Source organism: Euphorbia lathyris, chromosome 5 (genome assembly GCF_963576675.1).
Source record: "Euphorbia lathyris chromosome 5, ddEupLath1.1, whole genome shotgun sequence".
Classification (NCBI taxonomy): Eukaryota; Viridiplantae; Streptophyta; class Magnoliopsida; order Malpighiales; family Euphorbiaceae; genus Euphorbia; species Euphorbia lathyris.
This window is the reverse complement of record NC_088914.1, coordinates 39,619,492-39,691,580: the sequence shown is the minus strand read 5'-3', so window position 1 is coordinate 39,691,580 and position 72,089 is coordinate 39,619,492.

Genomic DNA, 72,089 nt, shown 5'->3' with positions numbered 1-72,089 from the left:
CAATCCAGCACAACAGGATGAAGCACGTCAGCATAAGACATCACTTCATCAGAGATCATGTACTCAAGGGAGAAATCAAGCTGACCTATGTCCCAACAGATGAGCAGCTTGCTGATATCTTCACAAAGCCACTAGCTCGTGAGCAATTCAACATACTTAGAGAAGCCATTGGTATGTTTAATCCTCTTCAATAAATTCCAAGTATAATATGTGATATATGCATACTGAGTGAATTACCATGCTAAATGATTTGTGCTAAATCAATAACTATTACATGTTGAGTAGATATACACACTGAGTGGTTATCTTAAGCTGAGCTACTAAGCACACGAATAATTCCTTTGTGTAACACTGACTACTCAGAACTTTAAATGTTTGGAATCCTTAACACTGAGTAAAGATCCGTTGCAAAATTTAACACGAAACACGCGAATTAAATAGCCACCTAGGATGACGTAAGCGCAATAATTAGAAAATACATGCGCCGAATGTGTCATAAATGCCAGAATCTTTGTCGATTGAGTATCTCGAGGTCAAACGGCCACCTCAACGCTTCAGATCAACTCGACACCTCTATAAATAGTGGACGATTTCCCACTTTTACCTCTTTACGCTTAGAAATTTCTGGTATTCAAATACTCTCTTCCCTAAAAATTCCCAAACTTCTCAAACTTCTCTAAGAATCATGTCTAACAATTCTCAGAACATCTCTGGTGCCGGTTATGACGACAACCGCTCTGATGAAAACCCTCCATCTCCTGCTCAGTAGGAATATAGCGAGACTCCTACCAAGTCTCAAGAAACTAGTCAGCGTGACCAATCTAAGGTCACTACACCGAGCAAGAAAACCAAGGCTGACCAAGCTACCTCCTCGAAAGGGAAACAAAAGCAGGACAAGGTAAAGAAACTGGTGGAACGCACCTACTCCCCAGTCTACGAGAGCGTAAGGGGGTATAAGGTTGACCTCTCTCGCTGGTTTTCGAACGGATTTGTGGAAGCTGAGCAACCCTTCTGTGAGTGGATCTCAAAGAACGGTTGGACCGAGCTGTTCTCGACTCGAGAAGCCACCTATCCTTAGTTAGTGAAGGAGTTCTACACTAACCTCAGAGTCGCTGATGATGACCGGGACTACATGGTCACCAAGGTTAAAGGGAAAGATATCTTCATCAACCCTTCTTACCTTGCCTCACTGCTAAAACTGAAAAAAGAAGGAGCTAAACTTCGCAAATCAGGTGAACAAGATAAAATTGAGTATCCCGCTGAGTTTTGTAAACCTGAAGGTCATGTCGGGGAAATCTCGAGTACCTCAATGGGTCAACACCAAAAGATGGCCCACTACATACTGACCAATTTCCTCTTTCCAAAGGTCAACTCCACCAACTCAGCGTCGAATTTCGAGCAGTACTTCATCTGGCACATGATGACCTATAAACCGATCAACATGCCAGTCTTTATAATCGGTGGGTTTCAAAGAAGTACTAGAACCCTTAGGTTAGGCTCCATTATTACCAGAATCCTCAAAGATCACCGGGTAAGCTTGGTTGAGGAAATCCACACCTGGGGTACATAAATTACTGTAGCTGCATTGTTTGGCTTATTCTATGATCAACCAATTGTGCCCAAGAAAGGAAAAGGGGCCGCTGTTTAGGAAACTAAGGGGATGCAGACCAGAGAAGGAAAGAAAAAGAGGAAAGTTCAAGCTGACAAACAGGACAGAAAGAGAAAAGCTGTTCAGACCTCTTCAAAAGATGTTGTTTCTCCACCGAAGAAGGTTCGGTTTGTATCCAGAGGAACAAAGCCTCAAGTGGCACAAGGACAGGCTGAGCCTAAGTCAGCAGCAAACCTCAAAAGGCAAGCTGAGCCTGAGGAAGAAGAAGAAAAAGAGGACACTCCTGGTGAGCAACCACTTAGGAAGAAGAAGAAAATCTCTTCTGGGTTAAGTCCCATCGACGTACCCCCACTTGGAGTAGTTATTTCTGAAGACTCTCATTTTGTGAGAAGTCAGGGCACTGTTCTTGAGAAAAATCCCACTGACCAAGATCAAAAAGAATTGGGTGGTCAGTTTGATGCTGAGGAGACAGCAGATGTTGAACAACATGAAACAACCTACACTGAGCAGGTTGAAGAAGAAGCTGAGCCAACAACAAAGGATCACACTGATCAAGGGGCAACTTCACCTACTGACTCAATTGAGTCCATTCCTGCTGACCCCTCTCCTCAAAAGACTAAGAGATTAAGGAGACTTAAGAAGAAGGCACATAAATCCCCTGTTATTGATCTTATGCATGACTCACCACTGCGGGATCTAATCACTGACCTCTCAGATATGCAGTTCAAATTCTTCTCAAATCCCACTGAGTCTCCACCAGAGCAACAGAAAAAGCAAGCCTCTGTTTCTCAACCTAAGGAACATGCCGACTCAACTGCTCCTCTAAGCCAAGGTGATACCGAGCAAGTGCTCGAAGTTCCTGCTCCTCAACATGTTGAGCTAGCTAAGGAAATACCTGCTCAGGTCAGTGCTGAAACACCTCAACCTCCTCAAACCAGTCAGCTTCAGCCTGACTCTGAGCAAGAAGATAATTCTGCCGATCATCCTCTTCCACAACCTCAAGTGCAGAATATCAACCAGTCAGCTCCTGCTGGAAATCAAAACTCAAGTCCAGTCGCTGATCATGGTGGCACTTCAAATAATGAACTGAACCAAACACCTCCTCCATCCGGTTCCACTCATATTCCGGCATTTGGGCCAATCATTGATGGATCATACAACTACTTGCATGCCACTGAGTCTGGTCGAAGAATAATTGACTCAGCTCAAGCTTTGCTCCAGGACCTTCATCAAACCAATGCCGATGCCGCTGGGTCAGTTCCTATTGAGCCAACTCAACTTTCGTCTGTCACTCAGCTTCTCACAGAAATCAAAGGTCTTAAGGATCTTCTGAGTGTCATGACTTCACTTCAGTCTCAACAGCCCAGACAGGAATCAATAACAAAGCTGGCCAAACTCCAGCTGACAATGGTCAATCACATGAACTCTCTTCAGGGTCAATTTCATAACCTGTCAGCTGCGAACTCAACGTATGCAACTTCTGCTGAAGTTCATCAACTCTTCATCCAACTTCAATCTGAGCAAGCCAGAACCAACGAGCAACTATCTTCCTCCTCCCAATGCTTCATTGAGCAAATTAGTGAGGCTGTCCGACTACTCAACTTGAGTAAGGAAGAGATGGAAACTGACCAACTCAAGACGAATGAAATTCTGAGGTACTCTCAAGTCACTTTCAACCATGTGCGCCACTCAAATGTTCAACGTCAGTATTATGACTCGGCTCTGCTTAAGATGTTTCATCAAGCCTATGCCATGCTGACTGACAGTATAACCTGGGTTGGGAAGTCTCAAGAATACATCCTGAGTATGCTCAGTGCCTCGGCTATCAGGGTTCCACGTTCTGTCTTGGATGATGGTGTTCCTGTTTTTGATGGCATAAATGAAAGCACGCGCAGGCTTAAGGCATTCTCTGTCCGATTAACTCATGCTGCCCTCAACGACACCTTCACTCCTCCTCCTCCCGATGCTGACAAAACGGGGGAGAAAGAACAAGCTCAAAGAACTCAACAATCAGGAGAAGCATCTGGAAGTCAGCAGAAACAAAAGGGAAAAGCCAAAGAGCATCCTGTCCAGATCAACTACAAGAAAAAATAGCTTGACTAGGATTGCTAGATTTAAAACTTGTAGTCTTTTCCTTATGTATTTTGTTGTGCTGACCATTAATACAAAACTATGCATGCATCTACCTTTTTTAAAATTGACTAAACTTATGTGATGCTTACTTATGTTTTGTGCTAAACGGTAAACGTATCTCCATTGAATCAACTGTGTTATGTGCTTACATTGCTTCATGATTGTCTGCTGTGTTGATCTATAAGTTGACCTCTTTTATATGTCTTCTTAACTAAAACTCATTGAACAAAGATATACTCAGCATACTCTGTTATTTAAATCTTCCGCTTATCTTAACTGAGTTAAATAGAATATGTTCCATGAGCTGACCTATTTCTGAAAACTGACCTTAGACTTACTTGATTAAACCTTGAAATGTTTAAAGTAAAACTAAGTCAGTAGCTCAACCCTTACGGGGGAGTATCTTGAGAAAAACAAGGTCAACTATCATGGGGGAGGCTCAACACTGAGTTCCTTACTGAATATTTTTGCCAACATCAAAATGGGGGAGTTTGTTGAAACACCTTTCCACATGATTTTGATTTGATAAAATTACTTATGTGAATGATAAAAATATTCTAAACACATTAAATTTAAATGCTTTGATTTATTCATACTAATGTGTTTGTTCAATATTGAGTTAACTTGATTTATAAGACATTAAGACACTAAGCCTAAAGGCCCATAAGTGGAAGTCAAGCCCAAGTCAACAGATCAAGACCTCACAGCCTAGGAAGACAAAACACAGTCGTTCTAAACTAAGCACTAGCTCAGCGTGAAGAATGATCGACAAGCCTTCTATCAATTGCTTCAAGATGAAGCTGCTGTCAAGTCGAAACGCTGACCAAATTCATACTTGAAGTTCTATGAGAAAAGCAAAGCAAACCTTACGCTAATTCCAATCTTTGTGTAAAAGTCTAGAGTGATTTCATTCATCTAAAGTGTCTTAGCAATTGTTGTTTAGGACAAACACTTATCATTTCTAGAAGAATAGAAAGGAGAAGCTGAGTACTCGGTTATAGCACTCAGCGGTAGGTATAGGAGTGAGTAGAGGAATAAAGGAAGGTACTCTTGTATACTCAGCTTCTATTGTAAAGGGTTTCGTGCTCTACATTTAAAGAGCTCAGTAGAGGATTCAAAAAGCTCGGAACGAGTTCCGGGGACTGGACGTAGGCGGAGAGGCCGAACCAGGATATGTCTGCTGAGTAACATATTTCTAACCTTTAAACTCCTTTATATATATTGCTTGCTATAAAACTGACTAAGTAACGAACTCACGCTGAGTTGAGTGCACTAAGAAGCTGAGTTCAGGAATAGGCTTAAGTGCTATCTCCTGACTCAAGGAAAGAAACAAACTTAGTCACCAGTTGACTAAGCTTGTGTCTCAAAACTACTTAGCGCCGCTGTGTAAACCTTTTCTTAAAGAAAAGAAGTCAGCCTTAACGGATAAAATTTTAAATAGTTCCTATCCCCCCCCCTTGGAACTAACCTTGTCACGTTATACGGGACCAACACAAGCCTCCTCCAACTAAATCTCAATCTAATGAGGAAGTTATCATTGATCTGGCCAACGTTGCTTAGAAGATTAATGACCATGGCACAACCAAACTTTCCGAGGTTGAAGCCCAAACCACTCAAGCACTAAATACTCTGCTTTCTCTTGAAGAATATCTATCTTGCAAAATTCAAGAAGCTACTAATCACATGCTTGAGGTAGTAAAAATTCCTCCATTCCTCACATCTCTCAGCCTTCACTTGGTCTTAGAGCATATCTAAGAGACTCTTAGGTCTCGTTTGGTATGTTGTAATGCAATGTAATGTAATCAAAGTTGTAATGCAATGTAATGTAATAGTGATTCCATTACAATGTTTGGTTGGCGAATTTAAAAAAAAAATTGGTGAAATATAATTACTATTTCAATACTTATTTTGTTTCGTCAAATGTAGTTAGAAACTTAAATTAATCTCAAATTCTTATATGCATGGAAACATAATCGATGTATGATGGTTAAGACTTGTTAGTTTTTGTTCGTTTTCCCGTTTTTTTCGTTTTCACATTCTTTTTTCTATTTTTTTTTCATTTTTCATGTTTTTCACGTTTTTAGTTTTTCACATTTTTTTTCATTTCCACATTTTCACAATCTTTCGCGTTTTTTCTCATTTTTTCGTTTTTCATGTTTCATGTTTTTCTCGTTTTTCACATTTTTCCATTTTTTATGTTTTCGTGTTTTCCGTTTTCACATTTTCCCCATTCTTTGCATTTTTATGTTTTTCTCATTTTATGCTTTACCGCTTAATAAGAATGGTGGATAATACATAATTATAAATATATATTATGGCTAGTCGTAATGAGAATTCATGTCTAATTTGTATGTAATCCCCATTACATAAATTTGTAAAGAAAAATTGAGTGGTGTAATTGTGATTCCATTACGACAAAACAATATGACGAATCCAAACATGGTAATGATCAGCCATTGTAATGAGCATTCCATTACGAGTTCATTACAGCGTACCAAACGGGACCTTAGTACATTCTCTAAAAATAATATAAATAATTGACTAGTAGTGATTTAAGAGTGACTAAGATATATCATCTCCAACAATACTCCTTATATTCACTCCTTATTTATTATTTTATAATTAAAATTATTAGTGATTGTTATATTTACTGATATTAAAAGGAGAGAGACTCTTTAATAATAAATTATTAATAAAAAATGAAAGTAGGAGACACTAAGAGGTGGAAAGATGCTCTCTATTAATAGAGAGGATGAAGAGGCTCTTAGTGATTTGATGAGCTATTGAGGCTCATTTTTAATTCTCCCTCAAATTTTAACTTAAGAGCCAAATTAAGAAACTCTTGGAGATGCTTTTACACTTAAAAGACTCATGGGTTAGCTAGGTATATTAGCCCAAATAACTTACTATAAATTACTTATATTCATTAGATATTATTCCACTAAATAGAAATGAGTTTTAAATTAATTATACATATAAATATTATTTATTTATTACATCATCCGGTCTGACCAATCCGAGCCATCCAATCCAACTAAGTGACCCTGTGACCCAGTTATAAATTTGGTTTGATGTCCGGTCCGATTTTGATAACATTGATATAGACAACAACCTTAATTACATGTGACTTGCTTGACCCATTAATTACCTAGGCGAACAGATTAAGAAATATGTACTATGGAGAAAGTTTGAGCTTAACACACAAGAGCATAATCAATACTCTTGTGCCTATCTAAAATTATGGAAAAATTGTCTACATCCCCAATACATTATTTAAGCTTGGTTATAAACCAAACCCATGACTTATTGCTTTCGTTTGGCCCAATCCCAAAACTAAGAGGATAAATATAATTATTACCATCTTTGCCAACTGCAATGTATAATTGCCGGAATATTTACCTTTTAAAAACGCTCTATCAATACGAAGAATATATTATTTTTAATTGTTGTATCGATGATGAGTAAAATTGTCTTAGCAATTTATGATTTTGCTTAGGAGTGGAAGCAATTGCCTTAGAAGTTCATGCGATCCCTTCGCAGTGGAAGAAACTGTGAAGACAATTGTTTCAACTACGAACCCATCAGATTGGATAAAATCTCCAAATATCATTCGATAAATGTGCAGACTAACTTAAAATATCCAAAACTAATCTATAGAAAGAGAATTTATGGATTTTGGATTGATGTATGAAATTGAAGTTGAATTTCAAAGGATGGAAAGTAGAATGCAAGAATTGGTTAAGTCATAGTAGGATCGGCCCTGGGCATAGGCTTGTGGTGTGCCGGTCTAGAATCCATGATTGGAGGGAGCAAAAAAAAATTAGTGTTCTATGTATATAAAAAAAATTAATTTTTTTTAATATAAATAGTGATAAAATCATACATAGAGATCATTCTTTCTAAAAGCCAATTGATAAAATAAAAACTTATTCAATTTTTACATTTTAATTAATAAATTTTATATTAAAGGATTATAACTGATGCTTATTATTTATTTTATTTAGAGCATTTAAATTGTCAGGTCTGATTATGAGCTATAGTATATATATTAAATGTATTTTGAAAAAGTCTAATTTAAAAATGTATAATTTGGTAAAAAAAAATTAGTGTAAAACAACTAAATATAGAAAGGAGTCTATCAATTGGTAAGTTTTGTAATTTATCAAATAAATTATTAATTTATTTTAGGTTAGATATGCTAATTAAAGAAACCAGAATGGTGTTTCTATTGGTAGAGGGAAAATTATAATTCTGACATCTCAATTTAGTTCGACCGTCGGGGTCCAATAGACATAGGACACATGTACAATAATGATAATAATAGTTGCATTTTAGTGATGGAGAATCTTGAGATTAGATCCGATATTCCTTTTTTAATTGCTCCACCATTGTTAAAGAGAATAGCTAGGCAGCTTCCATTTTTGGCAGCTTCTTCATTCACTTTTTGTGTGGGTAACCTTTTGTTTTTTTATGTATTTCAAATATTAGTCTCTAGAAGTTCACATATGTGAAATTTACAGTTATTTTAAAATATTGATATACTTAAGAAACATCCAATTTATAACAATTTAACCAAATAACATAATTATTAAAAGTTTAACAAAATTATTAACTTTACCATTTTTAGGGATGTAGACAGGACATGACAGGACGGGAAACACATTTCTCATCCTTGTCCCCGACAAGTGGGGATTTTCCATCCCCATCCTCATCCATACGAGTTAGACGAGGATAAATTTGTCTCCTATTCCTATCCCCACGGGATCCCATCCTCATTTAGTGGACCGACTTAAACAAGACGAAAAGCTTTTAAGTTATTTAGTGAAATTAAAAAAATAAAATAAAAGAGAAATGATAATTATATAATCTATGGGAAGTATATATTAAATATAGGTGAAATTGAGAATGTGAGGCATAAATATGGGCAGTACGTAAGGAAATAGATGAATTATTGATTTTTGGTAAATATGGGAAATTGGATTCTAACATATAATGCAACTCAAAATTTTGAAATCATTTTCAAAATAGGAAATTGGTTTCTCCATAAATATCTTTATAGATATATAGCAGCAGACCACCACTAAAAAAACTCAAACTAATTTAATAAAGTGAGTCTGCAAGGGCTGAGTAACTATCAAGATAAAATAATATCATATTTACGGATTATATCTAAGAGATAAGATATCAAAATAGATCTATGGTTTTTTAGAATAGTATTATTTTGTATTTGAAACCTAAATTGATACTTTCCTAAAAGCTATATAACTATTTTAACACATCATCCCTCGTTTTAATGTATTTATACATGCGTGCATTAAAATAAGACGAAATTACAAAGGAAGCTGCTATGGTGGTGTCAGCAGCTCCACCGAAATGTATATAGGTGTATAATGTCTTTCTTCTTATTCTTATCATCTAAGTCTTCATTTGGTAATTAAATGGAACCAATGTCTTATTTAACAACTAAAATTATTTAATTTAATAGTTTAACTATTTATTTAATATAAATGTATTCGGTAATTTCAATTACTTAAAATTAAAAATCACTTATTTTAATAAGTCAAAATATTTAACTTAAATTTTTAAGTTGAATATTATCGGCTACTATTTTTATATTCAATACTTACTTTTAGTATTTATCAAACAATTTGTATCATTTTACACTTTTAGCACTTACCATATTCAACACTTAAAATTCAATACTGTTACTGTTGTATCTGGAGTTCTTATCGAACCCTCCAGTGAGATACATGTAAGACATAACGAAAAGTCAGAAAGGGGTCAGAGTCCGACGAACCCGCTCCGATACCTAAGTTTGTAGGTGGCGAGAGGGTTGAAGAATGTGAATTGCTTGTGATATAGTAATATTAACGTACCATCTAGTGTAGTTATATCTGTCTATTTATAATGTTTTTCTACTGAGCCCATTTTCTTCTAGGAATCCTTCACTACGTCAAAAAAACCGAACCGAAAAACCGAATTCAATCGGTTCGGTTCGGTATGCAGTTTAAATCACACCAATGCACACCCCTAGACAGATCTTGTCTTGCGGCAGGGCTTTATTACCAATTGATCCTTCTACTTATGGATTCTTATGGATTTGCCCCAAAGATAATATCTGGATGTTATCAAAGAGTATGTCTAGAACCGAAGCTATCTATCTCTCAGCTATTTGCCTATAACCGAAGGAAACAACAGAGCTTCTGAATATTATGAATAAAAAATGAGTTCTAATGTAAAGACAACACCGCCAAATGTTGCATTTAAGGCAGCAGAGTTGTTGCATTAAAGGCAACATCATTTAAAATTGAAATTATTCCAGTTTTATGTTTTTGTTAAATTAGTTTAACCGGGTTTTAAATTAAAATTTAAAATTAAAACCACTTGTTAATTAGATTAGAGGCTTTTTAGTTGAAGAATGGCGCACATATGGCGAATAAGATTTCTCCACTAGCAGCACGTCTGCCACACGCGTCGACGGTCCAAGTGGCACATGTTGGCGCGTGTGGAACATTTAAGGAGGTTTCCGACCTCATTTTTCGAGCGAATGTTTTTGGGATTTTTATCTTACATCTCCACCGAATGCCTCTTTCAGATCAGATGTACACGACATGTAAAACAGAGAGACGAGATCTCAATAGAGGACGCTAGATGTTCAAGTCGGTCGACGTTCTTAGAGAATTCTCTATAAGCAAGTAAGAGTAGCATAGTTTGTGTACTTTGGAAGTGCAAGAACCTGCATATAAGAGTATGAAGAATCCCTTTATAAATAGGGATCTGCATACATAGTTTCATATCCTAATTATTAGTTAGACGGACTCTTTTTAGCAAATTAAAAATACAAAAAAAAAAAAAAACATTTTTAAGACGTTTGTTAGTTATTATCAAACATATAAGATAATATTGTACAATATGATAAATAGTAATAAAAGTAGTAAACATTCCAATTACCCTAAATATAGTTTTAGGAATTCTAATATCCAACTAATCTATATATATAATATAATCTATATATAATATAAAACAGTAATAATAGAGATAAAGTGTCACATCCTCATTTTTTTACTGATAAAAAATATTAATATTAATTATATTATTATATTTATCTATAAAAATATTATTTTATTCGTATTATATCTAAAAGTTCTTTAGAATTTAGATTAATCTCTAAACTCTCTCCTAAAATCTTTTTTAATTCTCTGTATATCTATATATAATATAAAACAGTAACGATGAATCTGATGTATCACTTTCATATTTTTACTCATAAAAAATATAATATATTAATTTTAATTATATTATTATATTTATCTATGAAAATATTATTTTATTCGTATTATATTTAAGAGTTGTATGGAATTTAGATTAATCTCTAAATTCTCTATAATTCTCTGTATATCTATATATAATATAAAACAGTAATGATGAAGCTTATGTACCATTTTCTCCTCTTTTATTGATAAAAAATATAATATAATATATTAATTTTAATTATATTATATATTTATCTATAAAATGATTATTTAAAGTAAGTACAAAAATAAAATAATAAAATTTAATTTAGATAACACATTTATGTTATTAATTTTAATTATTAAAGTATAATTCTTTTTTAATATTTACATGCTAAGATAAATTCGTGTATTGCATGGGTCAAAAACTAGTTAGACTTGAAAGACTTGATGAAAATAAATTTGAAGGTATTTTAGTGGACCGACTTAAACAAGATGAAAAACTTTTCACTTATTTGGTGAAATTAAAAAAATAAAATAAAAGAGAAATGATAATTATATAATCCATGGCAAGTATATATTAAATATAGGTGGAATTGAGAATGTGAGGCATAAATATGGGCAGTACGTACGTAAGGAAGTAGATGAATTATTGATTTTTGGTAAATATAGGGAATTGGATTCTAACATATAATGCAACTGAAAATTTTGAAATTATTTTCAAAATAGGAAATTTGTTTCTCCTTAACTGAAATATCTTCATAGATATAGCGGCGGATCACTCAAACTAATTTAATAAAGTGAGTTCGTAAGGCTGAGCAACTAGGACGATAAAATAATATCATATTTACAGATTATATTTAAGGGATAAGATATCAAAATAGATCTATAGTTTTTTTAGGAAAATATTAATTTAGACTTTATGTATTAATATAAGTTTAATGTTTAAAAAAATGAATCAATTTAGGTTCCGATAACGGAACGTGTCACGTTATTCATATTATTCCGTTAAGTTACAACTTAACGAAATAATATGAATGACGTGACACGTTCCGTTATCAAGGCCTAAATTGGTATTTTTTTCAAACGTTAAACTTATATTAGTATTATTTTGTATTTGAAACCTAAATTGGTACTTTCCTAAAAGCTATATAACTATTTTAATACATCGTCAATGTATTTATACATGTATGCATTAAAATAAGATGAAATTACAAGAGAAGCTGTTATGGTGGTGTCAGCAGCTCCACCGCAATGTATGTAGGTGTATAATGTCTTTCTTCTTATTCTTATCATCTAAGTCTTTATTTGGTAATTAAATGGAACCAATGTCTTATTTAACAAATAAAATTATTTAATTTAATAGTTTAACTATTTATTTAATATAAATGTATTCGATAATTTCAATTACTTAAAATTAAAAATCACTTATTTTAATAAGTCAAAATATTTAACTTAAATTTTTAAATTCAATATTATCGACTAATATTTTTATATTCAATACTTATTTTTAGTATTTATCAAACAGTTTTTATCATTTTACACTTTCAGCACTTACCATATTTAACACCTTAAATTAAGTACTGTTACTGTTGTATCTGAAGTTCTTATCGAACCCTCCAGTGAGATACATGTAAGACAGAACGAAAGGCCAGAAAGGGGCCAGAGTCCGACAAACCCACTCTGATACCTAAGTTTGTAGGTGTCGATAGGGTTGAAGAATGTGAATTGCTTGTGATATAGTAATATTAACGTACCGTCTAGTGTAGTCATGCATGTCTATTTATAATGTTTTTCTACTGAGCCCATTTTCTTCTAGGAATCCTTCCTTTATTAGGAATCCTTCTTCTATTATAAGTGTTCTTTTAGAAGAAGTCTCTTACTGGAAGGAGTCTTTCACCGGACTCCTTCTTAGCCGCTTGATGATTTTCTTCAATGGAAAATGTTTCATGAAAATCTTGCTGGATCTGAAGGCTCACGATGTTCCATGTGGCGTTAGATCCGAAAGCACACAACGCACCACGTGTATCTTAATTTGTTTTATACGATATCATATGTCCCCATCCTCTTCTTTTCTGAACCCTTACAGGGTTTGGTAAAAAAGGAGAACATGGTGATGACGTGTTTTTTGGCTTCAGTAATTTCACCTCCGTCCTTTTAGCGTGTGTGTCCAACTTCCCATGTTTGTATGTGTCGTGAATGATTCCTTGGAACTTGTAGCGCCCTTTTGTCTTGCACATTTTGTCCAGGTGGTTTGCATTTATTGCTCTCTTTTTTGTGATTGGAAGGAAGTTTGGAATGACGGGCTATTTGATTATTATAGGAATTTATTGTGCCTATTTTTGCCATTTATTCTCCACCGTTTACTCTTCTCTCCTCCTATAAAGGTAGTATGAATTTGTTCAAATCTTTTTCTGCTTCTTTTGAATTCTTAGGACTCTCTAGTTTTTCTTCTATATTTCAAGCTTTTCTTCTCCGACGTGTTCATTTTCTTCAGTAAGTTCATTTTTCTTCTTTCTTTCTACTTATTCATTTATTTGCTTGTTATATGGGTTGTAAGAAGCTTCAGGTTGAGGAGGTTTTTGATTTTGATACTAAAAAAAAGTCATCGTTCATAAACCAAAAAACTTCGAGCAACCTTTAGTTTTGAACGATCTTTCCTTAATTGAGTTGGTTTCTTAGTAACCTAATTTTGAAATGGCCTTATATATCCCTTTCTTTTTTAAGCGCGCAAAACGAATATCACACTTTTTGCTCCCCCGTGAAACTAATATTCGGTTGCCACTTTTTTCATTTTTCGTTAACAATAATAGTCATTTATACGTAGAGTCATCTGATGGTTAAGTAACTTTTCAATCAAAATCACGTTTTGTTAAGATGACAGACGACTGTCATTGTAACGTCATATATGAATTGAGCTGGTTTTCAATTAAGCTTTTAGATGACAAAATTTTAATATAGTGTCACGAAAAACAATCAGACGATACAAAAACAAATGTATGTCATAGATCTTGTGTCATGTTAAAGGGAAAATGGCATAATGGTTTCTTAGTACCCTGATTTCGAACATGTGCATTTTGCTTTGCCCATCCCAAATCAAGTGATAACTAGAGCTCCGGAGGGACATCTAGGTTTTTGTTAGGCGAATTTCGCAAATACACGGTTTCTCTTGTAGTAATAAAAAGATATCGATCCCATAGAGAAAGTCTGATAATTTGATTAAAAATTACTGTTTTGATTAAATTCGTTTTCTCGAGGTTCATAGAAAATCATTAATGGTTTAAATGGTTTCTAATTCTAATTTTGGTTATAGTTAAGATTATAATTTATAGAAATTATGTTTAGATTAAAGTTCATTTCACTAAACAAAAACACAACTTATAACTTTGATTTGTTTAAAAAGATGTAACAAATTATCAATTAATTCAATTTAAAGGAATTGAACTGTAATCAATCTATACCATTCGGCCTAAGACTGAAAACCTTAATCAAATTCGGAATCTAAACCCGATTATTCGAATTACCGCAATGACCAAATGTAAATCCGAATTTGCTTAAATGTTCAACAAAGTTTGCATAGGAAAATACCAAATTTCTTTCTAAATGTTTTTGCATGAAAACACCAATTAGTTTCACTTAAAGAATTTCTTTAGATCAAACTTTAAATAAAACAACAGTAAAAATGGAATTGTATTAAAAAGATATTTATTACTTTGAATTGAAACGTCACAAGTTAACAGAGAAGAAGAAGTTTGAATGGCATTTTGACTACATTGAGTTCCGGGTTGTCAATCTTTTACTCAACTTCGTAGGTTTGTCAGACCGTGGGTCGCCTCCAATACTGGTTCCTCTCGTTGAATCCTCGAAATAGCACCCTTCGGTCACTACAGAGTATAAACTCGACTTGAGTAAACTCTAATGTAAATAATAAAATCTATACATTGTATTTATAACTATTTGTGTTTTAGTCACAATTGATCAATTTGTGTAACTAAAAACAGGTGCCTTCTATGGTTACTTTGTTTTTGACAAAGTACCATTACTTGGTGTGTTTTCACCATTGGATGATGGATTAGAAAATTAATCTAATGGAGAAAAGACACAAAGTAAGGCTTACTTTGTTAAAAACAAAGTAAGCATAGCCTTTACCACTAAAAACAACAACATGAATTCTGAATTTCTTCCTCTATTTATAATATTCCAAGAGGTGTGATAAAGAGACGTGTCCGTTGCTGAAGAGTCGCCTCAATCCGGATGAAGGGATGCGTCGCTTGGAGAGTAAAACATGTAAAATGTGCTGAAAATGCTTTCTGTCCCTATAGAGATTTCAAGAATCTCAACAGAGATTTAGGGAAGAGGAAGGAAGGAGGGAAGGAGTGGCGTGCATGGCTGCCCTTTAGCGTGTCGCGATCGAGATTTTGATAATCTCGGTCGCGACAACAACTTTTTCTTCACTTGCTTGTTTGTCTGTTGAATTCTCTGACGCGACTTTTGATTCTCGTACGCGGCTTTCACTAAAAACTTGATTTCTTACTCATTTCTACTCCATTTTTACTCCTATTTGAATTTTTCCAAATAATTAACACATTGCAGACAAATAACAAATACCAACGTAAAATCTTTCCAAAAGAATATAATTAACATATTTTTTACGTGAAATTGACATATTTATGCATGCTAATTTAGGTATATTTTGGGATTATTAAATCTCCTACACTTAAATTTTTGCTAGTCCCGAGCAAAATTATCATCAAATTTATCCTTCAAACGATCTCTTAAAAATACAATACATTTCCACATAACTTTTTTAAAGTAGTTAAACCAAAAGATAAATTTCATAAGGTAAATTTATACGCAAAACATCAAACTAGCTAGGATTAAAGTGATTATCATCCGACTTGTATTGCAATTTTTATAATGAAGCATTAGGGATGGGTGAAAGCACGCATGTTTTTGATTTTCGGTCTCAAGGCATTTCTAAGTACAAAATTTTCTTTTCCCAACTTGCACTATCTAATAAATATATAAATTTTTGTTTTTGTTGATTTATTTGTTAGTCACGTCCGTGATAAGGGTGGTCTCGACCGTGACTTTATGAATTTAATTATTTTGTGTCCGTTTAAGAGGTCCCGACCATGCCATGGGTGGACGCAACTGTGACTTTAAACTTAGACACGTTATTTTGCTTTTAATTTATATTTAACGTTCCTTTCATACCTCAAACGTGATAAGGGTGGTCGCAACCGTGGCCAAAAGTATCGTTTTATTTATTTGTCTTCCTTTTCATACCTCGACTATGACATGAGTGGTCGTAATCATGGCCAAAAGTTAACATAACGATTACTTAATCTAATTAATATGAGTTATAAATTAATAATATTTTAATATGGGAAAAAAATAGTACCTTCATCCTATATTGACTTAAATCAACATGTAGTATGGCTATAGTTTCTCTAAAAACTTCAATTGAATTTTAAAGCAAGATGGAATCAAACCAAGCAAAAGCTAAAAAATGTTAGTTTAATTAATGCCTATAAACCTAATTGAAAAATAGAAATAAGAATTATATTATCATGCATTAGCATAATACACTATGTCTTTTTCCCTTTCACATGACACAAGATACATGACAGACATTTATTTTTGTGTCGTCTGAATATTTTTCGTGACAGTATTTTAACTCTATGTCATCTGAAGGCGAAATAAAAAATGCGCTCGATTCTCAAATGACGTTATGATTACAGAATCCTGTGACCCAAAGAAAACGCGCGTTTTTGCTAAATTTCACTTACTCATCAGATGACACCTGCAATAAATGACTGTGATTGTATACGGAAAACAAAAAAAGCGGCAAACGAAATTTCACTTACGCGGCCATATACCAAATTTAGGCGCTGGATGGTTTGACTGAAATTTCAGCTCGTATATAAACCCTGTATCTCACCAAAAACCCCATTTTCTAGGTTACACAATCTTTATCCCCTCTCATCTCTCTCTATCTCCATGGTTGATTAATGCAATCATTGAGCTCGAAACACGGTACTGGTAAGTATCTATTGAGTTTCATTGTTCCTTACTCTATCTTTTCCTCATCCGATTTACTTTTGTGTATGTCGATTTCAGCAGCTGGAATAAGGATCTATTGATTTTCAGACCTATCGTTGAAAGGGTTAGATCTCTCGCTTAGATACACTGGTTTTATTGTATTCATTGTTAGATTCACCGCTCAAAAGCTTGGGTCTTTATCTTTTTTAACCTAGGGCAATACAGTGCCGATTGCTGAAGATGTTCTGATTTCTTTTTATTTGAACATAATATTTGCATGGATAGTAAGAATGCTACATGCGAAGGCTGGCTGAAGAGATTGTCAATCCGTTCTTGCGTTTAGCATATGGGAAGATTTCTTTAACTTATTGAGTATATATTGTTGTTATGTTGTATGATGTTGTTGTGGGTGGTGCTGCTGAGATAGGTTTGCAATATATCTTCCACTTGGCTTGTTATCTGAATGAGTATGTGTATGTATATGAAACATGTTGGCTTGTTTATGCTTGATGTTCTGCTTAGGAAGCTAGAAGTGGTTGAGTATGTTTGATGTACTGTTTAGGAACCTAGAACTCATTGATTTAGGAAACTAGCCTGATTTTGAGTATATATATATATATATATATATATATTATGTGGGTTTGAACTGAACGATTACATATATGTATGATGTTGTGGGTGATGATGAAATGATTGGTATGAACTGGTTGGTTAGATATAATTGTTTAGGAAGCTAGGACTCATAGAGTTTATGTATGAATGATCATTACACATGTGGCTGATTAGGCATACTCTAAAGCTTTGAATGTTCATTGTGATTGGCAATACTCTTACACCTATAAGTTATACTGCTAGAAGTGATTGATATGTGTATGTCTATGAAACATGTTTATGTTTGATGTTCTGTTTAGAAAGCTAGACTGATTGAGTATGTGTACGAATGTTCATTTGGGCATGTAGCTGATTAGTTACATGTATGATGTTGTTGTGATTGGCCATACTCTTATGCTATGAATGTTCATTGAGTGAAATAATGTTCATGCCTACAACATATGGTTTGTGAAGCATAGTCATATGGTCAACCTAAATCTCCATTACTATGTATCATGTCACTTGGCTTGTTATGCTTATGGAAAAGTATTTAACATGGTGATGAAGTTGTATGATTCTAACAACACAAGTTTATGACTAACTTTGTGGTGACAGTATCATACACTTCATCACCATGCTAACTTCATCATGAACTGTACAATCCAAGTGGCAGGTACATAGTGGTGGCTTTAGGCATGTACATAGTGATTCTAACAACACAAGTTTATGACTAAGCTTGTTATAGCATATTAGGCATACTCTTAAAGCTGAAAATGTTATGAATAAGTAAGGAATAGGCATGCACGAATAAGTTGTCTACTTGATATTTTGTTTAGGAAGGTAGCTGATTAGGCATACTCTTAAAGCTGAAAATGATGAACTTGCCTGATTCCTTTCTATTTTAACATGAGTTATGTTGATGAGATAGGTTTATAATATACCTCCCACTTCTATTGTTATCTGATTGAAACCATTCAGAAAGGTGATGGGTTTTCGATGCTATCAGCATAAGTTATGAACTTGTGGCTAGAGCATCGCAGACTTCATCACCATGCTCACTTTTCAGTGAGTACAATCCAAGTGACAAGTATATTGTAAAGGGTTATTTATGTGCATTTTTATTAATGTTCATTTTGGCATGTAGATATTAATGTGTATGTGTCTATGTATGAATCATGTTGGCTTGTTTTATGTTCTGTTTAGGAAGTAGAACTGATTCAATTTGTGTATGAATGTTCATTGGGCATGTAGCATATTATGTGTCACTTGAATATACATCTGTTTCATATCAATTTAGGAATAGACATAAACGAATAAGTTGACTACTTGTTATAGCATGTTATGTGTCACTTAAATATACATATATATGTCTACTTGAATAAGTTGTCTACTTTGTATTGCCTATCAAAAAAGGATAGCGTGCAAGGGGGCATTATGATGTGACGTGTGAATAGCGTACAAGGGGGCGTGATGCGAGAATAGCAACAAAATGAGATTTGGATACTAAAAAAACACTGGAGCTAGATGGATGGAGTGGAATACTGGAGGGGCATGGAGCCAACATTGAAGATGAGATTGATTACCAAGTAGATTTGTAATCAGTAATCATTCTGTTCTTCAAGAATGGCTCTATGCCCATCCAGTAGTCCACACCATCCAGCTCAGTGTTTCTTTGGCATCCAAATCTCCTTTCTATTCACATATCACGCCCCCCTTGTATGCTTATGATGTGCAGATGGTAACCAAGGATATATGGATGATGGAGAACCATTAGAGTTAAATGGCATCGAATACTAGAGGGGCATTGAGCCAACATTGAAGATCAGATTGATTACCAAGTAGATTTGTAATCAGTAATCATTCTGTTCTTCAAGATTGGCTCTATGCCCATCCAGTAGTCCACACCATCCAACTCAATAGTTGTCCATCATCCAAATCTCCTTGCTATTCGCACATCACGCCCCCCTTATACGCTATTCGCACGTCACATCATAATGCCCCCCTTGCTTGCTATTTGCATATCATATATCCCATGCATGCTCTTCAGTCCATCTCCTGGAAGTTGCTACATAACCTACTCTGTTGCTGATGTATCGTTCAATAATTCGCTCTCGGCCAGGAAATGGTCCCTCAATGAAGGGCTCTATCAGCAGTCCATAAATATTCCACAACAGCTATAAAATGCATAGATAAATTAAATTAGACCACAAACATGAGTCGATAAACTAGACCCCAAATATGAATAGATAAATTAGACCCCAAATGCATAGATTTATAGCATCATCTTACCATGACAATACTATGGGAAGGGCGATCAAGTAGCTGGGGCATAGATACATGCCCCAAGGGACCGATATTAGGATGATAAATTTTGGTCCTAAATATGACCTACAAACAATAGTAATGTCATGAGTGTATTTGCATATATATGAACTGATTTCTGTGTGTTAATAAGTTCATGCATGTTCTTACAATTGGAGGTGTGGAGGGGAAATCGACAGGGAAGTCCATGTGGACTATGAATACACCTCCTTCATAAAGGGTGTTTGGACGACCCTTCATCACGGCAGTCCATTGCCGACGGTCAGGACCTGCATATATATTGACAAGCCACCTGGGTGCCTCAGACCAGAGTAGGGAAATCTACGACTCAACACAATGATAGAGGTTCCTTATACGTCTATCCATGCTCGATATAACTAGAGTAAGTATAGTGTTGGGTTGTGGACTCTTGAGAATTGTTAAATGCTTCATATTTATAATGTGGATGGGTAAGTGAAGGGTCTCAGAATGGAGAAAGGGTAAAACGAGATTAATTAGGTCTATCTGTATACGGTACGTAATTAATGAGCATCAATTGGTTTTGCAGATATCAAGACTTTGGGGATTCTAGGCAATGATGACTTAGATATGCATGCAGATCAAGTTGGATTTGGCTTCCAATCAACACCACCACGCCTCTTGAAAGATTGACGTATTGATAGATTTGGAGATGTACATTGCTTATTGTTTTTACCTTATTACATTCAGAAATTTGTCTAGTTCAAATGTAAACAGATTATGAGCATTAGTCTCCAATAAATTTAAAATCATTGATATACAGAAATTCTTGTTCATTCGATTATTGTTCATTACCAGATTCATTCGAAGAAGAAGGCAAAGAGTGACATTTACGGTTAAAAAAATATCATCTAAACAACAATAAAAAGACATTAAAATAAAAGAATTTGTCATCTAAAATAAATCTATTGACATGATTGATTAAGACCTATGCCATCTGATACAAGTTACTACGATAGAAATTATTATAAAAACTATCACCGCGAATACCAATATGCCAATTTCCCATATAGCCACTTGACATTTATAATTATTAGTATGCCATGTGATGATATTAAAGGTGACATAATAAATAAAAAGATGCATCGTAACAATATTCATATGACAGTACGCAACTAGGCCGATGTCATGTATAGTATCTTCAAATGACAGAATCTAACCATCGTCTGAAGATGCAACAGACGACAGCGAGCCTTGTGACAGATTTATATCTCGCGGGACGACGGTTTTTAACCGTCGTCTGAAGGGGTTTTTGGCGTAGTGATATAAAAGAAAGATCGGATAAAGAATTTATTACTTATATACATTCACTCGAGACGTTTTCCTTATAAAATCGTTTCAGATATTTTTATAATATTCAATATTCTTTTCCCTTGTAGAAATATTTAACTATTTCTAGCATATTTATATAACCTTAAAAGCATATGTAATTATTACTACTATGATATAATTTTTATAGCATATGTAATATGTATTATTACACTATGCCATTTTCCCTTTCACATGATACAAGATATATGACAGACATTTGTTTTCGTGCCGTCTGAATATTTTTCGTGATAATATTTTAAATTTCTATCATCTGAAAGTGTAATTAAAAACGCGCTCAATTCACATGTGGCGTTCCGATGACAGAATCCTGGTATCCAAAGAAAACACACGTTTTTGTTAAATTTCACTTACTCATCAGATGACACCTGTAATAAATGACTGTCATTGTATGAGGAAAACAAAAAAAAACAGCAAATGAAATTTCACTTACGCGGCCATATACCAAATTTAGGTGCTGGATGGTTTGACTGAAATTTCAGCTCATATATAAACCCTGTATCTCACCCAAAACCCCATTTTAGGTTACGCAATCTTCATCCCTCTCATCTCTCCATATCTCCCTGGTTTATTCCTACATGCAATCAGTGAGCTCGAAACACGGTACTGGTAAGTATCTATTGATTTTCATTGTTCCTTACTCTATCTTTTCCTCATCTGTCGATTTCAGCAGCTGAAATAAGAATCTATTGATTTTCAGACCTATCGTTGAAAGGGTTAGATCTCTCGCTTAGATACACTGATTTTATTATATTCATTGTTAGATTCACTGCTGAAAATCTTGGGTCTTTATCTTTTTTAACCTAGAGCAATACAGTGCCTGATGCTGAAGATGTTCTGATTCCTTTTTATTTGAACATAATATTTGCAAGGATAGTAAGAATGCTACATGGGAAAGGCTGATTAAAGAGATTGTCAATCAGCTCTTGCGTTTAGCATATGTGAAGATTTCTTTAACTTATTGAGTATATATTATTGTTATGTTGGTTTGAACTGATTGGTTGCATGTATGATGTTGTTGTGGGTGGTGCTACTGAGATAGGTTTACAATATATCTTCCACTTGGCTTGTTATCTAAATGAGTATGTGTATGTGTATAAAGCATGTTGGCTTGTTTATGCTTGATGTTCTGTTCAGGAAGCTAGAACTGATTGAGTATGTGTATGAAGCATGTTTATGTTTGATGCTCTGTTTAGGAAACTAGAACTCAATGAGTATATGTATGATGTTGTGGGTGATGCTGCTGAGATAGGTTTACAATGTACCTTCCACTTGGCTTGTTATCTAAATGAGTATGTGTATGTGTATGAAGCATGTTGGCTTGTTTATGCTTGATGTTCTGTTTAGGAAGCTAGAACTGATTGAGCATGTGTATGAAGCATGTTTATGTTTGATGTTATGTTTAGGAAACTAGAACTCAATAAGTATATGTATGATGTTGTGGGTGATGCTGGTGAGATAGGTTTACAATGTACCTTCCACTTGGCTTCTTATCTGATTGAAACCATTCAGAATGGTGATGAGTTTTCGATGCTATCAGCATAAGTTATGAACTTGTGGTTAGAGCATCGCAAACTTCATCACCATGCTCACTTTTCAACGAGTACAATCCAAGTGGGAGGAACATTGTAAAGGGTTATGTATGTGCATTGCTATTAACTGCTTGCTTGAATACCTTAACCATACATGAAGTGATTGGTATGAATGTGATTTATATTTCTATGAAATGATTGGTATGTGCATTGCTATACAACTGTTTAGGAAGCTAGAACTTATGGGAATACTCATATACATACGAGCTATACTGCTAGAACTGATTGAGTATGTGTAAGTGTATGAAGCACATGTTGGCTTGTTTTATGTTCTGTTTAGGAAGCTAGACTGATTGAGTATGTGTATGAATGTTCATTGGGCATGTAGCTCATTAGGCATTATTTAACAATATGAATGTTCATTGTGATATGGGAATACTCTTACGAAGCATATTGGCTTGTTTTAAGTTCTGTTTAGGAATCTAGAACTGATTGAGCATGTGGCTGATTAGGCATACTCTTAAGCTTTGAATGTTCATTGTGATTGGCAATACTCCTATAGTTATACTGCTAGAACTGATTGTGTATGTGGATGAAGTATGTTGACTTTTTTTTATGTTCTGTTTAGGAAGCTAGAGCTGATTTGGCATAGTTTATAGTATACCTTCCAATTGGCTTATTATCTGATTGAAACCATTCAGGATGGTGATGAGTTTTCGATGCTATCAGTATAAGTTATGAACTTGTGGTTAGATCATCGCAAACTTCATCACCGTGCTCACTTTTCAATGAGTACAATCCAAGTGGGAGGAACATTGTAAAGGGTTATGTATGTGCATTGCTATTAACTGCTTGCTTGAATACCTTAACCATGCATGAAGTGATTGGTATGAATATGAGTTATATTGCTATGAAATGATTGGTATGTGCATTGCTATACAACTGTTTAGGAAGCTAGAACTCATGGCAATACTCATATACCTACGAGCTATATTGCTAGAACTGATTCAGTATGTGTATGTGTAAGTGTATGAAGCATATGTTGGCTTGTTTTATGTTCTGTTTAGGAAGCTAGACTGATTGAGTATGTGTATGAATGTTCATTGGGCATGTAGCTCATTAGGCATAGTCTAACAATATGAATGTTCATTGTGATATGGGAATACTCTTACGAAGCATATTGGCTTGTTTTAAGTTCTGTTTAGGAATCTAGAACTGATTGAGCATGTGGCTGATTAGGCATACTCTTAAGCTTTGAATGTTCATTGTGATTGGCAATACTCCTATAGTTATACTGCTAGAACTGATTGTGTATGTGGATGAAGTATGTTGACTTTTTTTTATGTTCTGTTTAGGAAGCTAGAGCTGATTTGGCATAGTTTATAGCATACCTTCCAGTTGGCTTATTATCTGATTGAAACCATTCAGGATGGTGATGAGTTTTCGATGCTATCAGTATAAGTTATGAACTTGTGGTTAGAGCATCGCAAACTTCATCACCGTGCTCACTTTTCAATGAGTACAATCGAAGTGGGAGGAACATTGTAAAGGGTTATGTATGTGCATTGCTATTAACTGCTTGCTTGAATACCTTAACCATGCATGAAGTGATTGGTATGAATATGAGTTATATTGCTATGAAATGATTGGTATGTGCATTGCTATACAACTGTTTAGGAAGCTAGAACTCATGGCAATACTCATATACCTACGAGCTATATTGCTAGAACTGATTCAGTATGTGTATGTGTAAGTGTATGAAGCATATGTTGGCTTGTTTTATGTTCTGTTTAGGAAGCTAGACTGATTGAGTATGTGTATGAATGTTCATTGGGCATGTAGCTCATTAGGCATAGTCTAACAATATGAATGTTCATTGTGATATGGGAATACTCTTACGAAGCATATTGGCTTGTTTTAAGTTCTGTTTAGGAATCTAGAACTGATTGAGCATGTGGCTGATTAGGCATACTCTTAAGCTTTGAATGTTCATTGTGATTGGCAATACTCCTATAGTTATACTGCTAGAACTGATTGTGTATGTGGATGAAGTATGTTGACTTTTTTTTATGTTCTGTTTAGGAAGCTAGAGCTGATTTGGCATAGTTTATAGCATACCTTCCAGTTGGCTTATTATCTGATTGAAACCATTCAGGATGGTGATGAGTTTTCAATGCTATCAGTATAAGTTATGAACTTGTGGTTAGAGCATCGCAAACTTCATCACCGTGCTCACTTTTCAATGAGTACAATCGAAGTGGGAGGAACATTGTAAAGGGTTATGTATGTGCATTGCTATTAACTGCTTGCTTGAATACCTTAACCATGCATGAAGTGATTGGTATGAATATGAGTTATATTGCTATGAAATGATTGGTATGTGCATTGCTATACAACTGTTTAGGAAGCTAGAACCCATAGGAATACTCTTATACCTACGAGCTATACTACTAGAACTGATTGAGTATGTGTATGTGTAAGTGTATGAAGCACATGTTGGCTTGTTTTATGTTCTGTTTAGGAAGCTAGATTGATTGAGCATGTGTATGAATGTTCATTGGGCATGTAGCTCATTAGGCATAGTCTAACAATATGAATGTTCATTGTGATATGGAAATACTCTTACAATGTTCCTTTTCACTTGGCTTGTTATTGTAAACAAAAGCATTCAGCATGGTGATAGGTTTATGATGCATTCAGCACAAAGAGAGTCCCTTGTGGTGACAACATCATAAACCTCATTACCAAGTTCATTGTTCAACGATACAATCCAATTGGGAGGAACATTGTAAAAGGGTCAATATACATATACATACGAACTGATGTCTTTTGATATGTTTTTAATATACATATACATATGAACTGAATAGCAAGCTCTACATTATATTACAAAATGGGGGGATGAGTGCTTCCTTTCGGTTGTAATTGAAGGTCCAAAGCTCCTTAACTATCTTGACTAGAGAAAGGAAATTTGGAATTCGAATGAGAACCACATTTGGAGCTCACATTGCCTTTCGATTCTCCTTTCTCTTAGTCAAGATAGTTTAGGAGATTTAGACACCCTCATATCCACCTTGCATACTCCCCAGTCCATCTCCAAGCGAGCACATCATACACTTCCCTATTGCTGAGGTATTGCTCAGCAACTGTTTCTTGCCCAAGAAATGGCGCCTCAATGTGGGGCTGTAGTAGTAGATCATATATGTGCCATAGCAACTACAAAATGCATAGAATAATTAGATCACAAACATGATTCAGTGTTTATCAAATGAAATAGATAAATGGTGGCAGTGGGAAAGGGAGGGCGAGTAAGGAGACGGAGAAGATGAATCATCCCCTAAGGAGCCACGTTAGGATGATAAACTTTATTTCGGAAGCGAAACTAAGAATAAGAAGAGATATTGATTAGTGTATATGTATAAAATGTCATGTAGGTTCATATATCTTGAGGAGATAAGTTAATATTACTGTTGGAGGTCTGTTTGGGAAATCCGGAGGGTAGCTGATTCTGATTTCAAATGCACCCCTTTCATATGGGGCGTATTGTGGGCCTTTTATTCTGATCGACCATTTAAAGAAGTTATCATCTAGAGGACCTGTTATCATCCAAGATAAGAAGAATCATTACAAGTAAATAAAAGAAACCAGGAAGAGTTGAAGAACAACATATGGATTGACATACCATCGATGGCCAAAAGCCACCCTGGGCTCTCAATGTACAGTTTCTCCATCTCAGCAATTATCCGTTCTTGAACAAGCGCAAGGTGATCCATTGTATAATATAAGTTTTCTGGGTTGAATGGACACTGAACGATTGTGATATGCTTGTTATTTATAGTGATATGATAGTGGTGGCTAAGTGAAAGGTCGTGAAAGGGGAAGGGTCTTAATTAGTGCGGTTAAGGTTATGTGTAATGATGCTATGTATTAATGACCTGCATTGGGTTTTGCAGATATCAAGACTTTGGGATTATAGGCCTAATAATGACTCCAAGATATGGATACATGAATTGATTAATTTTGTTTCAGAATTTGGATATATATTGGTTATTTTTTTAGTTTTAATTCAGGAATGTATGTTAAATGTAAACAGATTATGAGTATTGGTATCAAATAAAATTAAAACCATTGTTATACAGAATTTCATGTTCATATTTGAGTGTGTTAATTATTCAGGTAAAAACCAGAAATCCATACGAAGAAGAAGGCAAAAAGTGACATTTTAATTTAAAAAAATGTCATATAAAGAACAATAAAAAAGACATTGAAATAAACGAATCTGTCATCTGAAAATAAATCATTTGACATGATTGATTAAGACCTATGCCATCTAAAACAAGCTATGATGGCATAAATTATTATACAACCTGTCATCGCAAATTGAATATGCCAATTTTCCACACGTAAACTTGACGGTTTTAATTATTAGTATGTCATGTGATGATATTAAAGGTGACGGTAATAATAAATAAGCTGCATCGTAACAAAGATTAATATGACAGTACGCAGATATGATAATGTCATGTATCGCATCGTCACATGACAGAACCTAACCGTCGTCTGAAGGGGCAACAGACGACAGCGAGCCCCGTGACAGATTTATATCTCGCAGGACGACGGTTTTTAACCGTCGTCTGAAGGGGATTTTGGCATAGTGATATGTATAATTATGATTTTTTACGTTGGCAAAAATATGTATGCAAAATTAGAATAACAAACATTCATATTAAATACGATAAATGAAATATCGCCTCCTACACTTTAATCGGATAATGTCATCATTGGTGTAAAAATTGATAATTCATAAAAGATAGAGTACGAAATTAAAACTGAAAATAAACGAGTACTAAACAAACATAAAATAGAAATAAAATAGTCCAAAAAGTAAGGAAATATAAAACCTATGAATTGGAAGGAGAATCCGGTGGAGATATTGTCAACTCGACTCCTTGGTGGCGGAAATATGACATTAACCGTCGACGAGTGGGTTTATGTTCCTTCCTCAAATTGTTCATGTTTTTGTCAACTTCATCAATCCTTAAGTTCATTTGTCTATTATTGGTGCTTATTGCGGGAATGGCGCCAATATCCGTATACTTGATCCAAAACTCGTTGCAAACCCACAACTTCATCTACACTGGCCCCGACGTCTTCACGTGGTGCCTCTTCTTCATGCCTCCTCAACAAACCACTAACAACAACAGCAAACAGCTTACTGCAATCCAATTACTTATTACCGCCCCCATAAAGATAATTTTTCCCTTCACCTGACGAAGTTCAATCATAGCGGCTGCCTCGTGATCCGAGTCATGCATATCAGTCTCATCCATGTCCATGCCGACATCATCCACATGCTCATCACGAGCCGTGTGCTCCTCCTCAACAGCTCTAATGTGATGTCTTGCAGTAGGCCTCTGCTGCCTCCTGTAGCCTCAGTACCTCCTGCAGCCTCTGCGCCTCTCTGTCCCTCCAAATAGAGGCAGTGACACTACGTCTGGTAGTCTCCCGCTGTCTGGAACTCCCGCCTACCTCAAAACTCTGAAAAATTATAAATCAATCAAATAACCTCAGTTGTTATTTAATCTAATTGAAATTCTCTCCTAAACCCTAAGCATTTCTGTTATTTACTAGCAATTTCAGTGCTTAAATCAAATAACTTTACACTAATATTCTATTTGTACACACTAATTTACGTCAATTAATGAAAAATAAATACAAATTTAACGTAAAAACAACAATTATTTAAGAAAATTAGAATTTCAGCTCCAGTAAAGGGAGGCGGTCAGAAAAAATGCCTACCCAAAGGAGAGGCGGATGAACTTTCGAGTTTCATCTCCCAATCAAGAGATGAAACTCGTGTTTTCGAATGAATTTTGAAAAAAACATACTTTGCCATGAATCGGTCCTTTTCCTTTGCCGTGCCTCATCCCCAACATGATTCTTGTTCCGAAATATGATTTTGAGAGAGATTGGAGAGTTACGAGTTTAAGAGAATGAGAAGTTTTAATACAAATAAATGACAATGACAAAATGGTTCTTATGGAGGTGGTAACAAGTAATTTGAGGGCGGTGGAAAATAAAATAATTTGAAGTGATGACGTATGAATATAGTATATAGGCTTAATACATCATTTGCCCCCTGAACTTGTCCAAAATGGTTGATTGGCCCTTTGAACTTTCAAAGTGTCTCGATAGCTCCCTGAACTTGCGTAAAATGTAATTAATTAATCATTCGGTTATAAAAAAGTAAGTCAAATGCGAAAGATATGTTACACGTGCCTTAGAATGTTATTACATACTTCACAAAATATATTAAAACGTGTTAAAAAAGAATTTCTTACTTATTCAACTATAAAATATTTTCTTCTCTAATATTATAATCGCATACTCCGATCTTGTTCGTTTAAATTTTTCAAGATGCATGTAACATATCTTCCGCATTTGACTTACTTTTTTAATATATTTTGTGAAGTATGTAATAACATTCTAAGGCACGTGTAACATATCTTTCGCATTTGACTTACTTTTTTATAACCGAATGATTAATTAATTACATTTTACGCAAGTTCAGGGGGCTAACTAAACATTTTATGCAAGTTCAGGGGGCTATCGAGACACTTTGAAAGTTCAGGGGGCCAATCAACCATTTTGGACAAGTTCAGAAGACAAATGATGTATTAAGCCTAGTATATACATCCAAGTCCATGCATAAATGATAAAAGAATTAGTAGGGATGTTAATTATCTTTTACGTGATGGCTTAGAATTAGAATTAGAATTAATTATGTTATGAAGGAGGCCATAATCTCAATGATCACGCAATTTACATGTGATGTCAACAAACATTAATTAATTAATAAGAACCCAATTTAGTGTGATCATTATTAGTATTTATAAATAACATACAAAATTGCAATTATAAACATTTAGTATTATTATAATTCCAATTTCAATTTTTTCTTTTTAATGTATGTTTGGAAGACTTATATTTAAAATAATGTGAAAGGGTATTCACCATAATAAAGACACCATACCAAATATTAATTTACAAGTTGAATGAGAAAGGGCAGTTTTGAGGCGGCTACTCAAGGACTCTTCAAACAACTGGAAATCGCCAATTCAATCTGTCCCTTTTTAATTAAATTGTACAAATTATATAAATACAAAAGAAATTTTTGAATATTATTCAACTCTATGCAGATTTCCATAAGACTATTACTTTCGGAGAATAAAATATATATCCCCACCTTCCTTATCAAATAAATAACTAAACTTAAATTAAATTATTCTCCCATCAATCCCCACTAATTACCTCAAGTTTAATAGTTAATGTCTACTAATATATATTAACCTCTAATACGTTTCCGCACACGGGTGCTCTCTAGTTTAAAAGATGTACACTACTTATCTTAAAACATCTCCAATAGTCTTTTAATTTGGTTCTTAAGTTAAAATTTGAGGAGTTAGAATTAAAGTCCATCTTTAACAATCTTTTAGTGACTCCTCAAATCATTAAGAATTTCTCCGTCATTTCTATTAATAAAGAGCTTCTCTTTACTATTAGGTGTCGTTTGGTTCACGGAATATGGGAGAAATAGAATAGTTATTCTTAGAGAATTCATATTCCACCATTTGGTTCAATTTTTTCCATGGAATTTGTATTCCATAATTGGTGGAATAGAGATTCCTAAATTAAACCTAGTAATAGATATTCCATCACTCATATTATCTTTGATTCCCAAATTAACCATATCATCTCTATTGATAATTTGTTCCATATTTCACGCAAAAAACGGAAAAAAACATGAAAAACGGAAAAATTTGGACAACTTGAATAACGTAAAAATGAGAAATTGTGAAAAATTAGAAAACATGAAAAACGCAAAAAAAAAGAAGAGTGAAAACATGTGAAACGTGAAAAAGGTAAACATTTAGAAAAGTTAAACATGAAAAACGTGAATAGTTACGGTAAAAATTATGTTAACTGATTTTTTTTTCGTTTTTCACGTTTTTTTTCGCATTTGATCGTTTTTCACGTTTTTTCTTCAATAATATATATCAAATATTTGAATAATTTATGATAATAATAATAATAAAAATTTGAAAATAAATAGAAAATTATACTTGAAGGGTTAAGTTGTTTTTTGATAACAACATTAGTTATTCCATACCATCTCATTCCATCAACCAAACATAGAAATATTTATTTCTAAAGAATAGTTATTCTATCTCTTATTCTATTCCTTGGAAAAACCTATTCTATTCCATTCCGTGAACCAAACGACACTTTAGTGTCTCCTTATTTCATTAACAATTTATTATTAACAAGTCTCTCTTTTCTCATTATTGATAAATATAATAATAATTAATAATTTTAGTGATAAAATAATAAATAAAAAAGGAATATGAGAAGTATTATTGGAGATAACGTGACTCTTAAATTTAGCCAATAAATAAACTTGAAAGGATACGAACTCTCAACCTAAAAGGCTATATCATTATAAGACACAATAATAATAATTTTTATATTAATCTCCAAACATTACAAATTAACAAATACATAGCTGATATAAGTTTATTGTCAATAAAAGTTGGTTAAGTTATTGACAGTTTATTGTGGATAAAAGTTGTTTGAATAATTTTATCGAAATAAATTATAAAATTAAATTATTTCATTAATATAAAATAAAAGTTGTTTGAATAGTCTGGCGGCAGAAGGCCATGAGAGGATGTTGGCAGTTACCATCTTCTCTTTTCCTCCTGATTTCCTGTATCCGCTCCTTTTGGAGGATGTGGTGGGGGTTAGCTTCCCTAGACTAATCCCGGATTAGGTTTTTTTTTCTTAGTTTTTTTGTTTGTTTTTTCTTTCCTTTTCCTACCAAAAAAAAAAAGATGTCCATTTATTTTATTTTTTGAAACTGTTGTTTTTCGGTGCCTTCTATGGTTACTTTGTTCTTAACAAAGTAAGCCTTACTTGGTTATTTTCACCATTGGATGATGGAGTGTAAAATTCATCCAATGATAAAAACACACAAAGTAAATGTTATTTTGTCAAAAACAAATTAACCATAGTCTTTACGTTTTCTTTTAATTATAAAAACTAAAAATGTTACAACTACTTTTAATTTTAATTAAAAAAAAAATTAATTGCTACAAAAAAAAAAGTTTTGGGTTCAAAAAAAAAGTTTTAATTAATTAGTATCTTATATCTATCTATAACGGAAAACAAAAATGTAAATAGGAAATAGAAACGTGTGAGTAACTAACCCAAAAAAAAAAAAAAAAAGTCAAGTTTATAAGGAAGTTGAAATTTGGACCCGCAAGCCATGCATGCTTGTTAAATCCATCTGAATTATAGATAACCAATTCCAAACGTGATTAATGCTTATGTATATTATTCTTATTCTTATCAAATCGTATAACAATATACTCATTAAATACTTATATCCAAATATTTTCAAAATATTATAATATAAATACTATTAATTTTCTCTTACAAAAGTTTATGCTATTTTATAAAATAAGGGGAGTTCAAATATGAACATTGAACAGAACAATTACCCAGTTTTATAAAATGAAAGAATAGTGATACACTATTGCTTGAATGAGCCTTAAGTTAGTGGGTTTCAGCTAAATGCCGAAGTCAGTATTTGGGCCCAGTCTCATTAAGGCCTATCAGTGAACTTCTCTTCGGTCAAATACTAACCTTCGACTGATTAACGTCTCTTTAGAAGCTGTATAAAGGTGACACGTGAACCAATATTCATGCTGGATTCCAAAGGCACGCCTAGAGGTGGGCACGGTTCGGTTAACCGGTCCATTAGGTAAAAAAATTAACTGAACCGTTATCAAAGGTTTTTTAACCATCCAAACCGAAACCGGTCCATATCAATCGGTTAACCATACGACCGGTTAACCATTAATTTCGGTTATGTTTTTCGGTTAACGGTTTTTAACCAATTGTCACTGGTTAACCAAAAATCAACGGTTAACCATAATTTTTACTCAAACCTAAATTTTTAAACAATATTAAAATACATATAATTTCAAAATTCAAACGAAACGAATTCGTATAAAAGTTCAGAATTCAAACATAAGTACCGAACTAAAATACAATCCATCAAGTTGAGAGCTTACCTATGACTCTAGAGGTTATGAGTTCGAATCACATGGGTGGGGTGAGTTGACGGTTTTATGTTCTCTTTAATGTAATCTTCTTTTATTTAATGTAAGTGCATTGCGCACAACTTTTGAAAAAAAAAATCTAAATATTTCATCAACTTATTACAACATTAATTCATGGTGGTATGTGTGAGAGGAGAGGAGAAGAACGGTAAAAATATAATAGGGTTCTATTTTTATTTTAAACAAAAAATAATAGTACAACAGTAATTATATTATAGGGTAATTAATTTTTTAGTCCCTATATTTTGACAAAACACACTGTTTAGTCCCTGTATTTTCAAAAACACATGGTAAGGTCCCTAACCTTTCTCTCAATGAACTGTTTAGTCCTTCCGTCTGTTTGTTTGATTTTTTACTGTTTATGACTTCAGAAATGACTAAATTACCCTTTACTATTTACCTTCAAACTTTAAAAAGGAAATCCAATTTAAAAGAAGAAGCTATTTGTATGGAAAACAAGAAAAAGAAAAGACCCAACACTTACGAATTTGAACGATTAAGAAGAAAATCAAGAAGAAGAACACTCAAAGTTGATTTCAAATGCATTAGAGTTTAACGGAAAGGAAAAGAAGAACGCAAATTCAAATTGACTAACAAAATCTTCATGAGAGTCTAACGGCAGGGACTAAACAGTTCATTGAGAAAAACGTTAGAGACTAAACAGTTCATCGAGAAAAAGGTTAAGGACATTATCATGTGTTTTTTAAAATACAGGGACTAAACAGTGTGTTTTGTCAAAATATAGGGACTAATAAATTAATTACCCTATATTATAATATAACTTATGTATATATTTTGATTTTGAACAAAACTAATAGTTTTGATTTTTAACAAAAAAAAAAAAAAAAACTGATGTATTTATTTTTGTATTTTTTTTAAATTACAGCACTAATATAATAGTACAGGTACAACAATTATATATTATAATATATTAATTTTTTTAAATATACATTTATTTATCGGTTCGGTTAACCGGTAACCGCGATTTTTGAACACTCTAAATCGAAAGTGAAACCGATACTGATCTATTTTTTTAACCATTAAGAAAACCACCGGTTCGAATTACCGGTTTCCGGTTCGGTTACCGGTTTGTTCGGTTTATTTGCCCATTCTTAGGCACACCCTCCAAATTCACATGTATTTCGAAACGGAAATATAGGGGCTGAAGACCAATTAGACATCGTCATGTGTCTACATACACAATGTTTTGAATAGCTTAAGATTCGGCTATCACGGGTACATAATTCCTTAACTTAACTCTTTACTGCATTGCTCAAAGTTAGTTCAATATTTCCTCAAATATGCACTGACTTTAGCATTAGAGAGGGTTCGCCAAACCACCGGCCCATTTTCTGACGATTGTTCATTGATTCAGTTGCTTGTTCTACAGGACATCATGTTGCACCAACATGTCCCAGGAAGCGAGGATTTTCTGAGGAGTCTCAACTTGAGATATTTATAGGAAGATCTAAGGAAAGACGTAAGAGCCATTTGCATAAAAGGCTTCATCATTCATCTTTACCTAGCAGGTATGTTCCAAAGCAGGGAGAATCCAGATCCCTAAAATGACGTAGGGGCGTTCATCGTGATTTCACCTAATCTCTGATTCGTTGTTACGAGGCCCATAAGAAAAAGCTGGAGGTTTTTAGATCTCTTGAGTATCGTGTGTTGAAACACATTTCCACAATGATTTTGATTTGATAAAATTATTTAAATTAGAATTAAATCCCTAAGATAAAAATTCTAACACATTAAATTTAAATGTTTGATTTATTTGTTACTAATGTGTTTGTTCAAGTATTGTTTTGAGTATTTAATTATACAAGTGTTAAAGACATTAAGTTAAAGCCCAAAGCCCAATAAGCAAGGTCAAGGCCCAAGCTAAGTCAAAAACGGATCATAGGCTTGTGAATCAACTCAGCCCAGCAAGAAGAAGGATATAGAAGACTGGCTATCTCCTTAACAACGAAATTGTTGAGTTCAACAGACAAAGCAAGAGTTGACTCAATAAACTTGGAGACAAAGGTAATCCAAATGAGGAAAAGATCAGACGCAACAGGGAAGCTGTCGAGGAATCTTTGCCTAAAATGGAGAGACAACCTGACGCTCACTAACCAAAAGCAACTGAAGCAGTGATCAAGACAGAAAAGACTACGTTCTCATTGGCCGTGATGCTGAGCACTGAGGAACGAAAGGGACAGCAGAGCCGTTTCCCTCCAACGGTTATTTCAAAATTTGAAATGATTGATGGCTCAAGTTTCACTATAAATAGGCCTCTCATTTGCTTCAATCGATGCAGTTCTTCAACAAGTCAAAACTCTGACCAAATTCTTCCTTGAAGTTCTGTGCAAAAGTAAAGCAAAGCAATCTTACACCAATTCTTATTCTTGTGTAAAAGATTAGTTTTTAGATCATTCGAAGTGTTTTTTGTATTAGAACAAAAATCTTATCAATTCTAAAATTGTTAGGAGACTCTGAGTTGCTCGGTATTTAGCACTCAGATGTAGATAGTGTTGAGTATAGGATATAGAAGACGATACTCTGTATACTCACTTACTATGTAAAAGGTTTGTGCTCTACCCAAAAGAGCTCAGTAGTGGATTAAAGCTCGGAAGGATTCCGAGGACTGGATGTAGGCAGAAAGCCGAACCAGGATAAAACTACTGAGTAACCTTTTTTCTATCCCTTAACTCCTTTATCTGCTTGCTTTTTATTGTGTCTAGTAAAACGCTTAACTGAATGAATACTAAGTTGTGTGAATTGGTGCTGAGCTCAGGAATAGACTTTCAAGTGTTATTTCCTGACTCAATGTTAGAAGCAGCCTTAGTCATTGATCAACTAAAGCCTCCTCTAACCTCACTCAATATCGTTGTGCTAAAGGTTAAGTAAAAAATCTTAAGTCATAACCGAAACAAGTCAGCCTAAGAAAGAAAAATTTTAAATAGTTCCTTAACCCCCCCCCCCAGGAACTTATTCTAGTAACACAAGGGACCAACACCGCGATCGCAAGAAGCCGAAGCCAAAAGAAAATGAATCTTCCTTAAAAGAGGAAGTCTATAATCTCATCAAGAGTGAGGTTCGGCATGTGATGAAGGACAGAGGGCTATAATTTAGGATGCTAGAGACCACGAACGTGGATACACCTTTGAGTGCTGAAATGATGAGCAACCAATGCCAAGGGGTTTCAAGTATCCACTACTCAAAGATTACAACGACATGACAGATCCAACCTTGCACATGAAGAATTACTTAAAAGTTCTACAAACCACATCAGCAACCGATGAATTTATGTGTCAATTATTTTCAACGACGTTGAGAGATTTGGCCGCTTATTGATATGACAAACTCTTGCCAGGATCTATTAAATCTTGCAAGCAAATGTCTAAAGAGTTTGCGGACCATTTTATCACTTCTATTCCTGAACGTAAGACAATGCAAGATCTTACCTATCTGGTGTAAGAGCCCAGCAAATCATTGAAGGACTGGGTTGAACATTTCCAGTGAGTGGCTATTCAGATTAAACATCTAAATTTTGATAGGGTGGTGGAAGCTATGGCAAGTAATTACCGAAGAAAGGATTTGTCTAATGAGCGTACCACCCGAAGACCGAAGAATTTTCCTGATTTAATAAGGAGAGCCCGTGATTTTGTTAAATGGGATAGCCACAAGTTAAATCCCTTGCTCAAGGACAGGTGGCTATTCAAATTAAACATCTAAATGTTGATAGGGTGGTGGAAGCTATGACAAGTAATTACCGAAGAAAGGATTTGTCTAATGAGTGTACCACCCGAAGATCGAAGAATTTTCCTGATTTAATGAGGAGAGCCCGTGATTTTGTTAAATTGGATAGCCACAAGTTAAATCCTTTGCTAAAGGACAGGTTGAGTTTGGTTCATCAACCAAAAGAATCCAAAAGTGACAGGAGCAAAGAGGATAATAAATGATCTAAAGAGCATTCAGATCGAAATTATACCCCTCGAAACGCTCCACGAAAAGAAATCCTCTACTGGGTGGAATCCAACAGAGAACACATCCAATATCCCCCGAAGCTGAAAGCTTTCGACCGAAGACATAACAACCAGTATTGTGAATTTCATAAATCTGAAGGTCATGATACCAAAGATCGTAGACAGTTGGTTGCAGAGTTGAATAAAATGACAGAAGCTAGAAAGTTTGACAAGTTTTTGAAGAATGCCATTAAGTCAAAAGATTCCAAAGGAAAACAACATGAATCAAGGGCTCCTCGTGGAGTTATTAATGTGATTGTGAAGGATCTAAAGAGGATAGTTCGGAAAAACGAAGAAGAATTCACAAGGACCAAGAAAGAATTGCGGAATCCAAAATCCGAATTCTCTTTTGGAAACTTTACGCGACACGCATATAAGGATGCCTTAATTATTGAAATTTTGTTGGAAGAGTTTAAAGTTCGGAGGGTATTCATAGATACCGAAAGTTCTATCAATATTGTTACTCAAAATGTATATGAAGCACTAGGCCTTGATCATGACAGACTTGTTCCAACTTTATCGTCGCTGGTAGAAATATTGGGACATTCGGTGCCCCTCCTAGGCAGTGCATAGATGGCTATTTTTATAGGGGATGGTCGAGTTAAGTGGCATACAAAGGCCGAATTTTTGGTGGCTGATTTTGTACTACCGTACAATATGATAATCAGAAGTCATCTCTTGGTCGAACCAGCCGGTGCTTTGTCAATTCATCATTTGGTATGGCAAAGTCCAACAAAAGAAGGCATGGCAGTTGCCCAAGGAAACCAAGTAGTGGCTCATGAAACTTATTTAGCTTCTAAAGGATCCTATGGAGGAAGAAATGGAGAGAGGTGAACCAGTTGAGGTGCTGGACACCTATGGTTAGCTGAAGGAAATTATATCCAAATTGCTTCAGAAATACGAGAGCAACCGAAGGCAGATATTGTTTCAACTCTAAAGTCAAACATTCAGGCGTTCGCTTGGACCCTCATGGATATCACTAGAATATCTCCAGATTTTATAATGCATTCTCTAAACATTCAAAAGATTGATCCTCTTATTAAACAGAAGCTTAGAAATCATGGTTTGGAGAAACAAAAAATTATTAAAGCTGAAGTTAAAAACTATTAGACTGTAAGCATATCAAAGAGGTAATCTACGCAAAGTTCAGTGTCATGTAGTATTGGTGAAAAAGGCTAATGGAAAATGGTGTATATGTGTGGACTTTACAGATCTCAATAAGGCATGCCCTAAGGATTCCTATCCACTGCTACGCATTGATATGCTTATTGATTCCACATCTGGCTTTGCCATTTATTACCTTCTAGATGCAGTGGCCAGATATCATCAAATTCTAATGAATCCTGGAGATCTTCAAAATACATGTTTTAGAACGGATGAAGGCACATACGGGTACAATGTTATGCCCTTTGGCCAAAAAAATACGGGAGCAACTTACCAAAGATTGGTAAACAAGATTTTTGGGGACATCATTGGAGATAAAGTTGAAGTATATGTTGATGATATGATTGTCAATAGCAAATCGGTAGAAGAGAATGCAACAGACTTAGCCACATTCTTTGCTATATTACAAGAGCATAATCTCAAGTTGAATCCACAGAAATCCACGTTTGTTGTTTCTTTGGGGAAGTTTTTAGGGTTCATGATTTCTCAAAAGGGTATTGAAGCTAATCCTAATAAAATTCAAGCCATAATCAACATGGAACCTCTAAAGAAAATCAATGATGTGCAGAAACTGAATGGAAAGATTAATGCCTTAGGGCGTTTCATTTCTTGTTCAGATAAACGTTGAGTAAATTACACCAATGGTACCTGAACTTTACCCTAATTCACACTTTGGCACCTAGATTACGTTTTGTCTCAAAAATATACCCGAAGTAACGATGACCGGACAATTAAGTATATTTTACCGGTTAATGGCCGGTCAATGCGATTTTGACGAGTAAATTACACTGATGGTACCTAAACTTATCCGAATTCACATTTTGGTACCTAGATTTCATTTTGTCTAAAAAATACACTTCAAGTGAAGATGACTCAATATTTTAGTATATTTGACCGATTAGTGATTGATCAACCCGAGTTTGACCATTTTAAATTAAAAATTGAGACCAATCATACACTCAATTAACATAAAATTATAATATTGTCATTTAGCTCATAAATGACAATATTATGATTTTATGTTAATTGAGTGTATGGTAAGTCCTAATGTTTAGTTCATGTTACCCGGTCACTAACCGATCAAATAAACTAAACCTTTAAGTCACCTTTACTTGTGTTATGTTTTTTGGTTAAAATAAAATCCAGGTACCGAAGTGTGAATTATGGTAAAGTTCGGGTACCATTAATGTAATTAACTCATGAAACTCGCGTTGACCGGTCATAACCGGTAAAAATATACTAAATTGTCCAGTCATCGTTACTTCAGGTATATTTTTGGGACAAAATGTAATCTAGATACCAAAGTGTAAACTATGTAAAGTTCAGGTACCATTGGTGTAGTTTAACCGATAAACGTTGTATGCCATTCTACAAAAGCTTAAAATGAGTAAAAAAATTCAACTAGATGGCTGAATGCCAAACGTCCTTTGAATATTTGAAGAATTTTCTTGCTTCACCTCTATTATTAAGTTGACCTCTGCCTTGCGAAATATTATACTTGTACACAAGTGTAGCGTAAGACTCAATAGGCATGACTTTAATTCGAGAGAGAGAAATTGAGCAATTCCTTATCCACTATATTAGTAGAGTGTTAAGGGATGTAGAGGTCCGGTATCCGAAGCTCGAAAAGTTTGCTTTTGGTGTTGTTGTTGCTGTGCAGAAATTGAGACACTACTTCCAGAGCCATTCTATTATCATCAGAACTGACATGCCTCTTAGAAAGATTTTGCAAAAGCCTGAAACATCAGGAAGACTTGCTGAATGAACTTTGAAATTAACAGAATTCAACATTTGGTTCGAGCCTATGAAGGCATTTAAGGCGCAAGCCTTAGCCGCCGTCCCGAAGATTTCGGACATCTAGGAAATATTCGTGGATGGCAGCTCAAACAAAGATGGGGCAGGCAACCACATTTTTGAGTACGAAGCATTGTTAGGTTTTGTTGCATCCAACCATGTTGCCGAGTATGAAGAATTGTTACAAGGACTCTGAATCCTTAACGTCCTAAAGTCGGACAAAGCTATCCTCAAAGGTGACTTTCAGCTTATAGTTTCAGTTGACTGAGAATTTTGATGCTCGCACTAAGGTTATCAAAAAATACTTAGATATGGTCAAAGTATTCTTGCAAGAAGGAAAGTCTGAAGGCCGAAGCCTTGAAGTTCAGCTATTCCTAAAGGGGGAGAATGAGCCAATTACTTGGCAAAGCTCACTTCGACCCCAATTGGGTCTCATGCATGTTCATGCCAAATCGAGCGAATACCTTTCGCTAGTATCACTCAAGAAGAGGTCTTAGTAATTGAATTAACGAATGAATGGGTTTTCCCCATTTTTCTTATCTTACTATAGGTACTCTTCATAAGAAGAAAAATGAACAGATAAAGGTCTTTGCAAAAGGCCAGGATATTCAGTCATTGAAGGCATATTGTACCGAAGAACTTTTGACATGCCCTGGTTGAAATGTGTTAGTTTCGAAGAAAATAAGCTAATTTTGCAAGAAATTCATGAGGTTTTATATAGATCTCATAAGGGAAAAGATGTTTTAGCTAAGAAAGCCCATCTACAAGGTTTCTATTACCGAAAATGGCCAAAGACCCAGCTGAGTATATGCAAAAAAAATTCAATTTGCCAATCCTTTGCCCCTATCATTCAGTCCCTAGCAACGGCTATGAGAGTAATCCAGCCAGCATAGCCATTTGCAACATGGATAATTGACATTGTGGGTGCCTTTCCAACGGCCAAAAGCTAGAAGAAATTTCTGATCATAATTGTGGATCATTTTTCAAAATGGGTAGAAGCCGAGGCAATTGCTACTATCACTTTAGTGTTAATCATCTCTTTCATGGACAAAATGATCATTTACGAATTTGGAAATCCACTTATGATTATCACTAACAATGGCAAGCAGTTTGACTGTAGCGCCTTTCGGTTGTATTGTGAGAATCTCCATAAGCTCCGTTTTACTTTGGTTGCGCATCCACAAACTAATTGAATGACCGAAGTCACAAACCAAAAAATTGTTCACAGACTGAAGAAGAGATTGGGAAAGGCCAAAGGCTCTTGGGTGGACCAATTGCAACATGTCTTATGGGCATATAGAACCACCCCAAGAGCTGCAACATGAGAAATACCTTTTTCTTTAACATACGGAGCTGAAGCCTTCGTCCCTGTTGAAATTAGAATGTCTAGTCCTAGAGCAACTTATTATTCTGTTGATGGAAAGAAAGAAGGGATGCACCGAAAGCTTGACTTTCTGAAAGAACTAAGAGATCAAGCCTCGATCAGAATGGTTGCTTATAAATAGAGAATTAAAGCTACTCATGACAAATGAGTTAGACCCCGTCAATTCTTCCAATGAGATTTGGTGATGAGAAATGCTGAAGCTTCTCAATCCAGAATAGACAAAAGAAAAACTTATCAGGAATTGGGAAGGACCGTTTTAAGTTGATGAATGTGGGCACACATACATATCGACTTCGGGAGTTAACTAGCAGATCAATTCCTAGAACTTGGAACACGGTCTCACACGAAAAGTTTACCAGTAAACCTACCCTTCAGTAGTATGTAATTTTTCTTCATTCAGAAACCTATATTTCGGTAGTACAACTTTTGTAAATCCTGCTTTTTTAAAAGCATTTGAAAGCAATCAAGTGTAGTTCCTTTATTTTGACATCTCACTTAGAATCCTTTGTGATTATATTAAAGACTAATCCTATGTATGCTAAAAGGATTCTAGTCATAATCATTAAGTCGAAACATTCTTAAAAGGCATCACATCTTATCTAAAATTCATATAATTGAATAAACCAAGTACAATTTTCATAAAATGAAAATTGCTTATACATTCATCTTACATAAATAAAAAGATGACTTACAAATAAAGGAATGCATCTAGAATGGATCAAGGAATTCTCTATCTTTAGGAATTTTAGGATAATATTCTTCTTTGGGAGGAAAACGTCTCACCCAAAAATCAAAGTCGTCATCAGAATACTTTTGCCTCAAGGTCCGAAGGAACAAAACTCTGAACTTCAGTGATTTGCTGGTGCCTATTTATTTTGCTTCTTCGGTAACCTGCAATAGTGGTGACTACTTGCTCTTTCAAATCATTTATTGACTTCGTAAGGGTAACTTCATTAGAAGATTTTTCTGCTTCTAAGGAAGCTACCTGTTGACGAAGTACAACATTTGAAGATGAGCCGTTAGCATTCTTTTTTCTGCTCTGTCAGCTCTCTTTTTCTCTTCAACCACTTCAACTTTAGTGATGGTCAACACGGTTTCCATTTCGGCCATTTTATCTCGTAAGGCACTGAGGTCAGCCTCGAATTTATTTCTTGCCCTTAGGTACTTTTCAGCATATGTAGTCAATGTATCGTGCTGAGCTTGAAGATTTTTGAGTGTGTGAAGATGTTTTCAGATGATTTTGTTTTTATCCTAAATGATGTTTTCCAAGTCCTTAACGCCTTGGGCCACTTGAATGGAAATTTTCTCTTGACCCTTTGCTTCGGTCACGGCGTCACGTGACTTGGAAACTTCTTTGGGCCGTTGTTAGTTGGCTCCTTACTTTTTCTAGTTCTTTCATTGCCTCTTCAGCTATTGAAGTTTGATTCACCATTTTCTCTTGTTGCTCATGATAGTTTACAACTAAATTTTTGTACTGCTCAACCAATAGAGCAGTCGAAGACAAGTCCTAAAAAGCATAAAGCTTTCGATTAAAAGACAAATGAGTAAATCAAACAGAGAAAATTGGCACAACGAGTCAAACTTGCCAAAACTTTTCTTTTGAGAGTTTCTCGAGAAGCTTCATAGGCATTCAGGTGGTTGAAGTATTCAACATCATTGCTAAAAGAGCAATGTCATCGGTGGAGACATTTGGCACATTTGGAGAGGAGCTTTCAACTTCAACCACTTTCTTACTTGCCGAGCCTTCATTGGAACTCTTTTCCGTGGCTTTATCTTTCATCAACTTCTTTATGTGAGCTAACATTTCGTCACCGAATAGAAGACATGATAAGAATTATCTGCGTCAAGGAAAACAAAGTGTATAAATTCAAAGATCAAAAGTAAATGTACCTTTTACAGCTTTAAATCGGGAAGACCCCAGATATGCAATTCCATCAATTGTGCTAAATAACCATGTATTTCCCTTAATTCGGATAACTCTTATCATATCCTGATATTCCTATTTAAGGTCATAGGAGCTGATTCGTTCGACATTCACTATTTTTTCAAGGTTTAACGCTCTAACAGGCTTCCATGAGGATTCTTCTTTCAGGCTTTCATTCCATTTGGTAGAAAATGGAAACCCTCGAACGAATGGATTATTTGGGCCAGCTCCATTTGGCTCTATCTAAAACCATTTGGGTTTGAAATCTTTAATACTTTGAATTTTCATTAGGAAGGATCGTCTTCGGCCATTGGTAGTCTAGTAAACCATGTCTTCATCATTTTTCTTTGTTGGACGCCAGAAATAGTGAAACAAAGGACCAGTTAGCTCAAATCCAAGGTCACTACAAACCTTGTCAAAGATGAGAAGCTCCAACCAGGCATTTAAGGTAATTTGGCAGGGGAAAAGGTTGAATTCGGTCAGCACAACCACTATGCATACAGGCAGTGGAAATCTTATCTTCCAATCTAGATATTGTGTGAATAATCCTAATTTGGTTGAAGAGGGGGTAAGATAGGCTCTTTCACTAATCTTTGGAAGTGAATTTATCATTCTCTGGAGCCAGGCATGCTTTTCTTCAAGAGCTCTTAGGCGAAAAAGAGTTAAAGTGGAGGGTTGTTTAGGAACCCTATGATTGATTATTCTAGGTTTGGCCACTTTTTTAACATCGTCAACGTCAGTTGCGGCTATTTGTTTACTAACACGAGCCTTCTTGGTTTCGTTTTTGGATGACGAATGGGTCATTTGAGTACAAAAATGAAGAAACTCAAACGAAAAAGAGAGAGCACGGAAACTTATAGTTTTTAGCAATGGAGAAAATCGCAAAGAGAAGGGAGCAGAGAAGATGAGAATATGACCTTTTTCTTCAATTTATAGAAAGCTGCGGAAAGGGGAAACCTTTTTAACTTTATTATTCTTGGGATCAATGAAGTGTGTTAATGGTAATTATTGATAAAAAAAGACAACTAATTAATGATTTCAAGGTGATGTCATGGACGGCAGACGTCTTTTCAGCGTACTGATCGATGAAACCCTAAAGGATTTCATAATAAGACTAGGGGGGATATCTGGTACAGTGTCATTTGAATGGGCCTTAAGTTGGTAGATTTCAGCTAAATGCTGAAGTCAGCATTTGGGTCTAGTCTCACTAAGGCCCATGAGCGAACTTCTTTTCGGTCAAATAATGACCTTCGACTGATTAATGTCTCTCCGGGAGCTGTTTAAAAGTGACACGTGGACCAATAATCACATTGGATTCCAAAGACGTACACGCTCTCCAAATTCACACGTATTTCAAAATGGAAATATAGGGTCTGAAGACCAATTAGACATCGTCACATGTTCAGGTACACAATATTTTACATATAAATAGCTTAAGACTTAGCTGTCACAGGTACGTCATTCCTTAACTCAACTCTTTACTTGATCACATTAATATTCACTCTACTTTCAAGTTCACTTATTCTTTTCTTTGTAAAATACTGACTTAAGCATCGGAGAAGGATCATCGTACACCAACCTCTCTTTGACAGTTTGTTCATTCTGTTCAGGTAATTCCAGTTCAACCTGATACACATTGGCCCTGTTTGGAAAATAGTTGCAAGCTGATTATGTTAGTTATTAGCTGATTACCTTTTTAGTTAGCTGATTTGACTAACTGATTTTGTAAACTTGTTTGGTAAAACTTAATTGATTGCTAATAGTTAGGGTAAATTTCATCAATGGTGTACAACATTTGCCTCATTTCACATTTTGGTGTACAACCTTCAATTTGTTTCACTAATATATACGAACTTATAGGTGACCTCCCACTTTAGTATACAGTAGGTAAAAATGACCGGTCAACACGCCACCTCACCAATTTGACCGGTCAAAAAGTCAAAATTTGACCTATCTAATATAAGATTACTTTTATACCCTTCTCTTCTTCCTCCCCTTTCCCATTTCTCATTCTTTCTCTACCTTATTTCATCATTCATCTTTGACGCTTCAAGAACACGCCAATTTCATCCTTCATCTTTGACACTTCAACAGTAATCTCCTCCTTGATTTTCTTAGCCATTAACTTCCTATCAATCGATGTAGTAACTGCCTCGCTACCTATTGCAGTTGAAAAACAATTGCATACCACATGTTCGATAAAATACTTCACAGAATCAATTAACAAACTCAACCATTAAAATTAACAACTGCAGAAAAGTAAATTTTTAAGAACAAAGATTGAAAATTTACAAACAAAAAGGAAATATCTTTCAATACCAATAATGACCGGCGGTGAAGTCAAAACCCAACGGAGATCAATGTATTACAATCATTACTTTCTTCGATTTCTTCTTCAACATTTTTACTTTCTTTGGACAAGAGAATATTGCAAAAGGACAAACAAAAACTTGATGGACGAAATGTGTATCGTGCAAAACTAAGGGCAAGTGCACCCCATCATGATCAAGTAATAAAGAATAAGTAGAGTATCGTTCCCACGAGGATTGTGTTTATAGCTATTGATTTTTGTGAATTTCTATTATCTAAGCAGTCGAAACTTGAATTGGTTGTGATACGAAATTAATGAATTTAAAACAACTAAATAAAGTAAACAAGTAAGGAAATAGAATGAGTTTAAATATGATGTGAATCACTAGAGCAAAACTTCACCTAACCTAATATATATAATTAACTCAACAATCCTATCCAAGTTCTTAGTTTTAATCTAGAGACGGTGATTATTTCCTAAGGTAATTAACCAAGCTTTGGTCCAGTCAAGATTAATCCTATTTCACATACAATTATCCTAGCTTTGGTCGAGTCAAGAATAAATGTATAATGAAAGCATTAAGTTCTCTGAAATAACCCCAAAGTTAAGTCGTGAAACTAAACCCTGAAAACCGCACCGTATAGACACAGGTCTAAACTATGTAGTTCCATTAATTATCTTAGTGTCGGTCAACTAAAATCATTAATTGTAATTTAGCTAAATATTGGCCAAATATCTAACTAGGAAATTAAGCTCCATAGTTTAATTCTCTAATTAATAAATTATGAACTTGAAATCGGATTGCAAGTAAATCGTCTACTTCGATTAGGATCCGCCATAACTCTAGCTATGGAGGAGTTAGTTCATGGTAGATGGAAAGAAAACAAGAAATTTAATAGAAAACAAACTAGAAAACATAATTAAAGAAAAAAAAAGAAAAGATGAAGGAGAATAAACTTTGAAATAGAAACTATAATCGGTTACAAAGGTAGAAAGAGAATGAATAAAAAGAAAACTATAAGAAGTCTAAAAGAGAGAAATGAAGAGAGTGTGGTGAGGCCTGTTCCAATATTCTAGGTCTGCTTTCATGCTTCCAAATGTAGGTATTTATAGTTGCACATGCCTTCATACATTCCTTGAAACTTCTTAACTTTAATGCAATTAAAGAGAGCATTAAGGAGCGTAACTTCCTCCTGAGCATTCAAAAGACTCTTCAAATAGTCATAACATTTCTTGGATGGTTATTGAGGAATTTATGACAATAAAGATTTATTTAAAGAGTCATGGATTCTTCATTCTTGAACTGCTATGATGTCACCGACTAGAGGGAGTTCTGACCGGACAACTTTATTTACTTAAGTAATGATTCCATATTTGCATTTTTGCCCCAAATAATACCTAAAAACACATGGAACAAGAATTAGTTCTTAAAACATAAAACTAAACAGAAAATAATTAAAAACTATCTTAAAATGTATAAATAATATAATTAAAATATATTAAAAACTATATGAAAATGCAAGATAACAACTTCCTCACACTTTGAACCTTGCTTGTCCTCAAGCAAGCCTTAGACTCAAAATAAACTCTAGAATACTCACTATAAATAATTCACACAATAAAACGATTTACTTCACTTGGCATTCATAGATCTTGATTTCACAAGTTTGGATGAAAAACAAAAGGTTTGGACGTTAAAAGATTCTAATCGTTTCTCCGCAAACCAACACAAGCAGACGTATCTTCAATCATGTCACAAGATCAAAAGGCAAACTATTTTGGTACCTCGCTAGTGGTCACTCATTTCACTCAAGTGTTTGGGTGTAAACTTTGTCTCACAAGCCCTATACTAGCTTTGGCTACGGTGAATTTGCATTGTCATCCAGTTGTTACCATTGTGCTTATCTAGTCAGAAACAAGATCCCAAGGTCTTTTACGGGTTGTAATGTTGGTTTAGGAATAGGTTTGGATAAGGAAAATATGTGGAAAGTGAATAAACAACTAGTTGTGCAAAATAGCTACAATAAGACTTAGAGCTCTTCAAAGATTAACCGAGAAACATAAAATGTGCTATTGATGAGAAAACAATTTTCTTTTTCTTTTCTTACCAACTTCTATCTCCAAGACTGCAACCAGTCTCACAATGTTGAGTATTCATTTGTTTATCCTTATTCTTAACTTATGATTACATATTACAGTTCCTTGCTTCAAATGAATTTTCTAAGATTGATCATGTTGGAATCTCCACCTCGAACTAAATGACTCAAACCTTGCTTTTTTTTTCTTTTTTTTACTTATTTTTTACTTATTTCTTTTCTTGAGCTTTTTATGTTTTTTTTTATTTTTTCTTCTTTTTTTTTCTTTGCAAAAGCACAAGTAGCAAAAATAATTCTCGGCTTCCTATTTTCCACAAATCTTGAGCTCCCTAAAACATTCTTATTTGTGCACAATAATTGTAAATTCACGGGTGAGAAAAGGGTATTTAAGACGTTAGGGGTTTGTAATGTGGTGAAACAAAGAAAATGGTATATGTAGGCTTCAACGGGGCTTAACTAAACACGATGTAAAAGGGTTTTGGGTTTAAACAAGGAAAAATAAGTTCTAACATTAACAAAGGGATACACTTAATTGCCTTGATCATGCCAAGTTCCAACTGGATGCACGAGGTTTCGACTAGCATTTGATGCAAATTCTATAGACAATAGCAAGTATGAGCACACTCAAGAAAACAAAATAAACCGAGCAATGTATAATAAAATGCTCAAATAGTTGGTCTCAAAATCTCACATATGTTCGGGTTAATATTTGTACCAAAAAGTTTAACCAAATGACAAGTTCAATGCTTATTTTCAGTCCACAAGTGTAGTCTCCGGAACTCTCATTTTAATCCAAAGTTCCTCAGTTTCGTAATTCTAAAAAAAAATGTAATTTCAAAATTTATGACTGCCATGGTGAAGTTTCATCCTATTAAGGGTCAATTGTTTACGAATTTTCTTCCTAAGTCCATCTCAAATTTTTGAAAAAGCAAAGACAATGATTTTAACATGTAAGGAAGCATGCAACTAAATGAAATTAAACATAAACATAAACAATAAATAATAAAAACTTAAACTAAGATTGACAAAACCCTTTTTACCCTTCTTCACACTTTAGAGCATGCATTTACTCCTAAAAATGCGATAAAAGGTAAAGTGAAAAAGTAAAAGGGTTAAAGAAAAACTCCATTAAACCCAAGGTGAAAGAGGAGATGGGATATTTCAATTCAACTGTTGGACCAATTTGTTTGTTTTTCTTTTTTTTTTAGTTTACCTGCAAAAGAAATAAACAAATAAATAAAACTTGCTTAAAGAAATATTGTAAATAAAAGAGAAATTAAGAAAAGAAAAAAAGAAAAAAAAACTCGGGTTGCCTCCCGTTAGCGCTAAGATTATAGTCGTTCAGCTTGACTACAAACCTCCCTTTTATGTAAATGAATGGAGCATTATGAGGAATCCAAATTCTTTAATAAATATTCTATGAATGCAAAGTGGATTATGAGATTCAAACCAATTAACTAAAATCCATGGCAAATATATATAAAGTTTATGAAAGAGTTTCGATTCTTCCCTTTTTGACTCTTTTGATAAGTCATATAAAACGTAAAATTCTTCAGTCAGGGTTGTTTCAAACTCTTCAGTCATGGACTTTTGCACCACAAGTTCAGGTGTGGTGATCTCATCTATTCGGGTGATGGAACTTTCCACTTGATTTGAAATTTCCAGCTCTTTTTCTCCTATTGATTTATATTCAAAGCTTATCACCAAACATCTTTCTGAAAATCCCTCAAGGACTTCTTCATGTTGAGGTTCAATCAAGTTGTATGCTTCACTGGAAAAATCTGAATATGGTGCATCAGTTGACGTAATTGCAATCATACCTTCTAAAGTTTTCATTATATTTCTCTGAGAAGCATCAATATTTTTGGTAAAACTCTCCAATGAAGAGAATTTATTATTTATCTGCTCATGCTCAAAATTTGGTGATAAGGTTTGAGAATCTTGATGACACACATAACCATTCTCCTAATATGGGGAAAACGTGCTTGAAATTTCTTCTCTAGGCAGCTCATATTGATCATCCATATAGCAAGAATGTGTATAAAGATTAGAATTTTGATATTGACAATCCAGTTCAAAATGTAAACCCCCGCAATGTATACATGCCGCATCGCGAAGAGAGACATCTAGAAAGTTATCCTTCATAAACATCAAAAATTTATCCTCATTGGCTTGAGCTTGCATCTCTAAGTGGTTGTTGAATGTTGGAGAATTCAACCACCATGGATAACTATTTTGGTCCATCACCTTACAAAATAAACATAAAAGAAAAAAAAAGTAAAAAGGAACAAAATATAAAAAAACGCTTAAATTAATAGAACTTCAACTAAATCAAAATTATAAACAAACAATCCCCGACAAGGGCGTCAAAAACTTGATGGACGAAATGTGTATCGTGCAAAACTAAGGGCAAGTGCACCCCATCGTGATCAAGTAATAAAGAATAAGTAGAGTATCGTTCCCACGAGGATTGTGTTTATAGCTATTGATTTTTGTGAATTTTTATTATCTAAGCAATCGAAACTTGAATTGGTTGTGATACGAAATTAATGAATTTAAAACAACTAAATAAAGTAAACAAGTAAGGAAATAGAATGAGTTTAGATATGATGTGAATCACTAGAGCAAAACTTCACCTAACCTAATATATATAATCAACTCAACAATCCTATCCAAGTTCTTAGTTTTAATCTAGAGACGGTGATTATTTCCTAAGGTAATTAACCAAGCTTTGGTCCAGTCAAGATTAATCCTATTTCACATACAATTATCCTAGCTTTGGCCGAGTCAAGAATAAATGTATAATGAAAGCATTAAGTTCTCTGAAATAACCCCAAAGTTAAGTCGTGAAACTAAACCCTGAAAACCGCACCGCATAGACACAGGTCTAAACTATGTAGTTCCATTAATTATCTTAGTGTCGGTCAACTAAAATCATTAATTGTAATTTAGCTAAATATTGGTCAAATATCTAACTAGGAAATTAAGCTCCATAGTTTAATTCTCTAATTAATAAATTATGAACTTGAAATCGGATTGCAAGTAAATCATCTACTTCGATTAGGATCCGCCATAACTCTAGCTATGGAGGAGTTAGTTCATGGTAGATGGAAAGAAAACAAGAAATTTAATAGAAAACAAACTAGAAAACATAATTAAAGAAAAGAAAGAAAAGATGAAGGAGAATAAACTTTGAAATAGAAACTATAATCGGTTACAAAGGTAGAAAAAGAATGAATAAAAAGAAAACTATAAAAAAGTCTAAAAGAGAGAAATGAAGAGAGTGTGGTGAGGCCCGTTCCATTGTTCCAGGTCTGCTTTCATGCTTCCAAATGTAGGTATTTATAGTTGCACATGCCTTCATGCATTCCTTGAAACTTCTTAACTTTAATGCAATTAAAGAGAGCATTAAGGAGCGTAACTTCCTCCTGAGCATTCAAAAGACTCTTCAAATAGTCATAACATTTCTTGGATGGTTATTGAGGAATTTATGACAATAAAGATTTATTTAAAGAGTCATGGATTCTTCATTCTTGAACTGCTACGATGTCACCGACTAGAGGGAGTTCTGACCGGACAACTTTATTTACTTCAGTAATGATTCCATATTTGCATTTTTGCCTCAAATAATACCTAAAAACACATGGAACAAGTATTAGTTCTTAAAACATAAAACTAAACAGAAAATAATTAAAAACTATTAAAAACTATCTTAAAATGTATAAATAATATAATTAAAATATATTAAAAACTATATGAAAATGCAAGATAACAAGGTGAGATTTCTTCGCTTATTGGATCCTTTTTCCTGCTTTGAGTTTATCAAAGATTCTTTACTTGTGCTTGTTGATGGTATATGGATGTAACTTGAATTGGGTCTGACTTTATTGGGTGAAGAAGTTGCGAGAAATTTCTCATGAACCTTGTCCATTTCTCTGTTAAAGGTTAGGGGTTTTCCGAGAGGATATGAGTGATGGGTGTTAATGAATTTTAATTTTTTTACGTTATAATTTGGGAGCGGTGATTATCAATCATATTTAGTGTTGAATGATTGCATTGGGTTTTTGATTGCATATATCATTGATCTCCGATTGAGTTTTATATATTTCTTGAGTTCTATAGTCGAGAGAGAGAGGGGGTTAGAGAGAGAGAAAAAGAAGTGGGGAAAGAGGAAGAAGAGGGTATAAAAGTAAATTTACATTAGGTGGGTCAAATTTTGACTTTTTGACCGGTCAAACTGCTGACGTGGCACGTTGACTTTGTGTTGACCGGTCATTTTTACTTGCTGTACACCAAAGTGAGAGGCCGCCTATAAGTTCGTACATATTAGTGAGACAAAGTGAAGGTTGTACACCAAAGTGTGAAATGAGTAAAAGGTTGTACATCATGGAAGAAATTTACCCCTAATAGTTATTTGTGTAAAAAGACAAATAAAGACAATTATATTTTATGACCATATTTTATTTGGGGTTAAAGGATAATAATTAGGGGTAAAAATGTCATTGAAAAGAGATTGAGCAATAAGCTAATTGAGAAGCTTCTAAAACCAACTTTTTGAAAATTAGTTTTTTTTTTTTTATCAAATAAGTTTTTTCAAACATCTTTTCACCAAACACCATTATTAGAGATTTGACTAGTCAAAACTTCTACAATGGCTCAAACCTCTTTTACCCCAAAAAAGCTTTTCCCCAAACTGGGCCATTATGTAGGTTGACGCAAGGTATTTTACTTTTGTTCTATTTAATAGTTGTCTCTTTATACATCTAAATTATTGATTTGTTTTTACTTATTATGGGTAAATTATATTTTTAGTATATCAACTTTAGCATATTTACACTTTGATACTTAAAATTTATATTTTTACTTAAGATTATTATTTTAAATATTAAAAGAAATATATATTTTTAAATATATGCCCGAAATCTCTTTCTCTCTCCTTTCCTCACTCTCCTGTCTAATTTTAATAAACATACAATTCAGATATCTTAATATATAAAATAAAAATATTTATATTAAGAAATATAAAATATAAAAAATTATATTTTTAATATTTAAAATAATAGTATTATTAAGTGTAAACTTAAAATTTAGATACAAAGTAATACCACGATAATATTTTTAAAATAATAGTATTTTTATTATTTTTATTTGTATATACTGAAATATTTGAATTATATTTCTTATTAAAATTAGATAGGAGATGAGAGATGGGAGAATAATTTTTTCTTTTTGAAAAATATAAAAGTATAAAAGTTTGTTTTTAATATTTAAAATAATAATTTTAAATATAAAATAATTTTCAAATATAAAAGTTTAAATGTATTAAAATTCATCTTTCATAAGTAAAGGGAAAATTAATTGTTAGATTAAATTTTTAAATAGAATAAGTAAAGGGAAAATTAATTGTTAGATTAAATTTTTAAATAGAATAAAAATGGTAGTGAATACAATAATTAAATAGTGGGAATATAAATTATTTAGGTTAAAAAATGAAGATGTGGTTCCAATTAGTTTGAGCACCAAAAAATGAGGAGTGATGCGTGGAAGGTTCATGGCTCACATAGGATATTTTGAATTTTATAGTTGATTGTCAGTCAGTCGGTCAATGTGTCAAACAATATCTTATTTTACTTCACACATTCCATTAAAAAAGAATAAAAATCAAAAGTGGTTTGTATTAATTAAATAAAATGATTGGAAACTAACGGTTGAAATGGAATAAAAGTTAAGGACTTGAAATGTATTATTGAAAATTTGAAAAGTAAACAGTGTGTTAGGTGATATTAGATGAATATAAACTCACCATGTTGTATTTATAAAACCTGAACGAATATAACGAAATTGGTCAATATAATTCTGTATTAGATGCATCCACTCGGGAAGTCTCAAAAGACCTAGTTAAAGATCCACCCGTTATAGTAATATTAGATATCGATATTCGGGCCAGAACCGATCTTGAGATTTTAGAGGTTTAGGAGCGAATTACCAAATGGGGCTCCTAACCTACAAAATTAAAGAGCTTAGTGAAACCGAAACTTAAACAGTATAATGGTCCAAAATTTAGTTTTGCAATATATTGACATAGGAAATTACTTCAAAAAATATAGTTAATAATCAACTTTACAAATCCATGATCAAGTAGAGATTTGCATTCGGGGTCAAATTGCTTAAACTTTTTATTGAATTTGGTACAACAACATGAAGATAGAAGTGCATCTAAAAAAATATTTTCTCGAATTTAACAATTATGAAATGGTTCTAATAGATTTTATGCTCTTTATGATACAAAACATGTAACAGAAAAACTAAAAACTAAATCCGAAAATCACCTCCCATAACCAGTTTTATCGATTAAGTTCTTAAAATTGGAAGATTTTGATACGTTTCTCCCAAATCGCCTTTGAAAACCAAAGTAAATCGGAATCTGATAGAGTTCCTCAAAGATTAAAGAAAAACTATTGGCAATTGGAAGCTTCATGATGATGAGGTGATCATGAGATAACAAAATTGATTATTGGCTTAATACATCATTTGCCCTCTGAACTTGTCTAAAAAGTTTGGTTGTCCTCTGAACTTTCAAAGTGTCCCAATAGCCCTCTGAACTTGCATAAAATGTTCACTTAGCCCTCTGAACTTGCGTAAAATGTAATCATTTGATCACTCGGTTGTAAAACACGCATCTTAGAATGCTATTACATAATTCAAAAACACATTAAAAGAAAGTTATTACTTGCTTAGTTATAAAACTTGTCTTTTCTAATATTGGAACCGAATACCCCGATCTTGATCATTTTACTTTTTTTAAGACGCATCTAATATATCTTCCGCATTTAACTTACTTTTTTTTGCAACCGAGTGATCAATTGATTACATTTTGGACGAGTTCAAGGGGCTAACTGAGCATTTTATGCAAATTGATGGAGCTATCAGAACACTTTGAAAGTTCAGGGGGTCAATCAAGCTTTTTGGACAAGTTCATGAGGCAAATGATCCTTGATTATTTATATAGTTGGTGAATTAAAGATGAAGGGCAATATTGTCGTATAATATTCTTTGGGATTGGAGTGTCATTAAAGGAGAGATAAATTATAAATTTTGTTGGGATTGATGGGTGGGAAAGATAATTATGGAAAAACTTTAAAATTGAAAATTGATGCCCAACGTTTTTAGTAGGGAATTTGGAAAGAATGTCACGTAAATTAGAGAATTTGGAAAGACTAATTAACGCCATCATTCTTATTAATATGGAAGATAATAATTTGATTTAAAAAAATCAATTTTATAACTGCATTAATTTTTTTAGTTTTAAATTAAAACTAGTTTAAAAAGTATAGATCTATTAATACTAGTACTAATAAATTACCATACCACATTTTTTTTTAAAATTGTTTACCATATTTGGGCCCCTCTATCCCTGGGTCCTAGGCAGGCGCTCCTCCTGTCCAAGCTTAGGGACGGGCCTGATTGGGGCGCACATTTACCCATCAACAAGTGATGTGTAGCGTACCACGCTCCTAAAATCATAACCGCCTTCAATAACTCAATCATAGTATAAATAAGATAAGCATATCTCAAGGTACGTTACTCCATGTATTCATTAAGCTTATATCTTCGCTTTTATTACCTAATGTGTTAATCCTACAGTCTTATCTCAAACTGACTTAGAAATCGGAGTGGGTTAGCTGGACAAGCCAGAAGAAGTTTTTTTATTGTGGGTACTGATAACTTGTCGGATTTAATTCGATGGTCCTCGTCGTAGTTACCTGCAAAACAAAACCGGAGACAGGATCTCCGGGAAAACTCTCCGACGATCAAGTCAGTTTTATGTGGAAGGCTAGTAGATTGATAATAGTATTGATGGGAAAAATGTCAACTTACCTCCCCCATTTGCTTTCATGTCTCTTTTATAAGTATCTCTAGGTAACCGCTGAGGGCGGTTACTCTTTCTATGCCACGTCCCTTACGTGGCCACCAACGTGGTTTCGTTTGTTTGAGTGGGAGGTTTAATGCCCTGTTAGGATTTCGGGGCGGTTATCCGCTTTACCCGTTTCCTTTATTAGGGGCCCATTTGATCTGGAACCATGGGCCTAAGTATAGGTTGGGCCCGTGTTTATGATTCGGCCCGGTTTGGCTTCGCGGATCATCACATGCCTCCCCCTTAGTTTGGCAAGAGCCCTTTAGGATCTTTTCATATGCTATAGGCAACTCTTCGTCTTTGTCTGGATATTCAAAATTCGAAAGTGGTTCTTTCGTTCTCCGTCATTTCCTCTCCGGCGTCAACATCTTTGCGTTCGTTCTTCTCTGTATTCTTTCTCACATGTAAGTTTTCCTCTTCTGTAACTTGCAGATCGTTCAACTATTTCTTATTTCTGTTCGTTCCCTTCCCTGATATGTCGAACCCTGAACTTGATTTCGCACCTTTCGACGAAAATTACGATCGCGAGGTGTCTCACGAGGTCGAGGAGATGGTTGATGAAGTTTCAACTAGCTCTCCTAGGTTGGACTCTCATCCCGCCGATTTTCTCCATTTGGCGAATACAACTGATGAGGGCCTAGGTTTCGACCCCAAGAAGTTGATTCCACCACTCGTCCCAACTCCCCGTTTATTACCGAAAAAGGATAGGTCCGGAAGCTTAGTTTGTCGCGAGACGATTGACGACTTGCGGGAGCAGTATCCTTGGCTTCAAGGCCTGGAGACAAGCATTCCCGGGGAAAATAGAGGGCCTGGCGACTACCCAAAGGGGTACTTTACCATTTTTGTCGCCTAGATTATCTGTGGTTTCACGTATCTGCTGGCGGATGAGATTGCTTCCATCCTTGGTGGTTATGGAATCGCACCTGGACAACTGCATCCCAATGGATGGGCCGACTTAACCCTAGATAAGTTTCTAGCGAATTGTCTGGAGGTTCCCCTCTCGCTCAAGATTTTCTCCAAGCTTCATCATTTCAAGAGTTCGGGGGAGTACTTTACTTTCATCCGACAGAGCGGTTACTACGGCTTTGATGAGAAGTCGAACAAAATCCGTGAGTGGGATAAGTCTTATTTCTTCATTAAGTTCCACGAAGGGAATCCAAACTTTCTGCGCTGCTGGGGCCGACCCAATGTAAAGAGTTTGAACTTTGGTTATCCCAGCCAGGAAGAATCCGCTATTATAAAGTTTTTGAAGAGTACTCCTCCCTTTGTATGGACATATGATCAGGCATTCCATATGCTAAGAAGCCGAGTAGCGATTGCCTACCGCGAGGGAGATCGCGTTGTCTATATCCCTTATCGCGTTTTTGTACAAGGTACTATTAACTTATTTCCAAGTTGATGATTTCTTTTAACCCTTTGCAGGAGTGATCCTTTATCTCAACTCGCTGCAGATCGGGAAGCGAAAGCCCTGTCAAGAAGGAAGAAGCGGATGGCGGGAACAACTTCTGTTGCAGGGGCGAATTCTCCGATGGGGGCGACTTCTGTTGAGGCGGCTTCCCCCACAATTGCTTCTGTTTCACAGGGCCCCGCTTCTGTTTCTGAGGAGCTTCCCTTAAATAGGAAGCGGAAGAGTAATGTGGATGTGGAGTCTTCTCGCCCTAGGAAGAAGAATACCTCCGTATCCTTGCCTGTCGTTGGTACATCTACATCCACTCCATCCAAAGCCAAGGGCGGTACCCCATTTCATGAGGTATAATAATTTATTCGCTCTTCTTGCGTTATTTATTTTCTCTTATCAGTTTTCGCTGTTCTCCTGACCCTTCTCCTTGTATATCCATAGCCGATTCCTGATATCAGCGGATGGTGGACCAGAACCTTTGGTAAAGCCGTGACCTTTTCCTGTAGGGACATTGTTTCTTCCATATGCAATGTCCTTGGGCGACTTCCCTCTACTTCTCGCGTGCGCGAACAGGTGCCGCTTCCGACTGCCATGGAGGGGATTGAGAAGCGTGCTATAGAGGTATATTGCTTTCTACTCATGTTCCATCCCTCAAATGCATGTCTCCATTCGCTCTTTTTATTCACGTATCGTCCTATATGCAGATTATCAATTTCGCGGAGGGTGCTCTCTGCAGGGATGCTGAACGAGTTAGAGAGCTGGAAAGCCTTGGCACTGAATTGGCGACTCAGAAGTCGCTTTTTGATGATGTCCAAGGCAAAGTAAAGGCCCTTAAAGGTGCTTGTCAGAAGGCCATCAGCGAGAAGGAGGAAGCTCTCAAATCCCTCCAGGCTAAGTCCGATGAGCTTCAGAAGGTTATTGATGATCTGAATTCGTCCAAGGAAGCTTTGGAGATGCAAAAGAGGAGGGCCGAGGAGATCACCGCTGAAGATGGTGCTCGCATCTATTGGTATGGAGAGCGGATTCATACGGCCTATGAGCATGGACATCCAGATTATGTACTTAATCGCCCCAAGGTTCCCATTCCTGAAAAGGATTTAGCTGAAAAATGGGACAAGTTGGAGGCCGAGGATGCCGATATGGATGAGGTACTTCTCCTAGATTGGCAGAGTTTTCATGACTCTCCAATTAGCTGTGAGATCCCAAATCAGAACGTAGAAGGAGGGGTACCACAAGATGTTTCTCACATTGAACAAGAGGTACCTCACTCCGATGCGGTTACTGATTTGACTGTTGGGGATTCGCTTGAAGCAGATCACCCCACAGGAGAAGATGAAGGAGCCGCTGAAGGCGAAGGGGGCAATAAAGGCGAAGGAGAAGAAACTGTAGTATAATTTTATTTATATCCGAACTGTTGTATGTAACAAACTGCCAGTATATATATCAACCGAGCGACTTTGCCGCCGCTTTTACATATATGCGCAATTATTGTTTTATTCTTCTTCGCTTTAATGTCGGTTATTTTCGTATGCGACCCTTGCCTCTTGCCGACTTCATACTTGTAATTTGTCGTAGTTAGTTTTGTTTTCATTAGGGTGGCCAGACCCTTTTTGCAATTTTTTGAGTACTCATTTATTCGCTTAATTTTATGCCTTATAATTTTTCAAATAATCATAAGGTTAACCATAAGGTTTTGCGAGTGATGCGTAATCATGCATCCGCCTTTCTCTTGTAGGCAACACATTTATGTGTTTAAGGTTAACCATAAGGTTTTACGAATGATGCGTAATCATGTATCCGCCTTTCTTTTGTAGGCAACACATTTATGTGTTTGTATTAGCAGTTTGAAAAGGACCTGCATTCACCCGTAGCATACAGAATAATTGTAACCAATGAACCTCTTTATTGATAAAGAAAAAAGGCTTCTTGTTACATGGGTACCTAAACTGTGTGGGATCAAAGCCTCATTAAAACCTTTTATCAGAAAACCCAGTGGGAAAAAACTCATAAAAGGAAAAAGAGTACTCGTCATTTCCCTGAACTACTCGGCCTGTTTATATAGGCGTAGATTCTCTAGATTCCAGGTGCGCGGGAGCTTTTTGCCGCTCATTTCTTCTATTTCAAAAGTTGATGGTCCCAACTTTTTGGATACCCTGTAAGGCCCGATCCAGTTGACGCCTAATTTTCCTTTGCCTTCTCTGGACTGTATTTTATCTGCTTTTTTCAAGACCAAGTCGCTCTCATTGATTATCACCTTTCCACCCTTCTGTCATGATACTTCTTGATTCTATTGCGATATACTGCCATTCGCATGTAAGCTTTTTCCCTTCGTTCTTCAACAGAATCCAATGCATCTCTAATGTTGATAGGATTTTGGGTGTCGCAGTAATAAATTACCCGATCTGTAGGCGATTTGATTTCAACAGGTAGGACTGCTTCGGTTCCATAAACCAGCGAGAAAGGTGTTTCGCCTGTTGCTGCCTTTACAGAGGTTTTGTATGCCCATAACATATGAGGTATCTCATCCGCCCAACCTGTTTTCTTATCACCTAGTCGCTTCTTGATTCCCTGAATCATGGCCCTGTTGGTAACCTCTGTCATACCATTCGACTGGGGATGATTTACGGAAGAAAAATGATTCTTGATCCCCATGCTTTCGCAATATGCTTTGAACTTGACACAGTTGAACTGGGTGCCATTGTCGGTTATAAGCGTTTGTGGGATTCCAAACCGCATGATAATGTTCTCTCGTAAGAACTCGATCATTCGCTCAGGTGTTTGAGCGGTTACTGCCTCCGCTTCTACCCATTTGCTGAAGTGGTCAACTGCGACTATCAAGTACTTCCTTTTCTTTGTTGTTTCTGGGAACGGACCCACTATATCGATTCCCCATGTCGCGAATGGCCACACCGTCATTATAGTGACTTGTTCGGCTCCGGGAACATGCTTTTCATTTGCATGGATTTGACAGCTGTGACATTCCGCTACCATCTTCTGGGAATCCTCCACCACCTTTGGCCAATAATAACCCATCAATTTGACTTTTCTTGCCAACGCCACGGATGCTTCATGTGCGCCACAAATTCCTTCATGGAGTTCTCGCAGCACGTAGTCTCCTTCATTGCGGCTAATACATTTCAACCATGGACATGTATATGATTTTCGGTATAAAGTTCCATCCCGAATTGAGTATCTTGCTGACTGCCCGAGTAGCTTTCTAGCTAAACTTTTATCAACCGACAAATCTCCATGTTCTAGATAGTGGCGGATGGGCATCCGCCAATCTTCATCGTCCTCTAGCTCTTCGATGACCATAATCTGATCGGCTTCGAATGCTGGTGACGACCTTATTTCCAAATTACATGCCTTTTGACTCCATGGGTCTCTACTCGCTGCTGCCTTTGCCAACTCATCAGCCTTTGTGTTCTGGCCTCTTGGAACATGCACCATCTCCCAGACGACTCCTTTATGTGTTAACTCCTGCGTCAATCTGCCGACAACCTGATGGTACTTGACCAGATCCTCCTATTTCACCAGATAATTTTTTGTGATCTGATTTATCATAAGCTTAGAGTCGCTGTAGATTACCACTCTTTCCGGCATAAGTTCATTAAGCAACTTCAATCCGCATATCATTGCTTCATACTCCGCGGCATTGTTGGTAGTTTTGAATGTTAACCGTGCCGCATAGTACAGGCGAATAACATCTGGACCCTTGATGGCGACTCCTACTCCAGCTCCATCTGTGGATAATGCCCCATCTGTGAACATACTCCACTCTTCTTTTTGTGCCTTTGGACATTCGTCTTCATCCCATGTGAACTCATTCACGAAATCGGCAAGTACTTGACTTTTTAGAGCTGGTCTTCCTTCATAGCGAATATCGAACTCTCCCAAGCGAATTGACCACTCCATTAATCGGCCGGATGCGTCAGGTTTCTGTAGTACCTTTCGCATTGGAATTCCAGTTCTCACAATGATAGTATGCGCCTGAAAGTATGGCTTTAACCTAGCCGCCGTGGTTATCACCGCGATGGCCATTTTGTCTAACCTCGAATATCGAAGTTCTGCGTCCTTCAAGACTTTACTCACGTAGTACACCGGATATTGTTGCCCTTCTTCTTCTCGTACCATTACGGTGCATATCGCCGTGCTGGTGACGGATACATAAAGAAATAAATCTTCTCCATCCTCTGGCCTGCTCATTAAGGGCGGATAACATAGTAGTCGTTTTATCCCCTCGAATGCTTCTTGACAATCTGGTGTCCATTCAAAGGACTTAGATTTTTTGATGGCATTGTAGAAAGGTAGACATCTTCTAGCCGAGCATGATATGAACCGCCCTAATGCCACCAACCACCCATTGAGTCGCTGTACTTCTCTTATATTCCTCGGTGTCTTCATCTCCATCACTGCTTTAACCTTCTCAGGATTCGCCTCAACTCCCTTGCCACTAACAATGAAACCCAGGAACTTCCCCGCTCTTGCTCCAAACGTGCATTTCTCTGGGTTCAATTTGAGGCCATATTTGATCAGCACTTCCAGGATTTCTTTAATATCCTGCGGGTGGTCTCGCATCTTCTTACTTTTAATGATCATGTCATCTACATAAATCGAGAAGTTCTCGCCTGATTTGTCTGAAAATATTTTGTTCATCATCCGTTGATAGGTTGCTCCAGCATTTTTCAGTCCAAAGGGCATCACCTTGAAGCAATAAGTTGCCTGATGAGTTATGAATGACGTCTTGATCTCATCCGCCTTCTCCATTGGTATCTGGTGGTAACTGGATTTCACATCGGTGAACGATAGAGCTTCAAATCCTGCAGTCCCATCTACCAATATATCAATGTTAGGTAGCGGATACATATCCTTCGGACAAGCTTTATTCAGATCTTTGAAGTCTACGCACATTCTGTACGTTCCATTTGGCTTTTTGACTAGCACCACATTGGCTAGCCACTCCGGATAGGTGACTTCTCGAATTGCATCTGATTTTAGCAAATCCGCCACTACTTTTTCAATCGCCTTCTGCCTCTCTGGAGCATGTCCTCTCTTTTTCTGTCGCACTGGGGTTGCACTTTTATCCACATTCAAACGATGTGTCGCTATTTCTGGGCTTATCCCCTTCAGCACTTCATTTGGAGCGGCGAATGCCGACTCGCACTGGATCAACACATCGGTAATGGCTTTCTTCGTTTCCTCTGGAAGTTCTGCCGCTATCCGTACATTCTTGTCATTTGAGATGGCGAATAGTTCTGTTTCTCCTAACGCTTCAGCCGGCAACTTCTCATCAACTTTATCCTCTTCATCTGGCTTTGGTTCAAGTGACAATGTATAAGCTTGTTGAGATATAAGTTGATCTCCCTCAACAACGACTCGCCCTTGGTGTGTTGGCAAATGCAATGTCAAATGCTTCATTGAAATGAGCGACTCCGTTTCCGATAGGAACGGACGCCCCAGGATTATATTATAAGCCAATGGGAGATCAACAATTGCGAATTCCAGATCACCTCGCCATTTTAGATTTTTATCGCCCATTTCTGTCTCCAACACCACCTGTCCACTTGTTTGAGATGATTGACCTCCAAAACCAGTTACATCCATGAACGTATGTTCTACTCGCTCGTCGTTAATTCCCAATTTGTTGAATGCAGTTCGAGTAATAACATTGCAAGAACTGCCTGTATCGATAAGGACCCGCTTAACATCCCATCCTTCAATGGCCACCGTAATCACCAACGCATCTGCATGCGGCTCCGTGATTCGCGCAAATGAGTAATTGAGGGAATCCTCCCTACTCGTGTTGCTTTTTCGCTGTTCACGGCGAGCCCTTTTTGTTGGAGGCTCATAGATCCCGCCTGCTATCACGTTAATCACTCCTTTTTTCTGCTTCTTTTCTGGTCTTACTTCTACCTCACGCGGAAGTCTTACCTTTTCATCCATCGTTTCTTTTCTAACGAATTGACTCAGTTTGCCTCTCTCAATCAGCTTTTCAATCTCCCTCTTCAGTTCGTAGCAATCGTTCGTGTCATGGCCGTTCAATCTGTGGAACCTGCAATATTTGTTAGGATATCGCCCCAAACTAGTTCGACCTTTCGTCTCAGGAAACTGCACATCTTTCTTCAGGGGGTTCTTTTCAATCCAAAGTAACACCTCATGGCGAGTCGTATTCAATGGCGTTTGATATCCTCCTCCCTGGAAGGAGCGATCGCCCTTTCGAACAAAATTACCCTTGGACTGGGTTTGATGTTGATGGCGCCGATTGTCCGAAGCGGATCTAGTGGCATCTCTTTCTCGCCGGGTTTGAGCTCTATGTTCCCTGTTGACATCATCCACTTCCATGAACTCCTTTGCTATCTTCATGAGTTCGGCCACTGTGCGTGGCTTGTTGCAGATGATTTCCTCCCGCATGCTCCAATCTGTGGTTCCATCCGCCATTATGTTGCGGATGCTCATGATATCCGGGTTCTGTAGCCGCACCAGAATATCATTGAAGGCTACAACAAATTCCCTTAGGGAATTGTAATTTCTCTGTTTGATCTCTTTCAGCTGTCTATCCGTCACATCTGCTGCTTTACAGCCTACGAACTTTGCATAGAAATCACGACTGTATTGAGTCCAGTTGTGAATAGATTCAGTAGGTAGAGACCGAAACCAATCGGATGCTGCACCACCCAAAGTGGTCGAGAACAATCCATCAACTCCCTATAGTTTCTGACATGTGCCTCAGGGTCAGAATTTGGATCCCCATAGTATTTAGGTATCGCCGACGCTTTTATTCTGTGATCTGGAATAAACTCCCGCAACGATGGGGCAAAAGGCGAATCACTCTGCACCACTGCTCTCGCCCTAGGTGTGTACCCCATTCGCTCCATCATGCTTCGCAGTTGATCCTCCAATTCAGTATTGGGTTCCCGCCGAACTTCTTCCATCCGTTGCTGGTGAATTCTGGGTGACATCCACCCGCCATACTGTGTCGACATTTGTTCTTGCTGTGGGTCTAACCGCTGTCCAGTTATAGGATCAAAGTTCCAAGTGTGCTCCCGCCCAGACATATTCATTCCAGACGTCATCAACTCTGAATGTCTGTGGACAAAGGGCTCCATTTGTTGTAGCGAAAGAATTCCTTGCCTTCCTGACATCGGCTGGGATGTTTGCCAGGTCGGATGGATCGTCATAATAGGATCTTGGTGCGAGTAGTTGCCTGGATGGCTGTGTGGGTTCATGCGACTACTCTGACCCATCCGATTTGTCTCTCGAGATGGCTGCGGAAGCGCAGATATGGCAGGAATAGTCGGTGATTGTGTCGAGATGACAACGGGTTCTTGAGGAGCAGCCGCTACGGCGGTATTGTGATCAGCGATTGCAGTTAACAAACTAATCATTCGATCTCCAGCCGCTTGGCTCATATTCGAAGCCAAGACTTGTCCTGCCATCTGTATGAAATCGCTATTGGACATCTCCCTCTCGGTTTGCACTTGGACCTCCAATAATGGACTCAACTGTCCCGAAGGATTCGACGAGCTGGGTACCACAGGTTGTGTACTCGCAGGCTGCGAATTCACAGTCCGTGGACCCCTTGAGTTCATACTAGTTGATCTGGTTGTAACTCCGGTCGTTCGCGATGGTTCTGACATGTTCTTTGTGTACCTTTACCCAGATGTTGGTAAAAAAGGTCCACCTTCACCGCACCAATGATAACTTGTCGGATTTAATTCGATGGTCCTCGTCGTAGTTACCTGCAAAACAAAACCGGAGACAGGATCTCCGGGAAAACTCTCCGACGATCAAGTCAGTTTTATGTGGAAGGCTAGTAGATTGATAATAGTATTGATGGGAAAAATGTCAACTTACCTCCCCCATTTGCTTTCATGTCTCTTTTATAAGTATCTCTAGGTAACCGCCGAGGGCGGTTACTCTTTCTATGCCACGTCCCTTACGTGGCCACCAACGTGGTTTCGTTTGTTTGAGTGGGAGGTTTAATGCCCTGTTAGGATTTCGGGGCGGTTATCCGCTTTACCCGTTTCCTTTATTAGGGGCCCATTTGATCTGGAACCATGGGCCTAAGTATAGGTTGGGCCCGTGTTTATGATTCGGCCCGGTTTGGCTTCGCGGATCATCAGGTACTTATCATTTTTTGAAATGGGTTGAGGTCGAAGTAGTGGCAGCAATTACTTCCTCTCAAATCATCACATTTGTCGATAAAATGATCTTATGCGGATTCGGAGTTCCTCACACAATCACCACCAATAACGGCGAGCAATTTGATTGTAAAGCCTTCCAGTCATATTGTGAAAACTTGCATATTAAGCTTCATTTTACTTCAGTGGCACATCCACAAACAAATGGAATAACGGAGGTAACAAACAGAATAATTGTGCATGGTTTGAATAATCGACTAGGCAAGGTAAAAGGATATCGTGTTGATCAACTTCAGCATGTTCTATGGGAATATAAAACTGCACCAATAGCAGCAACATGGGAAACACCATTTTCTCTCACATATGGAGCTGAAGGTTTTGTTCTAATAGAAATTGGAGTACCTAGTCCAAAAGCAACCTATTATTAGAAAGATGTGAATGAAGAGGGAATGCATCAAAATTTAGATTATTTGGCGGAAAAGAAGGAGCACACCTTGATAAAAGATGGTTACATACAAGCCAAAGATTAAGGCAACTTATGATAAAAAAAAAAAGAGTTCGACCTAGACTGTTTATGCAAAGCCGAAGTGTAAACGTTAAACAGATGACAAAATTTCATAAACTTTTAATATCTATTACATTGGCGCATTCGATTACAACATAAATAACAGAAAAGTTCAATGTCAGGAAATTCTCCTGGAAGAGTAACATCAAGAACATCATCTGTTTCTTCGGGAGGAAGTAGCCGAACCCATAAATCAAAATCAGCATCAGGATATTTTTGTCTTAGGGCGCAAAGGAAAATCACCCTAAATTTCAATGATCAGGTAAATCCCATGTCTTCAGCTTCTTTAAGAACAGTTTGGATGGTTCGATCCATTTGTTCTTTCAAATCCTTCAAAGATGAATCAAATGTAGCTTTTGTGACCTCTTTGTCCAATTTGTTCTTGTAAAACAATAGTATCGCCGAATTCACCAAAGGATGGGAGAGATTCCTTATTCAAATCAACGACATCATTCAAAGGAATTGGTGGAGTAAAAGGAAGAGTACCAACGACATTTGCAGTTTCATCTCTAATTTGAGCATCTATGACATCTGAAGAAGAACTAGAGGAATGGGCATTTCATTATTTTTTTCTGCGATGGCAACAGTAGAAGAGGTTCTGACTTCGAGATTCAGTGCATTTGCATTAACTGCGGGAGAAGTATTTGTTGAAACACCTTTCCACATGATTTTGATTTGACAAAATTATTTATGTGAATGATAAAAATATTCCAACACATTAAATTTAAATGTTTTGATTTATTCACACTAATGTGTTTGTTCAATGTTGAGTTAATTGATTTATAAGACATTAAGATAAAAAGCCTAAAGGCCCATAAGAGGAAGTCAAGCCCAAGTCAACAGATCAAGACCTCACGGCCCAGGAAGACAAAATGCAGTCGTATCAAGTAAAACGCCAGCTCAGCATGAAGAAGGATCGAGAAGCCTTCGACCAAATAGCTTCAAGACGAAGCTGCTGAGTTAAGCGATAAGGTAGTCAGGTCAGCGGCAGAACAGAACCAACTTAGAGACAATGTATTTCTACTTTGGGTAAATCTCAGAAGACGCAGTAAGCTGTCTGGAAGTCTTTACTATAAATGTCGAAACATTCTGTTCATCTGATGAAAAGCTGCTGAGCACTGCCGTAAACAGAAGATGCAAGAATCTCATTGGCCAACGACACTGAGCACGTCCTGAGTGAAAGCGACAGGAAGCCGTTAGCCTCCAACGGTTATTTCGAAGTTTGAAATCACCGGTGCTTGGAGTGTCACTATAAATAGGCCTTTCAAATGCTTCATTCGAGGCAGATCTTCAATTAAGTCGAAACGCTGACCAAATTCATACTTGAAGTTCTGTGAGAAAAGCAAAGCAAATCTTACACCAATTCCAATCATTGTGTAAAAGTCTAGAGTGATTTTATTCATCTAAAGTGTCTTAGCAATTGTTGTTTAGGACAAACACTTATCATTTCTAGAAGTATAGAAAGGAGAAGCTGAGTACTCGGTTATAGTACTCAGCGGTAGTGATAGGAGTGAGTAGAGGAATAGAGGAAGGTACTCTTGTATACTCAGCTTCTGTTGTAAAAGGTTTCGTGCTCTACCTTTAAAGAGCTCAATAGAGGATTCGAAAAGCTCGGAATGAGTTTCGGGGACTGGACGTAGGCGGAGAGGCCGAACCAGGATATGTCTCCTGAGTAACATATTTCTAACCTTTAAACTCATTTATATATTGCTTGCTATAAAACTGACTAAGTAACGAACTCACGCTGAGTTGAGTGCACTAAGAAGCTGAGTTCAGGAATAGACTTAAGTGCTATCTTCTGACTCAAGGAAAGAAACAGACTTAGTCACCAGTTGACTAAGCTTGTGCCTTAAAACTACTTAGCGCCGCTGTGTAAACCTTTTCTCAAAGAAAAGAAGTCAGCCTTAACGGACAAAATTTTAAATATTTCCTATGCCCCCCTTGGAACTAACCTTGTCACGTTATACGGGACTAACAAGTGGTATCAGAGCTTAAAAGCTCACTGAGCAAGATATAACTATCTTGAGCTGATCCCCATAATGGCTAAGAACAACACTCGTTTCCTCCCAGGAAATCAGACAACTCAGATTCTTCCTGAGGGACTGTCCATTACTCGGCCTCCTCTGTTCTTCGGGTCTAACTACACCTTTTGGAAGAAAAGAATGAAACATTTCATTCAGGCAACAAATATGAGTGCATGGCTTTCTATAGTCCAAGGCCCATTTGTTCCTGTTGAAACTGTTGACGGCCAAACGGTTGTCAAAGCTGAGGTTAAGTGGACAGAAGATGACCTCAAGAAGCTACAAAATCATGCTTCGGCTATAAACATGCTTCATTGTGCGTTAGATGCTATAGAGTACAACAAAATTTCAGGTTGTGAGTCAGCGCAGGAAATCTGGAAGAAACTGGAGGTCACCTATGAAGGAACCAACAAAGTTAAGGAGTCCAAGGTGAACTTGCACATGAGGTTGTACGCGCTGTTTGAAATGAATAATGATGAAGGAATCTCTGAAATGAACTCAAGATTCATAAAAATAATCAACGAGCTCAAAAGACTTGGCAAGATCTTTACTAAGGAAGAGCAAGTCAAGAAGATATTGAGGAGCCTTCCCAAAAGCTGGCAAGCCAAGAAAACTGTTGTTGAGGAAGCTCAAGACTTGACCACCTACAAGTATGATGAACTCATTGGATCTCTGCTGACCCATGAGATCTCAATGAAGAATTTCGAGGTGAAGGAGAAGTTTGAGGACAAGAATGATAAATACAAAGGCTGGTCAGAAAGAATGATAAATATTCCAAGAAGCCTTACAAGAATATTGACAAGTACAAAGCTGAGTCTAGCGACAACAAGTACAAGAAGGATTGCTCAAAGCCCATCACATGCTTTGAATGTCATCAAACTGGCCATATCAAATCAAGCTGTCCTATCTTGAGGAAGGAAAAGAAGAACAGCAAGAAGGCAATGGTGGCAACCTGGAGTGATAGTGATGAGTCATCATCATCAGGAGCTGATGCCACTGAGTCAGCAAATATCTGCTTTATGGCAGATGAGCTTGCTGAGCCTTGTGTTTCTGAGCATGCTGACCCCTCAATTGCATCTGATGATGAGGCACACTTAACTGAGGTAATATCACTACCCCTACTCAGAAATGAAATGATAAATGCACTGAGTGGCCTCTACACACTTATCAAAAAGTGTAACAAGAAGGTTAGAGCACTCAGTAGGCGATGTGACGAGATTGAAGAGGTCAAACTTAGTGACCTTCGATATCTCCTCCAGGACAACTCAACCTTGCATAGTAACATAGAAACTATGCACAGGTTTGTCTCTAAGGTCCAATCAGATTCTAAGAAACTGAGAAAGGACATCACATCTATTCAGAACCAATTCAAAGTTCTGAATAAAAGAAATATTCCTCTGAACACTCAGTACCAAAGTACTAGTCAGCAGAGATGGAATCCTCAGCGAAATGTCTAGTGTGACTTCTGTGGGAAGGAAGGACACACCACAAAGGTGTGCTGGCATGCTCAGCACTGGGGTGTTGACCAGTCAATGAGATATCCCAAACGGAAGGTCAGTTGTGACTTCTGTGGGAAAAATGGACACACTATCCAAGTGTGTCGTCATAAAATTAAATACGATGCTTTACCTGCTGAGCCTAACAAACAAGGACCCAAAAATACTTGGGTACCTAAAGATCACTAGCTATATTGCAGGTAAGCCTGAGGTGTGCTGAGAAGTAAAAAATGTGGTACATTGACAGTGCATGCTCGAGGCATATGACTGGTGATGAAACTCAGTTCATCACACTTGTGCGTAAACGAGGTGGAAGCGTAAGTTTCGGAGACAACAAAAAGGGTAAGATAGTAGGGTCAGGAACTGTTGGTGGTAATCCTACTATTGAGTCAGTCTCCCTAGTCAGTGGACTTAAATATAACTTACTCAGCGTAGCTCAGCTATGTGATAACGGGAGAAAAGTTATATTTGATGACACTGGATGTAAAATACTTGAGGGAAAAACAAATGAATTGATTTTAACTGCCCCTCGTATTGATAATGTCTTTATGCTGAATTTGGAAAAGAAATTTTCAAAAAATGTATGATTAGTGTCAAAGGAAGAAAACTCCTGGCTATGGCACATGAGACTTGGTCATGTAAGCATGGACCTCCTGGCCAAACTAGCAAGAAAGCAATTAGTTGAGGGACTGCCATAACTTAAGTTCGAAAAGGATCAATTATGCAATGCTTGTCAGGCTGGAAAATAAACTAAAACATCTTTTTATAGTAAAAACATTATCTCAACCAAGCGTCCACTCGAGTTGCTACACTTGGATCTCTTCGGACCAGTCCAGCCGCTGAGCTTGGGTGGTAGGAGATTTTCCTTGGTCATTGTAGATGACTTTTCTCGGTACACTTGGATCATCTTGCTGAGTAGCAAGGATGAAACCTTTGAGACGTTTTAAACATTAGTAAGAAAACTTGAAAATGATAAAGACCTAAAGTTGGCTCACATCCGAAGTGATAATGGTGGAGAATTCAAAAACCAACAGTTTGTTGAATTCTGTGAAGCCAGCGGCATTGACCATAATTTTTCTGCTCCTAGAACGCCTAAACAGAATGGGGTGGTTGAGAGGAAAAACAGAACCTTGGTTGAAATAGTCAGGACAATGCTGAGTGAGCATAGGCTTCCAAAGTACTTCTGGGGAGAAGCTGTCAACACAGCTTGCTACATACTTAATAGGGCTCTAGTCAGACCCATATTAAAGAAGACTCCCTACGAACTTTGGAAAGGACGAAAACCCAACATTGGATACTTTCGTGCCTTCGGATGTAAATGTTTCATTTTAAATACTAAAGACAGCCTTGCTAAGTTTGATTCAAAAGCTGATGAAGCTATCTTTTTAGGCTACTCAACAAACAACAAAGCATATAGAGTTTTCAATAAACGAACTCAGGTCTTAGAAGAGTCAGTACACGTTGAGTTCGATGAAACTAACCCTGCAGGAAAAGACAAGCAGCTGACTGAGGATGATCCATACTCAGCACCTGCTGACCAAGAAACAGCCGCTGAGTCACTACCTCAAGGGTTGGCCAAAGGTAAAAGCGAAACTCAAATTGTTTTCACTGACCAATCTATACCTGCAGAGATTGTTAAAACACAACCAGCTCAAGACATCACTCTACCAAAAGAGATCAGAATACCAAGAGGACACTCAGAGAGTGCCATTCTTGATGCTGCTGAAAACACCATGATGACAAGAAATCAACTCAGGAGATACCTCAGCAACGTAGCATTCGTCTCATTTCAGAAACCAAAGAACTTCTCTGAAGCTGAGCACGATGAGTTCTGGATGAGTGCAATGCAAGAAGAACTTGATCAGTTCAGAAGAAATGAAGTGTGGGACTTAGTGCCAAATCCAAGAAGCCAGAAGACCATAGGAACAAGACGGGTCTTCCGCAACAAGCTAGATGAACAAGGGAACGTGGTCAGTAACAAAGCAAGACTTGTAGCTCAGGGCTATAGTCAGCAAGAAGGTATTGACTACGGTGAGACCTTCGCTCCAGTGGCAAGGCTAGAGGCTATAAGAATTTAATGTGCATATGCAAGTTATATGAACTTTAAATTATTTCAAATGGATGTTAAGAGTGCATTCCTTAATGGAGTTATAAACGAGGAAGTCTATGTTAATCAGCCTCCGGGGTTTGAGGATCCCAAGTTCCCAAACCACGTTTATAAACTCAAAAAGGCTCTGTATGGTCTCAAGCAAGCACCACGTGCTTGGTATGAGAGGCTAACCAATTTCCTGCTGACTAGAAATTATGTTAGAGGTAAAGCTGATACAACCTTATTCATTAAGAGGAAGGGTAAAGATACCCTACTGGCTCAGATATATGTTGATGACATTATTTTTGGTGCCACTAATGAGTCCATGTGCAAGGAATTTAGTAAGCAGATGCAGACTGAGTTTGAAATGTCAATGATGGGAGAACTCAACTTCTTCCTTGGACTTCAAATCAAACAAGGGAAAAATGGCATCTTCATCAGTCAAACTAAGTATGCTAAGGAGATATTGAAGAAGTATGAACTTGAGAACTGCAAGTCAATATCTACCCCTATGGGCACTGATACTGTCCTCTGCGCTGATGAAAATGGTAAGTCAGTAGACAGCAAATTGTACCGAGGTATGATTGGCTCTCTACTCTACTTAACTGCTAGTAGGTCGGACATTCAGTTCTCAGTATGTTATTGTGCTAGATATCAATCTAACCCTAAGGAATCTCATTACATAGCTGTAAAAAGAATCCTTAGATATTTGTAAGGCTCAATGAATGCAGGTTTATGGTATCCCAATACTTATGATTTCACACTCATTGGATACACTGACGCTGCCT